Source organism: Leptinotarsa decemlineata, unplaced genomic scaffold (genome assembly GCF_025532065.1).
Source record: "Leptinotarsa decemlineata unplaced genomic scaffold, Ldec_3_MD MMD2_P_RNA_scaffold_7, whole genome shotgun sequence".
Lineage (NCBI taxonomy): Eukaryota > Metazoa > Arthropoda > Insecta > Coleoptera > Chrysomelidae > Leptinotarsa > Leptinotarsa decemlineata.
Window position 1 is genome coordinate 7,388,298 of NW_027412534.1, and position 72,089 is coordinate 7,460,386.

The 72,089-nt window shown below is 36.4% G+C and overlaps 2 protein-coding genes across 5 annotated transcripts in view; both read left to right on the forward strand.

Moving 5' to 3' along the window:
* Positions 1 to 35,521: 35,521 nt before the first annotated feature.
* LOC141480362 (uncharacterized) lies at positions 35,522 to 46,864 on the forward strand. 2 transcript variants are annotated; one of them, XM_074170287.1, is made up of 3 exons: positions 35,522 to 43,615; positions 43,801 to 44,280; positions 44,344 to 46,864. In XM_074170287.1, the coding sequence occupies exons 2-3, from the start codon at positions 43,859 to 43,861 to the stop codon at positions 45,053 to 45,055; spliced, it is 1,134 nt and encodes a 377-aa protein (XP_074026388.1). In that variant the 5' UTR covers positions 35,522 to 43,615; positions 43,801 to 43,858; the 3' UTR covers positions 45,056 to 46,864. The 2 variants fall into 2 exon arrangements, with proteins under 2 accessions (XP_074026388.1, XP_074026389.1); XM_074170288.1 differs by lacking the exon at positions 35,522 to 43,615 and adding an exon at positions 43,675 to 43,733 and having other exon boundaries at positions 43,806 to 44,280.
* Positions 46,865 to 68,366: 21,502 nt separating this feature from the next.
* Positions 68,367 to 72,089, forward strand: part of sprt (PDZ domain-containing protein sprite) — a 214,592-nt gene continuing 210,869 nt past the window's right edge. For 2 of the 3 annotated variants that reach the window (XM_074170289.1, XM_074170291.1), the window contains exon 1: positions 68,367 to 68,522. The gene's annotated coding sequence lies outside the window, so the exon portion shown is untranslated. The remainder of the gene's footprint in view (positions 68,523 to 72,089) is intronic. The other variant, XM_074170290.1, reaches the window with a different exon arrangement.

The following is a 72,089-nucleotide window of genomic DNA, read 5'->3' on the forward strand; positions in this document are numbered from 1 at the left end:
ACACCATTGTCATATGGTTATTGAAAAATTTTTGGAATTTTCGAAATAATTTTCTTCAGTTCTCTTAGCAGAGTCAACTCGTACAAATAACCATAACGATGTTGAATGAATCAGTGATTACATTAGGTTTGTTGTTTGTTTTATTCTGAAATTAACCTTTATCGATTTGAACTGGAGACCTCGTAGGTTACTTTCAGAGTTCAGAATGAACATACTGCTCAAATTAGCACTGATTGGAAGTGATGTAATTGACCGTGAATACTGTTTTCAAATATCAAATTTATTCTTCATGAAAATCTCTTCTAAGGGTTTGAAATAAATAACTATAGTGACATCAAACTGAATGTTCCTCAAAACGTGCATTACAAGTACTCTCCCCACTCCTGAATTCAACTACCCCTACATTCTCTCAAAAGTACCCCAAAACCTGCATGAAGGTACCTCAAAAGCTGTTTGTTCCTCATAACCTGCATTGTTTGCCAAAATGTTCCTCGAAAGCTGCGTTAGGGATATATATATATATATATATATATATATATATATATATATATATATATATATATATATATATATATATATATATATGTATATATATATATATGAATAAATATATATATATAAATAAATAAATAAATATATATATATATATATATATATATATATATATACTTGTAATTATAGTGTATTTTACTTTATAAGATATATGTGACGGATGATATCTGAGAGTGATAATACTAATGCGTGATGATAGAATCTGCGTAGTAATTCAAAGTTAGGAGTAATTTTAATATCTCCCACTTCTAAGGCGCCTACATACGAGCGGTTGAGCAGAAATTGTTCGACCCGCGAAGTAAATTAATTCGCGAATTGGAATAATCCGCGGATAAAATCGCGGACCCGCGGTCGCGGCCTCGAATCCGTGGATAAACACCACGGGTCCGCGGTCATTGCCGCGGTACCGCGGGTTTATCGGCGAATTATCCGCGACCGTGACCGCGTATCCGAAGATTAATTCCAACGGCGGCCGTGAATCAATCCAATTCGCGTGTCGAAAAATTTTTGAAGCGGCGCGGAGCGAAGTGGACCACATCTGTTTCCTATCTTCATCCCGCGAATTATAATTCATCAAAGGGATTAAGTCGTGATTCATTCTGTCGCAGATCCGCAGTTGGAACCGCATCATAACTTAAAAGCAGAGTGTATTTAATTTCTCACCTACATCATCTATTCCGCGGGTTATCGCGGATCCGCGGTTTCATCCGTGATTCATTCGCGGGTCCGCGACAGTGGCGACAAATCCGTGGATCGATTCATTCATTCTGTCATAGTCGCTGATTCGCGGTTGCACCTGCATCATTATTTCAATGGCAGCCGTGGAATTTGCTACGCGGATTACGATATTCAGGGCAGGGTGTAGTTGATATTTATTCTCAATTGTGAAAAATACAATTTCATACAACTTTCGTCATAACTATTTTCCGTGTAAAATCGAAAATAGACTAGTTATTCAATGGAAATGTATATTTTCAGCTGTAAACCGGTTTCATATTCTACTACTACGTGGAAATTTTCCAACTTCCATTCATATGGAAGACCTGGGAAAAACAGTCTCATGCCGCGAGACGATATTCCCTGGTGTACTACAACTACTACTATTTGTATGAATAATGTAGCCCTGAAAAGGCCTGTTTTTTACCAGAAGGCCCACGGCTAGTGTCTCACAGGTTTCACACTATTGCATATTACGCAAGCTGACACTCGAGTGAAATTTGTGAGCGGTCTTTCACATGCCTCACACCAATACTGACCCAGCTGCATCATAGAGACCGTATCATGGGTGTTTACATGTTGATACCAGCCGCCGTTATTGTTCCGTATCGAGTAAAATCGAAAACAGCTCCAACATACCTTTTGGATACCGCCATCGATCGTTCTGATTCTTACGTGTGCATCTATCACACAATACAGATCCAGTCGATCTTCTCATCATCAAGTGATATCCTAGCTAATACAGCGGCAATTTTTTCGGAATTCATTTTGATGTGCTTTCATATACTGAGTGAGGTTCAGGATCGGAACTCGACTTTTATATGAATCGGTTGTGGTCGTGGTATCGCCCCCATACTACTTCCACTTCTCGCTCTATACGATTAAGAGAGGGGGATATGGCAGCCCAGTCGAATTTACGAGAGGAGCAAATCAGGAGACGAGGAATCCATGGTAATCGTATATCGACATACACCCAGATAGGCCCTGGAACTATCTGCTGATTTGAACTCTATGTTATTGTGATTAATTTCATTGTATGTTGATTCATAAAATAAATAAATCCATTGCTACAATATTACTTGTATGATTTTTGGCATTTCGAAACTATTTATTCAGCGAAGAATAATAGATTCCACAGTTTAAAAAAAATTATAATGAAATTCAAATTTATTAAAAGTCACTTCATTTTTCATCAAGTATAATAATAATGCTATTACACTAATGAATTTTCATTGATCCATGAGTTGTGATATTCGGAGATTCCCAGCCATTTTACATATAGACGACGTCTTTTTCGTTCCAAAACTCGCTCCACCAAATATGTATTGGGATCATGGGTTTTATTCAATTCCATACCATAAAAGGAACCTTTAATTGGCTGTCCGTTCACATCTTCGAGCTCATAAGTTATAGGATCTGTTCTAATTACTTTTATAACTTTGAAAAGCTCAGTTGTAAAGTTTTCCGTATAACCTTTTTCGAATACGCCTTTATACTTACTAATTAGCACCATACCTCTAATTTTGAATTCTTTTTTTGCGTTTTCCATGCTTCTTCTTCGATCTTCTTTGATCTCAATGGTCTTGACCATACAACTACGAAAAACAGTTGATTACTATGAGGATGTACCTAAGACCGTCATTTTCTTCAGCATATGGTTGCGTTTCCATCAGATCCATCTGTCACAAGTCATAAAATCCCTTTATTATTGTCTTTCGACGGGGAAAATTTCGACGCGCCGGCTTATGTATTTCCTTCACAGCCTGCCATTTTGAATCACTCATATTACTGGTATATGGCTTATTCGAAGTAATGAAGTTGAGGATTCAGTTCGCTACTGTTCACGTGCAGTTTTAACGACTGACTGTTCAACTTCAATAACTCGCTCAGTAAAAGTATCAACCAACTCGGTTATAACATCAATTCGCTTTTCCACATTATTCAAAAGATCAGGTAATGCTGAAGTGATGAGTGCATTTTTGTCAATGATGATTCGCAGTGCGCTTTTTTTTTTAATCAATTTTTTTTGACGTATCGTAGCACTGGTGCAGTGAATTCTAGGAAATAGTTCAGGGTTGATTCCTTGACTGCTTTGATGTGATCGTCAACATATCTTTTAGTGACAAGAGTCTTCACCGTCTACAGGTTCACCAATATTACGCAACCACTTATTCTGAATGTCATAATCACCATGTGGTATGAGAATAGTAGCAGATTACAGCCGTTTCTGGGCCTCCCCCCACCACTTTGACGTATTAATTGCTTTTTTTCTGTTGATCAGTGATGTCAAGGCGATGTGATTTCGAAGTATCTAATGCATGGATCATTCAGAATTTTTTCATTTGAGATTTTGTGTGTGTGTTACATAATGACGTAATTACATTTGGTTGGTGTGTATGTGAGAATGCACGGTACAGGATTTATCATGAACGTGTTTGTGTACAAACATATGTCTGCATACTTCAAATATCCTCCAAGTAATGAATGTTCCATCGGTGTGAGCCCACCAAGTTAGTAGTGGTATGACGTCACAGCAGCAACCGTTCAACGGTGTGAGAGCGAGATGTTCACTCCACGGCATGTGGCTGAGTATTGCATATTCATCGGTGTGTCCTCACCTCTCTCTCGATGCGGCGATGGCTGTGACGTAACGTATCTCTCTACCCTCGCTGACGATGGTGACGCGCAGGCGGCGAGGACTATGTTAACGTCTGCCCTCTACGAGATCGCAATGATAACTGTTTATTCGTATCGATATCTATTAACGTATCTAGCTGAGAGGTTGGGTTGGCGCATGTAGCTGAGAGGTGGAGTTGGCTATGACGTCCTGACGGACCCGATCAGACTGTATTTAAGAAGCGGACGAGTGTTGGTTATGTCAGTTTACATCAAGTGAGTTAGTGAGAACGTATCATAGAAAACAAAAAAATCAGTTTTATGACAAACTCAGTTGTGAATATATATCAGAAAATAATTATGATAGGGCTAGAAATATGTGGAATTTATTCGAGTGGACATTCATTATCCACAAGATTTGCATGATAAACATTCTGATCTTCCATTCCCAGTTGAAAAATTAATACCACCTCGTACACAATCGAAAATTTACAAATTAATTCCAAATTTGAATGATAAAAAAATTAATTTGTTCATTTTAGAAATATAGCAAGCAAGTTATCAAAAATGATTTGATTGTAATGAATACACATAGAGTATTGAAATTCAAACAATCACGTTGGATGAAACCCTATATAGATCTTAATTTTGAAATGCATAATAGGTCTAACAACAAATCTGTTAAAGATTTCTATAAACTAATGAATAATGCGATATATGGAAAGACAATGGAGAATGTAGATAACAGAATTGATGTTAGACTCGTTACACATTGAGAAAATATAAAGAAAAATATAGGTGCCAGCACTCTCATATCCAGACCAAATTAAAAAAATTGTTCAATTTTCACAGATAATTTCGTTGACATTCAATTGGGTAAAGTTAGAGTCCATTACGATAAACCATTATATTTGGATTTTCTATATCAGAATTATCTAAAACAGTCATGTATGACTTTTTTTATGGATGTATCAAACAACACTTTGGTGAAAATGTATCTTTACTTTACACAGATACCGACTCGCTCATTCTGAAAGTAAATACAGAAAAATTTTATGGATTCATGAAAACTAAAATAAGTACGTTTGATACATCCAATTACAGTATTGTTAACTAAATCAATATTCCAGTAACAAGTTCAGTCTTGGGTAACTTCAAAGATGAATTTCCGAATGATCCAATCATGAGCTTATATGGAACAGGTGCAAAAGCGTATTATGTGAAATCTGTTGATCATGAATTTGAGAAAGCTAAAGGGGTGAAACGATTGGTTATAAAGAATGAATTGACATGCGAAGATTACCAAAAAATCGTCGAACATGGTGGTATGATATTCAGAAAGATGAATTCATTCAGAAGCGTGGTGCATGATATGTATACTGAATTGAAGAATAAAGTTGCATTATCATATCACGACGATGGTAATAATAATAATTTTCATGCGCAATAACAAAATACATGTACTAAATTTCAGTCATTCACAGATTTGCAAATAAAATAGTTCAGTCATTTAGGTCCTGGCGAACCTGTCTATGACAATTACTTACAAGCAGAACGAGTATAATTAGATGATTCAATTAATGAATACTGCTAGCGAGTCAAATTTTGAAAAGATATACAACAGAAAAAGAAACTATAAATATAAATGAAGTGAAAATAAATAGAAATGGAATTTTTAATGATCAGTTCAAAACACTGTTCTATCTGAGATATGTGTTAATTGCGTCAACTCAATTTGTTTTCTTCACTAAGGATCAATTATCACATGAAAAAAGGTTCTATCCGTTTTGAGAATCCACTCTTTAATGTTCTTCTCAAATATATGTTTGCTATAAATAATTCTCATACTTTCTGGCAATGTGTTGTATATTTTAGGTACTAGTTCTCTGCCCAACAGCTTTCTGTGCGCATGGAATTTTGAAATAATCTGAAATCAATGCCCTTGTTTGGTGAGTATGATGTACTTTTTCAAAATATGTCTGGTTATTCAATGCAAAATTCAAAATATATTTTACATATAATTGTCGAATATCCATGATTACTGAATCCTTATATAATTCATCAGTTGGAAAGGTTCTTTTTTTACATAATATTATTTTGAGTATTGCTTTTTGTACAACTTCCAATTGTTTTAGGTAAATCTTCCTTACACCGCCCCACCCAACTATTCCGTAACTCAACAGAGATTCGTACAGAGCAAAATATATGGTATTTAGCTTATTGATAGTTAGTATTTGACGACATAAGTAAAATCTATAGAGCATTGATCTTATTCTCTTTTTCAGATTTTCAATATGAATATTCCATTTCAAGAAGGAATCTAAAAAGATCCCTAGATACTTTACAGATGTTGTGAGTTCTACATCGTAGTTGTCCAAACTTATTGTTCTGTATCTAGGTAAATATGATTCATAAGATGTGAATGACAATATATGTGTTTTATTCACATTTACCGTCAATGAATTACTTTCAAACCATGTTGTTATTTTTTGCATATCTTGCTCTGCAATTCTCTCAACTTCATTCCATGAATTTGCTGTATATAGAATCACCGTGTCATCAGCAAATGAAACAATGCGTCCAGACTACTCCAGTTTCAGTAACGAGTTTGAGTAAATTATGAATAGAACCGGTCCTAAGACCGTACCCTGAGGAACACCAGTTAAAACTGATTCCTCCGTACTCACGACTCCATTAACTTCAATCCGCTGTTCTCTACCTGTTAGGAAATTTCTGAACAAATCCAACACCACTCCTCTCACACCAAGATGTTCCAATTTTTCTAGCAAAAGCTCGTGACTAACCGTGTCGTAAGCCTTTGCCAGATCTATGAAAACACCCAAACAACTTTTCTTGCTATCAACAGCATTATATATCATGCAAGTAAGTTTTGCTTTCACGAAAACCATATTGTGTATGTGGTTATTCTGGTTCAAATACTTCACTAATCTATTTTTTATGATTTTCTCGGATAATTTGACAAAGGATGAAGTTAAGGATATTGGTCGATAATTTGATACACATGTTTTTTCTACTCCTTTGTATAATGGTTCAATAGTAGCAGTTTTGAAATGCTTTGGTACTTTACCAGTTTCTATACATAAATTAAAAATATAGGAAAGTGGTTCTGATATATAAAATCAGATGAAAGTTTGATTATTCCATTTCTTATATTATCCTGTCCAGGTGCTTTCCCCTTTTTTGAAGTCAAACACATAGCTCTCAGTTTCTCTTTATCAGTTGGTTTTAAGAAAAAAGATCTATTCAAATATTCAAATTTTTGCTCTTTAATTGGATATGTGATTTTTTCTGTCAATTGTTGCTCTTCATGTGAAAAATAATTATTTGTTTGCTCAGCTATTGCAAGTGAATCTGTAATTTCAGAATTGTCATTTAATTTTATTTTCCTGATATTTTCGTGACTATTTCGATAATTATTCGTGTAATCATTTATAACTCTCCACAATCTTTTAGGTTTTTTTTCAGCTTTCCAGATTTCTGAATTGAAAAAGTCTTGTTCAGTTTTTCTAATTAATTTGTTCAGATGGTTTCTATAACTTACATATTCAATTTTTTTGTCATTATCTAATGGATTTTTTATGTATAAATGAAATAATTTGTCTCGTTATTTTATCGAATTTATTATGCTCTGTGATATACATGGTTTCTTTCTTCTCATTTTTTTCCATGTAAGTGTTGTTGTCGCGTATTTGACTGAACTCTCATATATCTTAAAAAATATATCAAAAGCTTCATTTGGATCTGAGTTAACATATATTTTATCCCAACATTGATTTTGTAATAGCAGTATTAATTTCTGTTTATTCAATTTCTTATGATTTTCCTTCTTTTCAATACTACCCAATGCTACTAATACTGGATAATGATCTGTTATTGCTACTTTTAGAAGGGCTGGATGTAGATCATGAATACGATTACTTTCATTTCTAAAAAAAATATGGTCTAGGCATGATGCAGTTGCATTTGTAACTCTAGTCATTATATTTATGAGAGAAATGAAACCATTTGCAGATAATAAATTTAGATAATAGTCAGTTTCTGGACAGGTGTTGAGGATATTGAGATTAATATCACCTATAATGAAAGCATGTTCATAACTACGATAATCTTCAGAGTTCAAGAAAGTTTCAAAATTATTTAGAAAGTCAAGTTCATCCGTGTCTATAGAAAGCTAAAATATTGACACATTTTCCATCTATTTCCAGATTTACCTGGATACAATTGACCAGACCTATTTTTAACATTTTGTGAGTGAACGGAATTTTTTTCTTTATATATATGATTATCCAATCATTTTGATTCGAACGTTCTTCATTGTATATCATCTCATAATCATTTATTCTATATAATAATTCATTTTTGATTTTCCACGTTTCAGTTAATATTATGCAACTAAATGATTTTCTTATTTGCGAGATATAAACTTCTAGTTGGTTAACATTTTTAAAAATACTACGAATATTAATATGGCATATCGTCGGCCTAATGTGAAAATTGCATAAGTCCAATTCTTCACAAAATTATTTTTTAGCTCTATCTGTTAGCGAAGCAGCGTATCTATACATTCAAATCAAATAACTATTTAAAAATTATTTAGATGCCACTAGAAAAAGAAGTATGAAATGCGCGTAGGTCCCACTCGTTATCTCGTTATACATCAATAAGAAAGTTGCTTAAGTCCTAGTAATTGTACTTTGATTGTTCTGTCTCTGTTCGGTGTCGTGATTTTTAGTTTGTTAGACTTTAAATTAGCTGTTATTTTATCAGACTGAGATTCAATATCACTAAGGTAAGTACATACTATATAAATTTAAGCTTTTGAAATGTGTTAACCTATATTAGACTGGAATGATGTCAATTTTGTAAACTTAGGGAGTTGTGCATTTTTCACACTGTTGATATATTTATAACTCACGGGAGTTATGCATGTTTCAAAGCCTTTTAAATATCAATTATAACTGTAGAGATGACTTTTACCAGGGGCTTTATAATATGGCGGTTTCTTTACAGGAATGTTTTTACCAGTGGCTTTACACTTTGTGGCTGAAAATAACAAGTATTTTGTTTTAGCTATGGATCGTAGGACAAGATGTTTCAAACTGTTGAGTTTAACAAAACATCCGGCCAACGCTTTGAAGGACATAACTAACGACAGTTCTGGAACATCAACTCGTGATTCTATAGAATTAAACACGACAATAAAACTGTTCAAAGACAAATATCAAAACAATCATTCTGATACAAAGAGCGCGGTGAATGAAAAGTGTTTTGCAGAAGAATACAGGGAAAAACTACAGTCGGCTCTAGCAAAACCAGAACAAGAAATTAATTTGACAGAAAACATTTTAGACCTAGGGAAAATAATGATTTATCATCCAGCTTTCTCAACAATGCAGTAATATCCGGCATAGAGCAAACGGATGCAAACTTTGATAGTTTTATTTTTTCCGATGAGATAGATGCTCAATCCCAATACAACAAAGGATATAGACCCTACATATCAAATCGGCAATGATAGGGAACAACATTTTGATGAAGAAAATAATGATTTTAGTGAAGAAGTTTCACGAAAAAAGAAAAAGAGAAGATTTTCTAATCCTGCAGAATGCAAATAAAATACTAATAAAGTAAATAGAGATAAAGGGGTTGAGAATATGGGTAAAAAAAATAACAAATTCGACGGAAAGAAAACTAAGAGAGTAATGGAACCGAAATATATGTGTTCGAACAAACCATTGAAAAACCGGTAAATAAATAGTAATTCAGTTTTGCAAATTGACGGATGAAGAGCGAAATATAATTTTCGCGAAGTTTTGGTCCTTCTCGTGGCCTGAGAAGAAGTAATACATTTCTGCAAAAGTCTTGAAAAATGAAACGAAAAGATCAACGCATAGAAATGAAGTGAAAGTGAGCTAGAAGACGTCTTCGTATAAGTATTTCCTTAAAAAAAAAAGTGAAAAAAATCAGGGTTTGTAAGCTCATGTTCTGCAATGCGTTAGGAATTTCTATGAGAACCATATCAAAATGGATGAAAGATGAAATTGATAGCCCAGCCAAAAGTGGAAATGAACAGAATAGTGATAAAAATATACAAAAAAAACCTTCACCTTTCGATGAAGGAATGCCAAATTTGAAAAAATTCTCTAAAGATCTGCCTCAACTTGAATCACACTTTATTTACTTTATTTACTGCATGAAGATTGTGTGTAGAACATAATATAACTACATTATCCATTGCCACATTCTCAAACATGTTTGAAGATCTGAGTTTAGCATTGTTTTTGCCAAAAAAAAGACGAATGCGATGTCTGCATAAGCTACAAGACGATGGACCTTCAGTCAGTACTTTCGTGTCCGAAATCGAACGTATCAGCTCTGTACTCTAGCCATCTTTGTACTCTGAACAAAGATGGCTATAGTTTTCTCTGTCATGAAGGTCAAGAGGAGCTCAGTGCCAACTGTTTTTCATCAATAATTAGTAACTTCTTGATAAGTAATGTAATTCACCAGCTTGAGCCAATGCAACAAATAATATTATATAGTGACGGTTGTAGCGCTCAAAACCGTAATTGCACTTTAAGCAACGCGTTGTTAAATCTTGCACTCATAAAAACATGATGGTATCATCCAGAAATATTTAAAAAAGGCCCACACCCAAATGGAGTGCGACTCTATGCATTCTACCATAGTGTCCCTATGTAAATTGGCTCGAAAAAATCCTAGACCGCATGAGGTGATCTATTTAGATTACACTTTTTTCAAAGACTTCAGTAAACTCAATTTATTAAAATCAATTAGACCTGGATTCAAACTTGGTGATCCAACTGTTAACAATCTTAGAGCACTGAAGTATAATCCAGATGGTGAAATCGAGTTTGAGATTGAACATTCCGAGGAATTTTAAGATATGCCTATAAGATTAAAACCGAATTCAAATTATGTATCAATTGACTTTCTTCCTTTATTGTACAAAGAAGAATTGAAAATTAAAAAAGAAAAGTTCTTCATGTTATTTCATTAGTACTTATTTTCGATTCGATAAAAATGATGCCTTAGGTATGTAAATAATAGCATTGTTTCATTAGATGAAATCTGCATAAGTCCCTCTCCGTACTGCATATAACAACAGGTAACTATTATAAAAAGAATCAATACTTGATAGCAGTTTCCTAAATGTATTTTTCATCCAAATTTCATTTTCACCCTGATTACATTATTTTTAAATAATTAAAATAGTTTTTTTGTTCTCCTGTGAAATTTAGGTTCTTGGACTTGTGCAATTTTCACATTATGTCGACGATATAGAAAACGATTTTTAAGTTTAAATGTTTCGAACATATCATTCAATTCCTGTATAGAGTAAAGTTCTTCCTGAAAATCTCTTATGAATTGATCCATTTTTGTTTTATTGCTTAAGTATAATTATTCCACTAACCTCAATTTTTATATATGAATGTTAACTTGTGGAATATATATATATATATATATATATATATATATATATATATATATATATATATATATATATATATATATATATATATATATACACATATATCAATTTATTCATATCTATTACATTCAAGATTACGCAAAAATAATGAAAGAAAAAACTATATAAAAAAATATATAAATGAACTATAAAATTCAAAAATTGAATAGTGAAAACAAATGTTTTCTTCTTCAAAATTCAGTTCACTTATTTGTTATTTCCGTACGTTTATTAACAGATTCACTCCTAGTTCTCGGTCCTGTTGATTTTATAGGTGTTAGATCCAACTTACGTTTTTTGTACAGTGCTTTTTTTTCTGGTTCACGAAGATTTTCTGAGGAGCTAACTATCACATTTTCCACTATTGGTTCATCAATCAATACTTCGTAAGTATATCCCTTACCCCCAATGTAGAGGATATTTTTCTTTATATTGGCTTCCAAAGAGTGCCTTCTGGCTAAGAGAATATTTCTGTATAACAATTTCCTTCTGCTATATTCCTCTGTCGTGAGCTCAGCGTTCAGTGACACTCCGTCGGCCTTAAAATTTTTATAGTTGTTCCTGTACTTGGACAAAATTTCTGCTTCAACAGCAAACCTCAATAGTTTCACAACAGCCGGTCTGGTAGAGTTGTCCGATTTGTTCCCAATTCTGTAAATGTCAGCTATCTCTTGATTACAAAATTTTATTTTTAATTTTTCTCGTATAATATTTGAGACCACGTCAGACACAGGGGTTGAACTTTCGGGGATATCATAGATGATAATATTGTTTTTAATATTTCCTTTGTCCAGATATTGGATCTTTCGCTTCAGTTTACAGTTTTCTTCCTCTAACTCTTCATTTTTTGATTGTAATTCGGCAATTTCTTGGATTACGGTATTTTTAAATTCCTTCAGTTCTTTCTTAATTTCTTCGTTTGAAGCTCTCACCTCAACTAATAGTTCATAGAGATCATTCATAGACTTTTGTGACATTTCTCCAGAACAGTTACCGTCTATCGTGGATGAATAATGCGTAGGCTCCCGTATTCAACAGATTTTTTCGATATATCTGTACTGGTTTCTTGCGAGATTTTTTACAATCAGCTGTTTTTGGAGAACGGGTACAACTAGTATTATTTGAACAATTTTTTCTGCGGATTTCTTCAAATTTCTATTTGCTGTTGTGAGTATCTAGAATACACTTACTCAGTTTTTTAAAAAATTTTATCTGCTATATGTTCATATAAGAATCACATCAATCAATTGGTTTTCAACTAGCTTATTAACAGTTAAATTTGGAGCGATTTTAAACACATCTGCTCACTTACTCACTCGAAGGACACTCAAATGGATAAACGATTTATCATTCCGAATACTACCCACACTCTTCCTTGGGGTCATAATGATATTGAATTTTATCAAAACGATCCGAATGATAACATTCGTTGAATAACTAATATTATTCAACAATCACAAACTCAGAAGAGTCCACTTGATCAACTGATTAATTTATTGTCTGCGGAGATCAATAACTGGAATACCATTCAATGTCTTTAAAACCGGAAAATCCAATATTGATGTTCATGTAGGTATTCATGAATGAATAATAATGTATAGCAAACTGTAATGTGATATTAATTTATTGTGTATGTATATGTATTACTTTGATGAATATAAAAATGATAAAAAAATGTACTTGTTTTATTTCTATTTTCTTAATCAATTACTGCATGGTATATAGCATAATGTAAATGAAAGCAATATCAGTTTGAAAAGAATCATCGGAGGGTGAACAATGTCTAAATGTGCAAAGAAAATGGGGTGGTAATGTCATTCGAAGTCCTGGTAATGGACTCAAATTATAAAATAAATAAATAAATAAAATATTTATTAATCCTTTCAACTATTGTTGACAATAGATAGGATAAGTCAAAAACAGTGTCATTAGGTTTTAATTGACAAACAGACGAAACAAGCACAATGATGACTAACATAGACTATGTAAAATACACTTCGATATCATCTCAAAAGATGGTCATTATGACATGTAAAGAAAAATATTGGAAAATACAAGCGAACCAATTGACAAGAGTGATTGTGTAACTGTATCATATCTTGAGGGGGAAATTAATGGAACAAAGGATGTCATACCTCTAGCCCTACAAGCTGCAATACAATCCACAATGAATATGTTGCTCGCGATGCACGTCAAGCTTTCGACGATAAAATTGCAGAGGCTCAGATAACTTTGGCTCGTAATTATGATAATCTTAAAAGTGATGTAGAAATAGAAATTTCTGACATAACAGCATCTACAATGAAAAAATATGACGCTTTGGAACAGAGAGTTGTCGTTTTGGAGAAAAAACATAAACTCACTTCATCAGGTGGACCATTACTTGGGTATCCAGGAATGGACATTAATCCAAATATTAGAATGATAGAACCAAAACCAAAATCAACAGATGTCGTATTAATTAAACGAACATGATGAATGTATTTCATGCGCGAAGCGCGTGAAAATTTTCCGCGCGCGAATCGCGCCCCCCCTCCCCCAAAGAGAGCACTCCTCAACATTCAGTACGACGAGTCAACTCATCGAGAGCAGTCCAACTATCAATAGTACAGTGCATCAAATCAACAAGCAGAATTTTGTGTAATTTAACAATGTAATGTTTTATATCAACAAATTTTGTATTATTTTACATTTTCATAATGGAAGGTTACACTCAGGAGTTGAACAACGCTGTGACGTCGATCATGCCGGTGGACATTCAGGGGAAGGCAACAGCTTCGAGTGGTGTGCGACGAGCTTACAGCTCTGACTTATTCGTGTACTACTTTTGCCAAATAAATAGACCTAAAAGAACCATTAATCCATGCACTGGTATGTGCAATGATTGTGTGTTGAGGATTTAGCTATCGCCTCCATCTCATCCACTGAAGCGAACAAAATCAGAATATCGTCAGCAACAGTCACAGTGCCTGAAGTGTTCCGAACCTATAATATTCAATAATATGGGTATTTGTAGAAATATTTGTAATACCTGTGCTGCTGTTCCAGCTCCGCTGCGACGTTGTTTGCATTGCGATACATACTCAATGAATTGTTGGAAAAATGTATGCACTACATGTAGAAGTACTTGGGATCTATGTGAGAAGGTTGGTCAACTCTACCTCAATAGGAGAATTTATTTCTCTCAATGTTGGTGTCTGACACATAAACAACATGATTTCTATTACCGTTATTGTCCTCTGTTATCAATAAATATATTATTTTGAATCTATTTGTATTATTTTCCCACATTTTAAAAATGCATGCAACACAAAGTGTTCCTCTTAAATGACAAAGATCGTCACATGCGTGAACAGTTTAGTGAAAGAGCGCATGTGCTAGTTGATGGAAGAGCGCATGCGCTAGTTCATTTTCTTCTATGAAAGGTAAAGTATCAGTAACATCATCACCTTTCCTATTCATATTCGATTGCTCTCACATATCAGTCCTCAGACCTAAATAATCATCATCATGAGCTCTATGCCGCTATTGATTGCTGAAGATGGTTCACCACATGTTGATATCGATCACACTGATTTTGAAAATATTCCAGTATTACATTTGTCGAGTCAAGAGTCGATAAATGATTTTGATAATACCGACTTCGTTAACTTTGCAGATGTGCCGGAAACAATTGAGCAAATTGTTGAAAATCCAATCGTTTCGCAATTATCACCACTCAAATACCCTTCATCTATCCTTCCTCTTGGTGTTGATAAGAAATATAGAACAATCAAGAGGAAGGTTACTGATGCATCTTCATCGATTTTCATTGATTTCAAAGAAAAGAAACAAACAAAAAGTGGTGTGCGAGAGAAAAAAAAAACACAACGAAAAGTGACATATCGAAGAGGAAGACAAAAGGTGTACCTGATGAAATGAAGGGTGATTTGAAAGCTAAATCGCTATCTTCTTTCAGTCCACTACATCGGTTTGGAGATATGAAAAAGAAAACAAAGTGCCGCCTTGTAAAGGCACAGATGGCTATTGCTGAACACGAAAATAGTGTATAGCTATTGATGTTCATAAGGAAACTCTTCAAGCATTAGATACCAAGAATGCATTAGCGAAGGTTGAATTGGTTAAAATGTGCAAAGATGCAGATGAACTCCGTTCAAAAATTGTGAAAAATAACCAATTCAATCAACGTTCGATATCAGTGAGAGATAATTGGCGAAAAGAGTTGGAGAGTGCATTTCGAAGTGACAGCGATCAGTTTTGGGAATGGTAATGTGTTTTCAATATCGTGAGTTGGAAAATATAAGCGGGAATGGAGTATACAATTAATTCGGTTTGGCATACACAGAACATTGCGGATGATTGGGGGAACGTTTACCGATGCAATATTTTTCAATTCACATACATATAATTAAAATGAAAACAATAATGTACTTTAACATTCCTTCATTCTTTAATACATTAGTAGATACATTAAAACCATATCTGATTCATCAATCCAAGAATTTTGTTCGCTAGGAAGGCCTAACCACTTCACATATACTTTATTTTTTCTTCTCTTCAAAAACTTCCCAATCAGATATACGTCTGGATTTTCGGTTCGTAATAACTCTTCTTCGTAAAAATATCCTCTAATAGGTTGTTCATTCATATCTTCAAGATTATAGGTCGTGGGGGTGGTTTAATTGATTTTAACAATCTGGAAGAGCTCCGTGGTGAAGTTCGCAGTGTAATATTTTTCAAAAATATTTTTGTACTCGCTTATACGTACAATATCATTCAATTGGGATTTGTGTTTACTTTGTTTTTCTCCAATTCCTTTGATACCTTTGAATTTCAATTTTGTTGTTGAATATTGATGGGTGCCATACCTATTGTACGATGCACTTTATTGTTATATCTACTAGTTATAGTTGGAAGAATATCAAGCCAATTGTGGTGACCTCTTATCGAAAATTCGTTGTAGAGCCATGCCTTTATTGTACGAATCACTCTTTCTGCTATAGCCGCCTTCTTTGTGCTAAATGTTGGATAATGATTGATATTATATTCTCGCATGAGAGATGAGAAGCTTCTATTAAAAAATCGCTTTGTATATGTTTGGGGGAAAATTTGGCTTTCCTCAGTACATGTTTCATTGCATTAGTTATTGTACTACCTGTTTTATCTTTAACTGCTACAGTCCACAGATATTTTGAGTAACAATCAATCACTACAAGTATATATCAGTATCCTTTACTACGTTTTGCGCAAGGTTGTAGTTCAGCTAGATTTGTTTGCCATAGATCTGCAAAATCTTTGATGGTGGTTATTCTTCTGCGAAAATTACGTCTTGCAGGTCTATGTAATTCATTAACAATTTGTCGCTTGGAATCACTTGTTTCATTAGTCATTCTATTTCAATATGATTAAAGAGAAAAAGTGATAATGTTACTGCATTGAATGATGATGTGACAGTGATTATTATTTGTGAATATATTAATATATTATACCTTCTTCACGTAATTCTTCAATTATTGAAATTATTTCATTGTCATGTCCAGTATGCCCAGCTGACTTTGAAGCCACCAATAGTCTTAGGCGAGTAACTAACTCTTTCGGTGAATTCCAGTACACATAATTCACAGGTTTAGAATTATATGTTTTCTCCATTTTCACTCGTTTGAGTGCTCCACCAATTTCACCACTACTTCTTATTGGATATTGTGATGAGTCTAATATAGGTTTGATAACTTCACGAAATTTTTTAGAATTTGTCTTTTTATAACCATTCTTCAAATGATATTGTTTATATAGAGCATTCGTTATCTTCAATATTTTGGAATAAACTTGACGATTTTTTTCATTATCAACATCTTGAAGATTTTTCGAAACGATCATATCATACAAGTCTGGACTACCTGCGCATTCATATTTTTTTACTTTATTAGCATTCCAAAATGAAATGTTTCCATCTTTGAAATGTGTCACTAGACTTCCTATTTTCAGCTTTTGTGTAATAGGATCCATATGTACACCAAATGTTCCATCATATGCTGAATTTCCAGTTTTTACATTATACAAATGTTTCGCCAGAACACCTTCACGACTTTCATTCATATTAGATGAAGAGTCAAGATCCGATGAATTGATGTGGGACGATGATGGTGTTTCGAATAGAATTGTTGTCATATCGTCTTGAAGTGTGCTCGTGTCACTATTCACAGATGATACACTATCAAAAGATTGTTTTTTTGTCTATTGGAGTACTCATGGGATAATTTGAAGTAGATTAAACATTTCCATGGTTTGACGAAAACACTGATGATTTCGAAGTACCGTTTGATGATAAAACATTCGATGGTTTCGTTATGGGCTCATACAATTTCTCGAGTGTAGTACGATTTTCAATATTATCATTTTTGATAGAGTTGAATTTTTGCCTGACAGCTTCTGTTGACTCTACTAGTTGACGTTTCGAATACATTTCATTGTTTTTATTTTCAGAATCATTTTTTGTATTCATATTGCCTTTTTCAAATTATAGTTCAATTCGCTGATGGAGTGACATCTACAATTTTCAGTGATCGAATAAATTTGAATAACAAGATCATAGATATATAAAACTATCGAATCCTTTGCGATATCTACCTTCATCTATTTTTCTGTCTTTATCAACGACTAGAAATCCATATTGGTCCTCCCAGCATTTAACACACATCAATTGGAATTGCTTGAATGTTACATCAGGTGATACATGATCTGAATAAATGTGGTGTAAATTCGTCTTATCTTGTTTGAACATTATGATGAAATTGGTATTGTCAAGCACTAATTGTTTGGGTACCCGTGAATATATCTGTGCGAGATAAAAACAATCAACATCCTTATGACGTCCCATACAGAAATAAGATCTACTAATATTCTGCTTTTCACATATCACATCATCGAAAATGAAAACAGAATTGGGCCTAGCGTCAGAGGGTTCCACTATATCTGCATTATTGCTGAATGTATAAAAACCTAATCCTTTTATAGGTTCCAACACATTTCGCAATATTTAGGTTGATTGAGTGATTTCGAATAAAGACACACATTTCTAAATCTCAGTCCTTGTGAATGTGTTAAAAGCGATATCATTGCCTTTCCACAATTTGAAGGTCCTATAATGAGTCCTCGAACTGATGATGGAAGTAGTGGACCATGTCTGAATACCCTTTGTCCATTCAATCCAAACCCAAATTTCTCATCTAGGTTATCTACAGCAAACTTTTCCTTCTGTTTTTCAATGCGCATAGTACCGTGGTTGGAGACTATATAAATGTTTTCAGCTTATTCATTTCAATATTAACCATAAAACGATACGGACGTATTGAAAGTGATCGTAAAATCAAAAGAGGTTGTGGTTTTGTTAACGATTTAATGAACAAACTTCCGTTCGAATTACATATACACGGAGGTTATCAATACTGTGGACCAGGTACAAAATTGAAAAAAAGTTTAGCTCGCAACGATCCTGGAATCAATTAATTAGGTAACGATATACAATATTCTAAGCAACCATCCGATCTTGCAGCAAGACATTTTGCCGACAAAGAACTTGAATACATCGCTTGGGATAGAGTTGAATCGAAGGATATGTGTATTGGGAAAAGAGCAGCTGCATTATTTGTCACCAACATTATGAAAGCAAAAAGACATATGGGCATGGGTTGTAGCACCAATAGGAAAAAAGTGAGAGGAAACAAACGAAGAAAAATAAAATTAGAAAAGTTGCATTTGGTGCTGGGATAGTCCATAAAGCGCGAAATGTAAGAAGAAAGCTGGCGGGGATCAATTTGTGACGAATAATGACAAAAAAGCTATCACTGTCGCATTGCAGGTGGCACGTAAATACCTCAAAGCTGCCGGTGGAAAGAAGAAAATTCGCACATCACGCATAATTCCTGTGCCCAAGATTGGTGGACTTCTGCCATTGATACCAATTTTTGCTGGACTGTCCGCACTAGTAAGTTTGGCGGAAGCCGTCGTTGGTATTCCCAAGGCCGTGAATTCAGCAAAAGCCAGCAGAGCGGCTTTATTGGAAGCCAATCTCGTCAATAAAACCTTGGAGGTTGTAGCATTGGGCAAACGCGGAAGTGGAATATACCTTAAACCTTACCGTAAAGGTTTAGGACTATATTTAAAACCATACAAACCCACAAACAAAACAAAAAACTGATTGATTCCCTCACCGATATCGATCTCAGTTATTATGCACAAAAAATGAAAATTCCACATTTTCATGGTGTTTTCATGATATTCACAGCTAATTTATTTCATGGTAAAATGAGATGAAGTGTATTGCGATGAGGTAAAATTTTATACTTGATGAGACCCGTATTGTTGAGAGCTCGATGTAAAATATACTGTCGGTTATAAAAGAAATACTATTTGGCCCTTATGTGAACATTCTTATGAGTTCAATAACTTGCAACTTTTTGAACTTATGCTCTCTCAACACGAACTTCATTTTTCTTATTTCCTCTCAGCGAAGTCATCAATCATTTCAACGAAACTCACTTTAGTTGTAGGATCTATGCTGGGGAGTATTGCCAAAGACATTACCCTTTCTTAGCTCATGGATAACTGACACAGGGATTGTAAAGTATTTGGAAATGAATTTCGAATTCTGTTGTTTGGCAAAACTGGTACTAGTAATGTTGCTTTTTTTCTCGTAGCATGGAGCCGCGCGTCTAATTCACATCTTAACATAAACAGCTTCAACAATGAGAACTATTCAAATACTTATTACATTGTCACAATAAAAACTTGATTAAAAAAACATAGATATCTTCAACAATGAGAACTATTCAAATATTACGTTGTCACAATCGGAACTTGATTAAAAAAACGTATAATACCTAAAGCTGAACTCGAATATATTATAGTGCGAGTAAGGTCTCACGGCATATGGCCTCAGTAGACGCCGCGCTGGGTCTGGAGTGGCCGCTTCACTTGCTCCACCTCAAGGACGACTCTGCTTCTAGGCAAAAGAAAATAGTGAGGGCAGACTTATTTATGAGAAGAATGCAGAAGACAATCATTCTCAAATCCATGTGTTGTGGAATTGGCCGCGGTGGTAGTGCGCCCGACTCACGATCGGAAGGCCGTGGGTTCGATTCCCGCCTCGACCAGATATTTCTCTGGAGATAATTTATCTGGTTGAAGCTGGGATGATTCTGCAACTGTGTTAGGAATCACACGTTAAAAGGTAAGACCTCGTTAGTCCTTAGCTCGCAAAATTTTCTTAACTTCTAAGAGTTGTCAATCGTATGGGGGCGACAGCTGATTGCCGAAAAAACAGATCAAAACAGATTTTCAACAGACTTTTTTTGTGTCTACTCATATCACATGATTCTCGGACTCAATGATCTCACCATACATTGTGGAGAGTCGTCATTAGTTAGTGTGATGTCAGGGCGCTCTCTGAATGTGTCAAGGCTTCATGGACTTATTCCATTCATGGTAGAAGTATCTACCACCGATTAGCCGAAATTTTGAATTCTCGACTTCGGAATATATGTGTATCAATTGAATAGGTCTGTTCTGCTTGACCCTTCGATTGAACCACCAAAATTTGTAGTCTAAACATAAAATTAAAAGAAGAAATTCATATCATCAGATGAGTTGTGTAAAGAGCTAACCAGTGCTAAAATACGAATCGACGACGAAAAAACTTCTAGCAAATTCATTTGTATTTTTGTTCCTGGCCTTATCATCCTCGGACAAAATCTACTTGCCATAGGCGTACCGAAGTAGAAAAGAACTATGGAAGACTCAAGTGTGTTAGCAATATTGAAGGATATACAACAAATGAGTAGAGGCATACAAGAAGATATCAAAGAAATCAAAGGTGCTTTACAAAAACAAAAAACTAAAATACAAGAAATCGAAATGAAACTTCAATCAGTTGAAAGCGATAATAAAGTTCTGAAACAGAAGTTGAAACTTACAGAACGTAGAATAAAAAGAAACAATAGTGTTATGTTCGGTATCCCAGAAGAAGAAAATTCAATTTGAAAGGGTTATATTTTTTAGGAGTGATTAATTTTTGGGATAGAAAGTTTTTGGCTTTCTACTACTCCATCTGATACAAAAAAAGAAAATTCACTTGCTTACTTCCGAGACATTGCTGAACAAAAATTGGAAATTCAACTGGGAGAAAATGAAATCAACAATATAAACAGAATAGGTGTGAAATCAATTGAAAAACCTAGACCAGTGATAGCACTGACAAGAAACATCAAATAAGTGGACATTTTTCAAAATGTTACAAAACTTAAGGATATCGGATATCTATCAGAAAACAACTACTCCCCTGGCTAATACCACGAAGGGCGTTGGATTATATCAGACAGGCGTCAGTGCAGGAATCTTCACAGAAAATGTCCTGCATATGCAATTGGCAATACAACTGAAAGAGTCGACCTTCAATTATGGAACGGCGTCAGTCCATTAAACCTACTGTGTAGGTATATAGAGACTGGCTTGAACGTTTGAAGTTCCATTTGCTTTAGATTTGTTTACTGCCAGTCTTCAAGCATAGCCCATTGATTAATAAGAAAGTTTTTCTTCCTTATTCAGAGGAATCGGGCAAATTACGGATATGCAGTTGGTTAGTACCTCGTCCACTAGATGGAGTGACATTTTTGATGTTCGCTCCAACTTCGGAAGAGGAATGAAATACTCTGAAAGAATTCCGATTTTCAATTGTGGAATATCATTGACTTTAGGTCGATGATGGTCACTATCTTGCACTGATGAGTGGCTAATAAGCCCGAAACCGGTCTGCAAGTGTGCTCGTTCCATAATTGAAGGTCGACTCTTTCAGTTGTATTGCCAATTGCATATGCAGGACATTTTCTGTGAAGATTCCTGCACTGACGCCTGTCTGATATAATCCAACGCCCTTCGTGGTATTAGCCAGGGGAGTAGTTTGACTGGCTTGAACGTTTGAAGTTCCATTTGCTTTAGATTTAAAATAATTAGCAATCAAAAATCCAAGGAAACAAATTGTTAGTAAACGGCGAGGTGTTTACCTATCAACAACTGAAATTAAAAGAGGCGGAAGAAGAATCAAAGAAAAATAAAAATAGACAGCAAGAAACAGCATTGAAAGTTAGACCCATATTTACACATTCATCGTCCAAAGAAAACCAAGTAAACACATCGATGAAATCAGAGTTATACCGATGATTTTTTTCTTTTTTTGTATTTTTCATTTAGCCATAATTTTATGTATTAGTTTATAGGTTATTTTTAAAAATATAGTTGTGATACCGTACTGGAATAAAATGGATTCTTACATTCGAGATCTGGAGTACAACACGATAAAAACACACAAGGTGAGCAATATACAGAAATTTGATATTGTTATGAGGGATTTAAAAAATTAATCATTCAGAATTTTCCACACGAATATTCGTATCGCGAAAATATAGATGAAATTAATGTCCTTTTAGAACAATTCAATAAAAAAGTTGATGTAATTGCAGTCACAGAAACGAAAATTCCGAACTTGAAATTATATGAAAGGCAAGGATATAAACCCCTTTAATAATCTGGGAGATCTGAACCAGAATGGTGGTGTAGTTGTTTATTTACGGGCAGAATATGATTGTTTGACTACCACATAGAATATAGGGACTATTGAAATTTAGAAGATTGTGTTAACTTTGAATAACTCAAAAACCAAAATGAAAGTCGTTGTTATTCACAGATCACTATCAACATGCCCTTACCAGTTTAATTTAGACTTGTCAAACTATCTAGAAAATCAGCAACAGGAACAAAATATTGAAACAACTATGATCAATGGAGACATAAATATTAACATCCTTTCAGATGCAGATTTTCCACAGCGCTGCTTGAATATGATGAGTACAAACGGTTGAAGTTCATATATTGGTGGAAATACAAGGGTGATCGAAATTAGCACTTCTTGTATGGATCATATATTCATCAAAATAAAAATTGCCTCTGAAAACTTCATACCTCTCATTTTCGAAACAGAAACCACAGACCACTACTCCACAATGATATATATGAAGCCCAGTGAAAACAAAGATGATTCAGAAGTTAAAAATGAATATAAGAAATATAAGACTTATTTGGATAATAAAAATCGGAAAAAAGATCTTGATAACGAAAACTGGGATATTCTTATAAAAGTTCATGAAGTTGAAGAAATCACTGAAATAATAATACAGAAAATCAAGTCAATTACAAGTAAACACACAACACTATAGTAAAATTAAAGCATTCTGATAAAAAGAAATCTTGGATAATAAAGGCAATCATTGTATCGGTGAACAAAAAAAACTAACTATGTAAACAAGCAAAACGTAATTCAAAAAACGAAGATATTCAAAGCACTTATAGAAAATATAACTGAATATGCTATTGAAAAATGCAAAAATGCAATATTTTGATTAAGAAATATAACTTTCATCTTGTATAGCCAAAGTCATAAAAAAATCATAAAAAACAGAATTGATAGCTTCTTGAGGAAAAAAAATACTATCTGATAGACAATATGGTTTTCAATTATAGTCCGTTCATCATTTGTCGATAGCACAAAATGAGGGCCCAAGTCATAAAACGGTCGTAAAACTCGTAAAATCATAGGCGGAGGTTCCTGAGGTGTTTATTCATTAAATATAAAGCTTCAGTTTATATTCGAAACTTGCCTTGAAAGGGTGAAGTTGTTACGAACGAAAATAATTTTTGGTTTAGTACATTTTTTAATCGCATTTAATTTACGGCTTCTTGGTGTTTCGGCGTCTACGGCAGTAACTAACGTCTCTAATATTTATTTTGCGAATTTTGTGCAGTGCGTGAGTAACTTTTTTTCATATTCCTACAAACATATACGTACCTTTCGTTCCTGCTTGTTTTGTTTGATTGCTTGCGATGGCTTCGTCATCATCATCAACATCATCAAGTTTTACACCGGTACTGTTGCGTACAGTCAGTAAGTCTGTCTATTCACCAAGAGAGAAGACTATTGTTTTGAACGTTCACGATGCTCTGGTTTCTTAGAATCCCACAAACACTGTTCAGAACATAATCAAGAGTTGTGCCAACATGACGGGCGTAGGGGAGTCAACAATATATAGGTTCCTATCAGAAAGAAAAAAAAAAGGTATAGCTAATCCAAATACAAACGAATACTTAAAGAGGGGGAGAAAACCTATTGAAATTGATGAATTTGCCAAAAATGGTATTCGAAGGAAAATTCACGAATTTTTTTACAAAAAAGAAATACCCAACTTAAACAAAATTTTACAAGAAGTTAGAGACGACCCGGATTTGCCTCATGTCGGACGAACCAAATTGTGGCAAGTTTTAAAAGAATTAAATTTCCGGTGGGAGAAATCAGACCGAAAATTACTTTTGATTGACCGGGAAGAGATAATATGTTGGAGAAGAAAGTATCTAAGATCTATTCGAAAATTTCGGGCTGAAGGAAGGCCAATTTACTATCAGGACGAAACGTGGGTAAACGCAGGTCATACTCTCACAAAAATTTGGACAGATAAAAATATATCAAGCTCCAGGCAAGCCCTTATGGAAGGTTGGTCTACTGGTATTTCCCCACCCTCTGGTAAAGGCAGTAGATTAATAGTTTCTCATATTGGCAGTAAAAAAGGATTTGCTAAGCATGGTTTGTTGGAATTTGAATCCAAAAGCACAAAAGACTATCACGAGGAGATGACAGCTGATGTTTTCGAAGAGTATTTTGAGCAGATGATTGAACATATACCACCAAACTCAATTATAGTATTAGATAATGCACCTTATCATTCACGACTAGTTGAAAGACTTCAAACGACTGCGTGGAAGAAACAAGATATCATTGACTGGCTGCGGAATAAGTCCCTGCCTTACGAAGATGGAATGGTTAAAGCAGAACTTTTAAAAATTGCCCGGCAACACAAATCTAAGTTCAAAAAATACGTAGTTGACAAAATGGCGGAAAGACGAAACATCACAGTCCTTAGACTTCCACCCTACCACTGCGAATTAAATCCAGTTGAACTCATTTGGGCACAAATGAAAAGCTATGTGGCTAGAAAAAATACGTCATATAAAATACAAGCTGTACGTGAATTGTTATATGAGTCTTTAGAACATATTACAGAACAAAATTGGCGAGATGCAGTAAGACATGCAATAGAAGAAGAACAAAAAATGTGGGATCTTGACAATATAATTGATGCGACTGTAGAGACACAACCGCTAATTATTAACCTTCAAGACGACTCGGATTCCGAAGATGATCCTGTTTATTTTGAATTTGAATAGTTTTGTAAATAATCGTAGTTTATATCATTTAAAAATAGGTATTAATTAAATAAATGTATCTTTTACAAATTGCAAGTAACTTATTATTTTTGAATAAAATAAAGACATTTTTTTAAAATAAATACAGTTTACAGTACCTACAGTTTAAGAATATTAATATATTTATTTATTTAAAGTAACTAATGTTTTAATCATATACTCTACGACACTGGTCACTCATTTCCACTCAAAATACCTACATAATCGGATTAAAAATTTTATAGCTGTATTGTATTTCTTCAGATACAAGGTGGGTTAGTCGAAAACATCTTAAACTGCCAGTTTTAGTTTGGTTTTTGTTATTATATCATATTAGCTGTCCTCTCTGTATTTCAGTTCTCTAATGAGGGTCAAACTTGCAGTGAGCTATCAACAAATTATGAACGGACTATAGGCAAATCTACCCAAGACGCTATAGCTCAAGTAACAAAAACTATATACGAAAATTTAGACGATAGTAAACCAACTTTGGGTATTTTTGTCGACCTAGGTAAAGCCTTTGATACAGTTAACCATACTAGACTATTGAAAAAACTAGAGCAAGTTGGCTTTCGAGGAAGAGCACTACAGCTTATAAGAACATATCTGACTAATCGTATACAATATGTTCAAATTGATGAGATCAGGAGTGATGCAGGGCTAATGGAGCACGGCGTCCCCCAGGGCACCGTGCTGGGACCAATTTTATTCAACTTATATCTGAGCAATCTACTCAATAATATCTAAAAACGATAAAATAATGAGTTTTGCAGATGATGCTATAGTTATCTACAGCGCCATTTCTTGGGAAAAATTGAAGGAAACCTCCGAAAAAAACTTTCAGCTGATACAAAATTGGTTTGATGTGAACATCCTCACGGTGAATGCCGATAAAACCAAATACCTCCCGTTTACAACTTATAAAAATCAGTTACCAAAACTCGACTCACTAACAATAAACATAAACCGAAATGAAATAATCACGCTCGAGGAAGCAGCTAGCATGAAGTCCCTTGGCATTATAATAGATAGGCATTTCAAATGGGATCTGCAAATAAAATACTTGATTAACAAACTAAGGATGCTACTACCGAAGTTCAAACTCCACAAACAATTTTTAACCTTGCCTCAACTGAAAATTCTTTATTACTCACTCATCCAATCATAGCTTAGCTTCGGTATAATAGGAAGGGGAAGTGTCAACAGAACTCACTTGAAATAAATAAATTAAAATTAAATAAATCATATAATATATATTATATATTTAATAAACCAAAAACTTAATCAAGTAAATAACTATACCAGGAATCTGGCATGTTCTAACATGTCTGATGTCTACACCAGGCAAATTTACTGTCAAACTCTACTGATTCACCAGTTCAAAAATAAAAACGATATTCGATATGGAGGATCCATTAAAAAGTCTAAAGGTTCTAGAAACCATTGTTATATACTGCAATGAAAGTTCATGACCTCCTTCCATATGAAAAACATACAAATATTCCACAAATTTAAAACTCAACTCATAAAATGGCTCCGTGCGACTCCCCGTATTACTATTTATCGAACGATTGAAACATAACCGAGCGCGAATCAAATTATTATCAATTCCCGAACAAATCATCCTCGTTGTCAGACCTTGTATGTTCTTCATCCAGTGTTGGCATATGTAAAACTAAAACTTTTATAACAAAACATATCTAGGTACTCAGGAAATAAATATAACCTACTTATATATAGATAGGTACTGCATATTTGTTATTCACACATCATTAGGAACATAATATACATTATATTCAATGAAAGATATTTGCTGCAGACCTAGCATTACTCACTCACTCTCTGATGCTTACATTGTCAACTGTTTAATCTCTTTACTTCATATATCAAGAACTAGGTTCTTTTAGGGGTAGGATTTGAGCAATAGACATGTAATTACTCAAAAACCTACAAGTAGGTACATCGTACTTTCGGTTTTCAGATAGTTTAACCGCAAACTAGACAATCATAATATATTACCTATTCAATATTGTATATTTGTGAATAAACCGTAGTGTGCGCTGGTCAGGCCCTATCCCCCGAAGCCCCGATACATTCGGGAGGGCGCGCCAGCATAATCAACCAATGACCACTCCCCACACCGTGGGGTAAGTGATCATTGGGTCCGAGAATCATGTGCCCTGAGCAAACGCAGTGAGCCAAGAATGACAGCCTTCTGCATCTGTGCGGCTAATATTTCTGCCTTAGTGCGGCAAGCCGGTATGATTTTGAGATTCGAGAGTAGAGAAGACATCATTCCACCAAGGACTCCAATAATCAGAACGACCATCTTGACAGAGTGATATGGATAGAGTCTGCGGAGTTCGAAGAGAAAATCTCGATATTTTATCCGTTTTTCCTCCTTTTTTCTGACGATATTCGTCTCGCCAGGAGCTGAAATCTCCACGACAAATATCGTTTTGGCCTGGTGGTCGAGAAGGACTACATCAGGCTTATTAGCTTGTATGAGCCTGAGGGTGGGGAACGAATAGTTCCAATAAATTCGGCACTTCTCGTTCCCCACAACGGATTCAATATCCCCCGGAGCGTAGGGCAACACCGGTGTCTCGTCAATACCGTAAGAGTGCCGTAGATGGTAATATAGCACTCTTAGGGCCGCGTTATGTCGATGGATATAGGCCGAGACCGCATATGCTGGACATGCTGATAGCAAGTGCATTAGGGTCTCGGGCGCCTCGCGGCAGGCCCTGCACCTTGTGTCAGGAATCTCTATACCCATCACGCGACTGCGGTAGACTAAGGTGTTGAAGACACCATCCTGGCAAGCCATGATGAACCCCTCAGTTTCCGACTTCAGCCCACTCGACCTGAAAAAAGCGAACGTCAGGCGCTTTGATAAGCCAAGGTCTTCAATATTATTGAAGAAGACCCCATGCATTGGCTTATTATTATTATTTTTTTTTCACCGTAGTGTGCGCTGGTCAGGCCCTATCCCCCGAAGCCCCGATACATTCGGGAGGGCGCGCCAGCATAATCAACCAATGACCACTCCCCACACCGTGGGGTAAGTGATCATTGGGTCCGAGAATCATGTGCCCTGAGCAAACGCAGTGAGCCAAGAATGAAAGCCTTCTGCATCTGTGCGGCTAAGATTTCTGCCTTAGTGCGGCAAGCCGGTATGATTTTGAGATTCGAGAGTAGAGAAGACATCATTCCACCAAGGACTACAACAATCAGAACGACCATCTTGACAGAGTGATCTGGATAGAGTCTGCGGAGTTCGAAGAGAAAATCTCGATATTTTATCCGTTTTTCCTCCTCTTTTCTGACGATATTCGTCTCGCCAGGAGCTGAAAACTCCACGACAAATATCGTTTTGATCTGGTGGTCGAGAAGGACTACATCAGGCTTATCAGCTTGTATGAGCCTGAGGGTGGGGAACGAATAGTTCCAATAAATTCGGCACTTCTCGTTCCCCACAACGGATTCAATATCCCCCGGAGCGTAGGGCAACACCGGTGTCTCGTCAATACCGTAAGAGTGCCGTAGATGGTAATATAGCACTCTTAGGGCCGCGTTATGTCGATGGATATAGGCCGAGACCGCATATGCTGGACATGCTGATAGCAAGTGCATTAGGGTCTCGGGCGCCTCGCGGCAGGCCCTGCACCTTGTGTCAGGAACCTCTATACCCATCACGCGACTGCGGTAGACTAAGGTGTTGAAGACACCATCCTGGCAAGCCATGATGAACCCTTCAGTTTCCGACTTCAGCCCACTCGACCTGAGAAGCGTGTCAGGCGCTTTGATAAGCCAAGGTCTTCAATATTATTGAAGAAGACCCCATGCATTGGCTTATCCCTGTGTCTCCGCAGAAGTAAGGTGATCTCTGCGGCTTTTATCTGAGCTTTTTGCTGAACGGGTTCCAACTCGGTGACAGAGTTGTAGTCACCTCGTTCAGAGTCGAAAACTATACCGAGTTTATCAGCTGCTCGAGCAGCTGCCCTAAGGAGAAATGCTCCAATTCCTGCTCTCTCATGGTCACGGACCATGCAGAGAAGGGGATCCGAACTCCTGACGACTTTATAGGCTGTATCCAGTACCATTCTGTCATGTAGACACTCCAAACTCAAAAGTCCACGACCTCCCTGTTGTCGGGGGAAGTACAACCGTGGAACGGATGATTTGGGATGCAAACTCCTATAGAGATGCATCATTTTTCGGATCCTTACGTCGAGTTGATACAGCTCCTCAAGAGTCCACTTCACTACTCCAAACGAGTAGAGTAAGATTGGAACGGCAAGCATATTTGTTGCAGCAACTTTGTTCTTCCCCGACAGCTCCGATGACCAGATCTGTCGAAGTTTGTGCTGATACTTGCCGCGGAGAGAGTTTTTCACTGCGGTTACCTCTTGTGAGTGGCGTTGTTCCACCCCGAGGTAAGTATACGTCTCTCCGGCATCCAGATGGTGTAGGATGCTTCCATCTACGAGCTGCACATCCTCTCCGTAGTCCCCGCATCGTCCTCTTTTGAGATGAACCATTGCACATTTGTCTATCCCGAATTTCATACCGATAGCATGCGTGTACTCTTCCACCACCCTCAAGGACTGATAGAGATCCTTCTCTCCATAGGCATAAAGTTTAAGATCATCCATATAAAACAGATGGGTGACCTTGTGCCTCCGGTTTCCGGGGGTGCCACAGTTATATCCTCGAGTCTTTCTGAGCGCAACGGATAATGGCAATAGTGAGATGCAGAATAGAAGGGGGCTGAGGGAATCACCCTGAAATACACCCCTTTTGAAAGTGACCCACCCTGTTTGAACTCTTGCTTGACCAGATGTTATGGTGAAGCCAGTTCGCCAAAGTGGTGTCAGTTGTTCAATGCATCTCACTATGTTGTCGGGTACCGCAAGGCATCTGAGCAAATGCAAGATGAGCTCATGCGAAATTGTATCAAATGCCTTACGGTAATCGATCCAGGCCATAGAGAGGTTACGCTTATATTGTATCGAGTCCTGCGTTACACATCTATCGATGAGCAGGTTCTCTTTACATCCAGCGACTCCTCTCTTCGACCCTCTCTGCTCATATATCCGTTCGAACACTCGGTCAACTGCGGTGAGTATTCGTGTGTATAAGATGCTTGTAAACAACTTATAACACGAATTCAATCATGTTATCGGTCTGTAATTCTTAGGAATCGACAAATCTCCGCTTTTGGGGATAAGAACGGTCCGCCCCTCGACAAACCAATCCGGAATCGGCTGCTCTCCATCGAGCCATGAGTTGAAAACTCTGGCCAGATGGTGGTGGGTACTTGATAGTTTTTTCCACCAATAAGTGTTCAGCCCATCTGGGCCTGGAGCAGCAAAGTTCTTGGAACCAACGAGGGCCCTTCGAACGTCATCCGTGGTTATCGGGTTGCGCAGTTCATTGGGCTCAGGCTGTCGAAGCTCTCTGTTGAAAGCTTCGAACTGCGCTAGGGAGGGAGTGTCTAAGTTGAGTGGCTGCGGGTGTTCATAGATATCCTTCCAGAAGGATTCCACCTGATCAGCGGTCGGCGGATTATCCACAACACGTGGAGGCTCTTGGAATAAGCGAGAAGGTTTCTCGCGGAACCTAAGGTTTTCCGCGATACTTCTCGCTCGCCTCACTAGTGACTTCTTAGCAGCCACTAGCATTCGTATCCTATCAAGGCAGTGCTGTTTGGTGGTCAGCAGCACGCCTTGGCTCAAAGTGTGATGGATACGTCGTAGATTGGCGGCTATTCGCCGCACTGTGGGCGTGAAAGGCCTGTTGGCTGCCCTGTTATCCATCACACATTGGATACGAGACGCGTGTTGTCTCGCCGACGTGATTTTAGCCTCCATCTTGTGTACACGCCGTTCAATCTTCCGAACCGCAAGGCCGGGATTTCGTCCTTCCGATTCGGAAAGCGATTGGACGACGTTATACACGGCGGTGTTGATTTGCCAGATGTCAGCCTCTTCTGTTAGAACACTATGAACCTCCGCATCCAAACGAGCCAGTTCTTGTGGCTTCAGGGGCTTAATCCTGTGGAGCGCCCTGCGTGTTCTGATTGTCGTCTCCATTGGTGGTATGGTGCTGGTCTCCTCTCCAGCCGTGCCAACGGGTGGTAGAACTGCCACTTCCACCACTTCGTTAGCAGGCTGGAAAGGAGCTATATAGCCCTGCCGCCGAAGATAGGATACGTAATCCCTAAGGTTTTGGGCGGAAAAGGCGGCATGCTCCGGATGTGTTTCACACCACAGAGCATGCAATCTCGCCATGTACCCTCTTCGCGCGGGCTCACTACTCTCGTGGCAATGCATAAGGCTATCTCTTAGTTCATGCGTCCACTCAAAACGTCCGTTTTCATTGCCAGGGTTGTCATCAGTAGGCAAATCATCGTTTTGGGCCCCACCACCTTGCCTCTGACCCCTCCGAGCGGGTCGATTGTGGGGGCCCCTTCCTTGATTATTGGGAACCAAGTGTTGGGTCCACCGGGTGGTTAGCCCTGTGGACCCACGGCCGGCACCGGAGGAAGAATAGAGTTCTCCTTCCCGGGTGCGCCTGGGCTGCCGGTCCGGTTTTGCACCAGTTGCTCGGGTAAGTGGTGTCGCAACTCACCAAAGGCCAAGGGTGTTAGTGGCCATCCCTGCTTATTATTATTATTATTATTATTATTATTTTTTTTTTCACCGTAGTGTGCGCTGGTCAGGCCCTATCCCCCGAAGCCCCGATACATTCGGGAGGGCGCGCCAGCATAATCAACCAATGACCACTCCCCACACCGTGGGGTAAGTGATCATTGGGTCCGAGAATCATGTGCCCTGAGCAAACGCAGTGAGCCAAGAATGACAGCCTTCTGCATCTGTGCGGCTAAGATTTCTGCCTTAGTGCGGCAAGCCGGTATGATTTTGAGATTCGAGAGTAGAAAAGACATCATTCCACCAAGGACTCCAATAATCAGAACGACCATCTTGACAGAGTGATCTGGATAGAGTCTGCGGAGTTCGAAGAGAAAATCTCGATATTTTATCCGTTTTTCCTCTTCTTTTCTGACGATATTCGTCTCGCCAGGAGCTGAAAACTCCACGACAAATATCGTTTTGGTCTGGTGGTCGAGAAGGACTACATCAGGCTTATTAGCTTGTATGAGCCTGAGGGTGCGGAACGAATAGTTCCAATAAATTCGGCACTTCTCGTTCCCCACAACGGATTCAATATCCCCCGGAGCGTAGGGCAACACCGGTGTCTCGTCAATACCGTAAGAGTGCCGTAGATGGTAATATAGCACTCTTAGGGCCGCGTTATGTCGATGGATATAGGCCGAGACCGCATATGATGGACATGCTGATAGCAAGTGCATTAGGGTCTCGGGCGCCTCGCGGCAGGCCCTGCACCTCGTGTCAGGAACCTCTATACCCATCACGCGACTGCGGTAGACTAAGGTGTTGAAGACACCATCCTGGCAAGCCATGATGAACCCCTCAGCCCACTCGACCTGAGAAAAGCGAACGTCAGGCGCTTTGATAAGCCAAGGTCTGCCTATCAAGGCAGTGCTGTTTGGTGGTCAGCAGCACGCCTTGGCTCAAAGTGTGATGGATACGTCGTAGATTGGCGGCTATTCGCCGCACTGCGGGCGTGAAAGGCCTGTTGGCTGCCCTGTAATCCATCACACATTGGATACGAGACGCGTGTTGTCTCGCCGACGTGATTTTAGCCTTATTATTATTATTATTATTATTATTATTATTATTATTATTATTATTATTATTATTATTATTATTATTATTTTTTTTTTTTTTTTTTTTTTTTTTTTCACCGTAGTGTGCGCTGGTCAGGCCCTATCCCCCGAAGCCCCGATACATTCGGGAGGGCGCGCCAGCATAATCAACCAATGACCACTCCCCACACCGTGGGGTAAGTGATCATTGGGTCCGAGAATCATGTGCCCTGAGCAAACGCAGTGAGCCAAGAATGACAGCCTTCTGCATCTGTGCGGCTAAGATTTCTGCCTTAATGCGGCAAGCCGGTATGATTTTGAGATTCGAGAGTAGAGAAGACATCATTCCACCAAGGACTCCAACAATCAGAACGACCATCTTGACAGAGTGATCTGGATAGAGTCTGCGGAGTTCGAAGAGAAAATCTCGATATTTTATCCGTTTTTCCTCCTCTTTTCTGACGATATTCGTCTCGCCAGGAGCTGAAAACTCCACGACAAATATCGTCTTGATCTGGTGGTCGAGAAGAACTACATCAGGCTTATTAGCTTGTATGAGCCTGAGGGTGGGGAACGAATAGTTCCAATAAATTCGGCACTTCTCGTTCCCCACAACGGATTCAATATCCCCCGGAGCGCAGGGCAACACCGGTGTCTCGTCAATACCGTAGGAGTGCCGTAGATGATAATATAGCACCCTTAGGGCCGCGTTATGTCTATGGATATAGGCCGAGACCGCATATGCTGGACATGCTGATAGCAAGTGCATTAGTGTCTCGGGCGCCTCGCGGCAGGCCCTGCACCTTGTGTCAGGAACCTCTATACCCATCACGCGACTGCGGTAGACTAAGGTGTTAAAGACACCATCCTGGCAAGCCATGATGAACCCCTCAGTTTCCGACTTCAGCCCACTCGACCTGAGAAAAGCGAACGTCAGGCGCTTTGATAAGCCAAGGTCTTCAATATTATTGAAGAATATTATTATTATTATTAATTATTATTATTATTATTATTATTATTATTATTATTATTATTATTATATGTGAAGTGCAGATTCCGGCTTGGTTTGTCAAGGGGTGGATCTTTTTATCCCCGGTAATGGAGATTTGTTTATATCATCTTACTTCCTGAGGTCTTCTTCAACAGAATTGAAAGCCTCGGCGATTCAAATCCAATGTGAATCGATACTTCCTCACAAGCACCGCCCTTAGAGTGCCTTGATAATTTTCCTGTAGCGGTTGTGTTTTATCCTGAAAAAATCTTGTTTCCTCAGTTCGGGTGAGCTGAAATCTTAAACAGTTTAGTCTATCGTATACGTATTCGCGTGATTAGGGTATAGAGGTTCATAACATCAGGTGTAGGACCTGCCGCGAGGCGTCTGAGAATCTTATGTGAGTGCTGTGGGCATTTTCAATATATGGGGTATCAGTCTACCGGGTGTCCCACATTTTATGTGACAGGCAATATCTGGTTTGTTGAAGGAGATACACAAAAATGTTTCATACAAAAGATTTAGGAGTTCATGAGAGCTATATTTTTATATAATTTTTAAACATACAGGGTGTTTGGTGTAGGTGCTACAGACCAAAATTCCATTTTTTTAAATAGAACGCCCTATATATCATTACATATTCAGATTAAATTCTGATATCATTTCATGTTTGGTTTTTGAAATTCGGTTACGGTGTTGTTGAGTTATTGCTTAAATTGTAAAGTCTTGAGAACGACTATTATTTTTAAAAATATCTCATACAATTATTCTCTCTGCACCAGATCACATGAAAATTAGTCAAAATTTTGGGTGTTCGAAGTAATGGTTTCAATTTTGAGTTGTGGAATTCAGTCAGGAATCATTTTGAATATGAAACAATTGCGAAATTGAAAGAGGTGTATTCGTAAACAAATATTTAATTAATAACACTGTAAATAATATAACTTGATGAATCATTTCATAAGAATGGTAGGTACCTAGAAATGAGTCATAAAATTTGTTCAAAGTGATGCCCATTAGATATTATACAGGCTTCGAAACGTCGAATCACTTCTTTCGTACAAGTCGCTCTTATAATATCAGGCGTAATATCACTGCACGCTAATCGAATTTTCATTTTCAGATCATCCACATTCAAAGGGGGAGTAGTGAAAACAATATCTTTCAAATAACCCCATAGGAAAAAATCAAGCGGAGATAAATCTGGGGAACGAGCCGGCCACCGAATTGGACCCTTATTACCAATCCATCTATTTGGGTACGTACTATCCAGATATTCAGTAACAACCTGTGAATTGTGAGGAGGAGCACCATCTTGTTGCCACCAAATTCCTTGTCGTTCTGCTATGGGAATATCTTCCATCAACTGGATCAAATCATTTTCTGGAAAATGTAAATATCGCAATCCATTGAGATTTTCATTGAAAAAGTAAGGTCCTATGATGCGGCCATTGAACAATCCACACCATACATTAATATCCCAAGTAGTTTGAATATTACTTTCGCGGACCCAGTGGGGATTTTCTTGAGACCAATAGTGACTGTTATGTCGATTCACAACTCCATTATTGTGGAATCGCGATTCATCGCTCTCCACAAAATTTGACTGAATATGTTAGGACTTTCATGTAATATTACCTGAATACAAGCAATGAATTCAAGTCGTCGTTCAAAGTCCGTGGGTTTCAAACCTTGTACCAACTGAATTTTGAATGGGTGGTATTTATTTTCTTTCAGAATTCTCTGTACATTAGATTTACTCACACCGACTTCTTCTGCAAGAGTACGGATAGAAACATGTGGATGAATAATAATATAAGCCAACACATTGATCTCTAAATCTTCAGTTCTAACAGATCTCGTGTGATGACGATGCTTTATAGTAGAAGGAAATGACTCAGTTCGCAATTTTTCTACAACTCTCGAAAAAGTCATTCGTGACGGAATGGGTCTGTCTGGAAAACGTTCTTGGTATAGACGTTGTGCTTGACGGCAGTTTTTCTGACATTTCCCAAAAATTAATAACATATCAATGCAATCACTTGGACTAAACGCGAAAGGCATACTGGAGTTTTCGCACAAAGAACACAGTTACTGTTTTGCAAAGAATCACTGAATCGAACTGACAAGTAGATACAATTCAACAACATTTGTTACTATGGCATCAACAAGCATGAGCTACTTGATGAAATTGTGCAATATAAAGCAATTCACCCTCAAGTTAGTCACATTCTCAAGAATTTCAATATTATATTCAACTGATGTCGGTATCGTATCGTAGAGGTGAGAATAATGGTTTGTATTCAGTAGTAGTCTAGTTCAATTTAATAAAAGATATAGACTGGATTCGTGTACGAGTAAATAAGTTTTTTTTAAACTTTATAGGGTCATTTCGCCAGTTCGCGTCCATTTAGTGCAGTTGGCAAGTTTGAAGGAGAAGATAAAAATGTTCCAGCACTAGTTTCAATGAAAAAGTTATGTGATGTGTTCATTATATAGTCTACTATAGGGTTCGCTTTCAGTTTTGTTCGAAACTACTTGTGGTTTTTTTACAAATAGACAAACTTCAAAAATACGCGTTTTACCCAATTTGCGTCCAAAAAATCTAAATTGCGTCCACCCATAGACCATTTTGCGTTCACCAGCTAAGAAAAGGAATTAAGGGGTGATATTTTTAAGATAATGCAAAGAAAAATTGTATTTTAACAGATTCTTTATTCAAGAATATTATTATTTGAAAATCAACATTATTATCATTAATAAATCACTATAAAGAAAATAAGAATACTCATTTATTCTTCTCAACATTGATAGAACTTAAAACAAAACTACTTAAAAAAAACGAAACATTATTCTGAAACAGGTACCTAATTAATAATTTTCAACCTTTTAATGGTTGCAGGTCAACAACAATCAGTTCTGTTAATTTTACCCGAAAATCACGATTTTACAATATCATGAAGATCAGCCTTGATTGATTGATAAGTTGTTGGCTATATTATAGCAACAAAACAAGACAATAGTTTTATCTAATTCTACTACTAAAAGAAATGTTGAATCATAATATTATGATTATGAGACAATGTATGATTACTATTGCCTTCGAATTTTAATTAATTACACAAGTCACATTCAAAAGAATTATCTTTGGCTTCTGAATAACTTAATCCTAGAAATTGCGTGCATTTCAGATGATACCATCTAATACACTTGTCACAGCCAATGTTTTTCTCATCGTCATCTTCTACATCAGAAATTAATACATCGTCACATTTAGCACATTTCATTAGCTCCACGGCTGGTACATTTTCTTTCTCAGATTCCTCATCTATCGACTCTATCGTTTCCTGTGTGGCTTTTATCTTCTTTTTTCGTTTCGGAGCAGTTTTTTGAACCTTTCGAGCTCTCTCCTGTTCTTTTTTCTCTATTCGTTCTAACTTTCTTTTTCGTATTGCTTCCTGTTTTTCGTTCTTGATCTGCTCTTTATCTTCGTAATACTTTCTCCATGCAGCAGAAGATATGAGTAGTTGTTTACAGCTGATTCTCGGCCTCCCCCCACCACTATGACGTATTAATTGCTTTTTTTATTGGTTGTTGTTTGGTGAAGTTTTTTTGTTGTGCAGTGAAGTCAAGGCGTTGTGACCTTGAAGTGTCTGGTGCATGGATCGTTCAGATTTTTTTTTCATATGAGATTTTGTGTGTTTATGTGTGTGTGTAGGAGAATGCACGGTACAGGGTTTCATCATGTGCTTGTTTGTCTATGTACAAACATACGTCTGCATACTTCGAAGATCCTCCAAGTAATAAATGCTCCATCGGTGTTAGGGCACCAAGTTAGTAGTGGAGTGACGTCACAGCAATAACCGTTCAACGGCTAGAGAGCGACATGTTCACTCCACGACGTGTGGCAGAGTAATGCGTATTCATCGGTCTGCCCTCACCTCTCCCGAAGCGATGAAGGTTCGCTCTAGCCCCGCTATCGATGGTGACACAACGGCAGCCGAGGACCGTTTGCCTAGCGTCTACCCTCTCCGAGACCGCAACGACCACTGCTTGCTCGTATATCGACATCTGTTATCGCATTCAGTTGGGAGGTAATCTTGGCGCATGTAGTTGAGAAGTGGGGTTGGCTATGACGTCTTGACGGGTCCTATCAGAGTGTATTTAAGAAGCGTACGAGTGTTGGCTATGTCAGTTTACATCAAGTGAGTTAGTGAGAACTATTATATAAAATGTATTCCTGTGACTGTGGTAAATCTTTCACTCGTAGTGATAATCTTCGTCGGCATCAGCTCCAGAGTTGCCAAGGAGGGCCTGCAGTGAAACGGGTGAGAGTGGATAATGCAACACCTATGTATACGTGCAATTGTTGTAATGTGACAATTCCTATGACCCAAGTGAATTCTCACCGAAGAACCATGAGTCATAAAAATAATGCATGTGTTCAATTGTCTGACGGTGTTCAAATTATAACGAATGCATTCAATTGCCGCATTGCTACATACAGGGTGGAGAGTTCGATTGTAACCAGTGACTACATGTCATTTTTCAATAAGATTAGGCAGAAGGTCATTGAATTACTGGAATCAGCCATCAGGATCCATAAAAGCATCAAGGTGAATATGGAAGTTTTTGGGAATTATATTCTTCAGACTGATGATTCGAGGGACACGAAGTCATTTAATTCCCAAAATAAAATAGTGGACCAATCTTCAGATTTGAATGCTGTTTTTGATGGATTCCGTGATGTAATTGTGGCTCAAACGACTGAGTTCCAGGATCGTGACTCAGGTATTTATTTTTTAAAAATTTCAATAAGATTGAATAGTAATATTTTTTTTATAATTCAGGTTGGACTTGTGAAAAAATATTGTTTCTCGAGGTCAACATTAATAAATACAGTCCACTGGAAGGACGTTCATATGTGAAGCTGCCTCAATGTATTCAATGGAAGAAAGCTGTTGTGAATGTTCGTAATGAAGATCAATATTGTTTTGCTTGGGCTATAACATCAGCATTATATCCTGCAGATAGTCGAGTGTCCGAACTTACGTCATATCCACATTTTTCCACTGTTTTAGATGTCACAGGTATGGATTTTCCGGTTAAAGTTAATAATAAGAGTATCGAAATATTCGAAGATAGGAATGATATTTCAATTAATGTTTACGGTTTAGAGAGTACATTTGAGAAGGGTAAAATGAAGTATGAAGTGATTGGTCCATTGCGATACTCACAGAGAAGACTCCGGAGACATGTCAATTTGTTGTTTATAACTGATGACTCCGGTAATGGTCACTATTGTTGGATCAAAGATCTTTCAAGATCAGTTTCTAATCAACTATCAGCTCATAGACAGAAAAAATATTTTTGTGATGGATGTTTGATATATTTTTCTGATGAGAGATTGCTTTTACGTCATAATATGTATGATTGTAATCACATTAGTACCACAACACCAACTACTAATTTAAAGATCAATAAATATGGTAGAATGGTTGCGGAAAATAAACTAATGTTTGAAAACTTTGAGAGGCAAATGAGGGTGCCATTTGTAGTGTATGCTGATTTTGAATCAGTGCTTAAACCGATTCATGTGAATGAGCCAAATCCTGGAAGTTCATACACGATTAAAACATTCAAACATGCCCCATATTCATTTGCTTATTTGATAAAGTGTTCATATAATGATGATTTGACAAAATTTGTTACATATAGGGGTGTAGATGCAGCTCAGAAATTTGTGAGTAGCATTGAAGATGATTTGAAAGAGATACATGAAAATCATCTTAGAAACCCTAAACCAATGGATACACAAACTGCCGAAGAAGAAGAACAGTTTGTTGCAGCCAGAACTTGTGGTATATGTAATAAAGCATTTACTGATGGTGACGTCAAAGTAAGAGATCATTGTCATGTCACAGGAAAGAAAAGATCACATGCCGCTCACTCGAAATGTAATTTAAATTTCAAAATACCAAACTTCATACCTATCATTTTTCATAATTTAAGTGGTTATGATTGTCATTTATTCATAAAAGAATTGTATAGGAATAAAGAGAAAGTTGATGTTATCCCGCAAACTAAAGAGAAATATATATCTTTCACGAAGCATCTCTTTACACACAGCTATACCGATAAAGATGGTATGGTTAGGAAGAATTATCTCAAAATGAGATTTATCGATAGTTATAAATTTATGACTAATTCGTTGGAGAAGTTGGGTGCAAACTTGACCTCCGATCAATGTTTGGAGATGCACAAACATTTCCCACAAATTGAGAAATTCAATTTGATGAGACAGAAAGGTGTATTTCCATATAGTTTTGTTGATGACATTGACAAATTGAATTATCCATTACTTCCGACAAAAAATCAGTTTTATGACACACTCAATTGTGAACATATATCGGAAACTGATTATGATAGGGCTAGAAAAGTTTGGAATTTATTCGAGTGTCAGAATTTGGGGGAATACTCTGATTTGTATTTGAAGTCGGATGTATTGCTACTATGTGATATTTTTGAAAACTTCCGCACCACAAGTTTAGAGATATATAACTTAGATCCGGCACAATATTACACTGCACCTGGATTATCATGGGATGCCATGTTGAAGTTCACTAATGTTGAATTGGAATTACTAACTGACATTGATATGATTCACTTTTTTCAAAAAGGTATACGAGGTGGAATTAGTCAATGTAGCGAGAGGAAACATATAGCAAATAATAGATTTTTACCCAATTATAATCCCAACGAACCTTCCACATTCATTACATATTTAGATGCAACAAATCTATACGGTCACAGTATGTCACAACCTCTACCAACAAGTGAATTTACATGGTTGACACCAAATGAAATTCTTAATCTCGATGTGATGGATGTGAGTACTGATAGTCCGTATGGGTATGTATTTGAAGTGGACATTCATTATCCACAAGAGTTGCATGATAAACATTCTGACCTTCCATTTTTAGTCGAAAAAATAATACCACCTCGTACACAATCGAAAATTCCCAAATTAATTCCAAATTTGAATGATAAAAGAAAATATATTGTTCATTATAGGAATCTACAGCAAGCTGTCAAAAATGGATTGATTGTAATGAATACACATAGAGTATTGAAATTCAAACAATCATGCTGGATGAAACCCTATATAGATCTTAATACTGAAATGCGTAATAGGTCTAACAACAAATCTGTTAAAGATTTCTATAAACTAATGAATAATGCGGTGTATGGAAAGACAATGGAGAATGTAGATAATCGAATTGATGTTAGACTCGTTACACATTGGGAAAATATAAAGAAAAATATAGGTGCCAGCACTCTCATAGCCAAACCAAATTTCAAAAATTGTTCAATTTTCACTGATAATTTCGTTGCCATTCAATTGGGTAGAGTGAAGGTTCATTACGATAAACCATTATATTTGGGATTTTCCATATTAGAATTATCTAAAACAGTCATGTATGACTTTTTCTATGGATGCATCAAACAACACTTTGATGAAAATGTCTCTTTACTTTACACAGATACCGACTCGCTCATTCTTAAAGTAAACACAGAAAATTTTTATGAATTCATAAAAACTAACATAAGTAGATTTGATACATCCAATTACAGTATAGTTAACCAATTCAATATTCCAGTAACAAGTTCAGTCTTGGGTAACTTCAAAGATGAATTTCCAAATGATCCAATCATGAGTTTTTATGGTACAGGTGCTAAAGCATATTATGTGAAATCTGTTGATGGTGAATTTAAGAAAGCCAAAGGGGTTAAACGATCTGTAATAAAGAATGAATTGACATGCGAAGATTATCAAAAAATCGTCGAACAAGGTGGTATGATATTCAGAAAGATGAATTCATTCAGAAGCGTGTTACATGATATGTATACTGAATTAAAAAATAAAGTTGCATTATCATATCACGATGATAAACGATTTATCATTCCGAATACTACCCACACTCTTCCTTGGGGTCATAATGATATTGAATTTTATGAAAACGATCCAAATGAGAACATTCGTTGGATAAGTAATATTATTCAACAATCACAATCTCAGGAGACTCCATTGGATCAATTGATTAATTTATTATCTGCCGAGATCAATGATTGAAATATCATTCAATATCTTCAAAACCGGAAAATTCAATATTGATATTTATGTAGCCATTTATAATTAATAATATATGATAGAAGTAATGTGATATTAATGTATTATGTATGTATGTATATGTATTACTGTAATGAATATAAAATGATTAAAATTTTATTTGTATTATTTCTATTTCCCTAATCAATTACTGCAATATATAGTATAATGTAAATGACAGAAATATCAGTTTGAAGAGAATCATCGTAGAGTGCACAATGTCTAAAACAATCGATAAGTTTGGTAGAAAAAGAAAATGGGGTGGTAATGTCATTCGAGGTCCTCCTGGGAATGGTTTTAAATTAACAAAAGATGGTCATTATGACATGCAAAGGAAAATATTGAAAAATACAAGTGAACCAATTGACAAGAGTGATTGTGTAACTGTATCATATCTTGAGGGGGAAATTAATGGAGCAAAGGAAGTTATACTTCTAGCCCTACAAGCTGCAATACAATCCACAATAGGCAATATTGCTCGGGACGCCCGGCAAGCATTTGACGATAAAATTGCAGAGGCTCGGATAACTTTCACTCGTAAATTTGACAAACTTACAAGTGATGTAGACATAAAAATGTCTGACATAACAGCGTCTACAAATAAAAAATTTGATGCTATGTCAAACATAACAGGGACTACAATGAAAAAGTATGATGTACTGGAACAGAGAGTTGAAGTATTGGAGAAAAACCATAAAGAAGTTTTGGAGAGAAACTATAAAGTCAGGCCATCATCATCAGGTGGACTGGGATATCCAGGACTGAACATTAATCCAAATCATAGAATAATACAACCAAAACCAAAACCAACTGATGATGTATTAATGGAACCAACATGGTGAATGTATTCCCTCGTTAGGTTAGGTTAATAGCTACGTTAGGTTAACTGCATACTTACGTTAGGTTAGGTGTTAGGTTAGTATTCCCTCGTTAGGTTAGGTTAATAGCTACGTTAGGTTAGCTGCATACTTACGTTAGGTTAGGTGTTAGGTTAGTATTTCCTCGTTAGGTTAGGTTAATAGTTACTGTAGGTTAGGTTAGGTTAGGTTAGGTTAGGTTAGGTGTTCGGTTGCATAGCGGTAGGTTAGCGTACTAGGTTAGGTTACGTTAATACATACGATAGGTTAGGGGTTCGGTTGCATAGCGGTAGGTTAGCGTACTAGGTTAGGTTAGGTTACGTTAATACGTTAATACGTTAGGTTAGGTGTTCGGTTGCATATTATGTTACGAACGCGCGCGCGAAGAGGGCGTAGATGTCTCTCCAGATGTCCCGCCTACCTGGGGCCGGAGGCCCCACCCACCTGGGCGGAGCCCAGGCAGTGGGCGTGGCCCGTTAGGGCCACGCCCCCCCCCCCGTCGCCACCAACTTTTCGGATACCCCGCCCCTTTCCGAAGCCCCGCCCCCTTTCCGAAGCCCCGCCCCTCCCCTCCCCGAAGCCCCGCCCCCCGACTCCCAACATTTGCGCATGTACACCCCTACCCTCATCGCGCATGTGCGCTCCCACCATTTTCCCACCGCTCACGCATCGAAGTCGATACCCTCCGGAGAGCACTCCACAACATTCAGTTCGAGAAGTCATCTCATCGAGAGCAGTCCACTCCACAACAAGGCAGTACGTTCCAACGACCAACTTGATATTTGAGTAAGTAAATTAGGAATGTTATTTTTTATATCAACTAACTTTGTATTATTTCTTCTTTTTCAGAATGGCAACCAATACACAGGAGGTGAATAATGCTGTGGCGTCTATTCTGCCGGTGTCCGCTGACCAGGAGGAGGCAGCATCTTCGAGAGCGGTGACGGTTGACCAGCCAACCACTTCGCGTTCGCGAGTTAGGTGCAGATCTTCTAGCCCTGACTTATTCGAGGAGGAGGAGGAAGTCAGGGCTGTGAAGAAGGTTTGCCAACGACCTGCAGCAAAGGTTGGTCCTATTTCAAAGTACCGAGCTACTTGCAATAGGACTAATCCTTATGCAGGTAGTTTTTCGACCTCTCGTAAGAGGGCCTCCACACCAGCAGCAGCACCAGCAGCAGTGGAAATTCCGAGGAGTCCTTCTCCGGAGTTGGTGATATTGTCGCCGTTGGTGACGCGACTACCACCGCTGCCAGCGACACCGGCGGATCCTGAGGTGTTGGTGCCACAGCCTATCGGAGAGGTTAGTGAAAAGATGAGTGTTTTTCTGCAGAGATGCAAGAAAGAAGAACGAGCTGCCCGATCTAGCGAGGCCGCGTTGGTTACCATGAAGCGACAAATGGCTGAAATGGATAACCGACGGAGGGAAATCCAAAAGGAAATGGCCGAAATAGATCGGAATTATGCATCTCTGCAGGAAAGGTGTAAAGCAGAGACCTCTTCGATAAAGCTGTACAAAAAAATAGTGACAGTTATGGACACTCTTTTTGTAGATGAAGTGTAAATATAAGATTAGTTTTAGGTTAGTTAGGAGTATTTAATTATGGTAGTTTTAAGTTTATATTTGTTAAGTTTATATTGAATAAAGGAAAAGGAAGTGAAATAAAGGGTGTACACTGTTTTTTGGTTTGGTACACATTGAACAATGCGATGGTTGGAGCATTTTTCTTCACTTCCTCTTATTATTATTATTATTTTTTTTATTTCAATTCCAAGTTCTTCTAGACAAATACCTCACATCAATTTTTGTGTCCTCTAATCACTTGTAAATAATTTCATGTGAAGAAAATTTAAAAAATAAAAAATAGACATGTTTCATAGTGAAATCGACAAGTATATTTCATTTGTATTTTATCCATTCAAGTATCTCTTTCATTGAATATGTCTTATGTCACTTTGCAATTTACCCCTACTCATTGAATATGTCTTATGTCACACTACAATTTACCCCTACTCAATGTTCCACTCCTCTCCCACTCCCTCTCGAAAGTATAAAAGTAGAAATCATCTGATGAAACATTCAGTTGATCAGCTAGCATCGAGATGGAACCCGATTCAACCTCCGAACCCTATAGCTGCCCGGATCAGGGGTACAACTTCAATTACTGGGATAACAGCCAGGTACAGGTTGTCTCTTCCACCACGGAACCCCACAGTCCGCCATACGAATACCGGGATCACGACATCAGGATGCAAGTTCAACATGTCACTGGCAGTGACGAAGGACACTTGGATGACTCGGAATATCCAGATCCTGACGGATGGTGGGACCCTGCTTATGATGACATTGTCCCAATGAGTAGCGACGACGACGATGATGACGACGACGACTCTGGTGATGATGCTGATGACGAGCTTGACGTTAGACGTCCTCCACCATCCCCTATCCTCATCGAGGATAGTCCTCCGCCATCCCCAATCCTAATCGATGATGATGTCCTCAATTCCGATGATGACATATAATCATCTACTCGTCCATCATTTCCTTTCCTTTCCTTCCACGGAGTACACACTTTTTGGTTGGTGTACACGAGGCACTGCGAGGCTGGGGCAGTGTCTTCCTCCCTTCCTCTCCCTCTTATTAGTTTTTTTTCCATAATAATCACTAGAATTTCTCCTAATAATCGCTCAGAGTTTCATTCTTGATGTTTTCGAATCTCAAACACTGTTCTACATTTCACCCCCTCCATTTCATTTCTTCCAATATAAATATAGCAACAATCCCAGTTCTATATCATTCTTCCACAATGTCGAGTACAGGACCCATCCAAGTACATGAAATAGATTCAACGTCTGATCATTTGAGTACAACCTTCGCTCAATTTCTGCAGCGAATCTATGATCTTCCTGATGATTTCGCAGAACGAGTGGAACAAGGTATTCAGGACGACATAGATGCTGTTGACGATAATAATGCGGATGATGTGATTAGTATATCATCTGATTCAGCTGATTATGACGACGACGACATCATGAGTATATCATCTGATTCAGATGACTACTATGAGGATGATATCATTAGTATATCATCTGATTCAGATGACGATACCATAATTATTGTTTCTGATGATGAGGAGCGTTAGTCCATATCATTGCATGGATTAATAAAAAAATAACAGCCCTTTTCAGGGCTACAATTAAAGACTGAAACAATAAAAAAAATAGCTCTTTTCAGAGCTACCATTATACTTTCAAACAGAAACAGATTCATACCATTGTTAACATTATGTTAACATTATAATCTCAAACGAAATATATGTATGTGAAAGTATTCATCATTATATGCATATGAATGATTGACAAATGCCAACTTCAACTTTCATTTGAAGTAGTACTCATCATATGCATAGATATTCAATGACTATCAAATTCCAAATTTCGACTTTTCAGTCAAAGTAGTAATTTATTTGTCATATAATGTATAGATATTCAAAGACTAACAAATAGTAATTTATTTGTCATATAATGTATAGATATTCAAAGACTAACAAATTTCCAACTTAGACTTTTATTAGTCAAAGTATTCATTTGTCACATAATCTATGAATACTAATACAACTAACTACTGTTTGTGTGAATAATGTAGCCCTGAAAAGGGCTGTTGTTTTTTTTTTGACCAGTAGGTCCACGGTTATTGTGCCACAGGTTGGACATTATTACATATAATACATGTAGATACTCGGGTGAAGTTTGTTAGTGGCCTCTCGCAAGCTTCACACCAATTCTGTCCCATTTCCATAATTGAGACAGTGTTGTGGGTGTTGACATGGGCATACCACCCTCCATTATTGTTTCTATGCGAATAAAACCGAAAGCAGCACCAACATAGTTTTTTGTTCTCTCCATCTATTGTGCTGATCAATACGTATGCATCCAATGCACAATACAAATCCAAGGGATCTTCCAGTGTCTCACTGACATTGAGTGTTCGCATACCGATCCTCATAGCACCATCACCTTCAGTTGTGTCAGCTTCTATCCCTTCATCATCTCCTTCTTCATCCATGACCCTCTCAAACTCCATCACGTCATCATCTTCGTCGCTTTGGTTGGCCTCGTTTTCAACTTCGTCTATCTCATCTTCATCGACTCCAACATCTTCTGCTTCAACTATTACTTCCTCTAGCGGAACATTGACATCCTCATCATCTGATTCGTCTATCCAATTGTTTTCATCAACAGCAGCTATTCTATTTAATGCAGCATTTATTTTTGCAGAATTCATCTTGTTGTTGTTTGCTCACAGTTGTAGAGAGTGAATGAATGAACTCTAGGTTTGCAAGTCAACTTATATAGGAGGTGATGCGACTCCCACTTGACTCGTTTAGAGTGGAATAGTAGGAGAAGTTATCCCACTATACTTCCACATGATGTTGATTTGTATAAATAGAGATCGTAGGTATAGGAGAGAGCATTCAGAGTTTCTGTAAGTCATCTCTTTATATTTCTAATCGAATTAGTAAAATGCCGTTTCCAAAAGAGTGGAATGAAAAACCAAAAGTGTGTGTCTACCCAATGATGATTGCAGGGGCTATTGTGTGCTACTTTTGTCAAATAAGTAGACCTAAGGATTCAATCAATCCATGTACTGGTATGTGTAGTGATTGCGTGTTGCGGATTCAACTATCGCCTCCTTCTCATCCACCGAAGCGAACAAAATCGGATTATCGTCAACAACAGTTACAGTGTCTGAAGTGTTCCGAACCTATAATATTTAACAATATAGGTATCTGTAGAAATATTTGTGGTACCTGTGCTGCCGTTCCAACTCCACTGCAACGTTGTTTGCGTTGTGATACATATTCCATGAATTGTTGGAATCATGTATGCAATGCATGTAGAAGTACTTGGGATCTGTGTGAGAAGGTTGGTCAACTCTACCCCAATAGGAGAATCCATTTTTTTCAATGTTGGTGTTTGACGCACGAGCAACAACTATTGAGGAATAGAGTCAAAGAACGTTCCACATCCACAGAGACATATTAACATTTTTCATTTTTTATTATCGTTATTGTCCTCTATTATTAAAAATATATATATATATATTTTGAATTTATTTGTATTATTTTCTAACATTTAAAAATACATGCATGCAACACAAAGTTTTCCTCTTAAATGACAAAGATTGTTACATGCGTGAATAGTTTAGTGAGAGAGCGCATGTGCCAGTTGATGAAAGAGCGCATGCGCTAGTTTATTTTCTTCTATAAATGGTGAGGTCTCAGTAACATCATCACCTTTCCTATCCACATTCTATTGCTATCACATATCATTCCTCAGACCTTAATAATCATGAGCTCTATGCCGCTATTGATTGCTGAAGATGGTTCACCACTTGTTGATATCGATCAGACTGATTTTGAAAATATTCCAGTATTACATTTATCGAGTCAAGATTCGATAAATGATTTTGATATTAACGACTTCGTTAACTTTGCAGATGTGCCAGAACCAAATGAGCAAATTATTATTGAAAATCCGATCGTTTCGCAATTATCATCACTCAAACACTCTTCATCTACCCTTCCTCTTGGTGTTGATAAGAAATCTAGAACAATCAAGAGGAAGGTTACTAAGGCATCTTCATCGATTGTCACTGACTTCAAAGAAAAGAAAGAATCCAAAAGTGTTGTGCGACAGAAAAAACCCGCAACGAAAAGTGACAGATCGAAGAGGAAGCCAAAAGGTACTCCTAAAGAAATGAAGAGTGATTTGAAAGCTGAACCGCTATCTTCTTTCAGTCCCCTCCATCGGTTTGGGGAAATGAAAAGGAAAGCAAAATGCCGTCTTGTAAAGGCACAGATGACTATTGCTGAACTTGAAAAGAGTGAGCGAGCTATTAATGCTAATAATGAAACTCTTGAAGCATTAGATGCCAAGATTGCATTAGCGAAGGTTGAATTGGCTAGAATGTCTAAAGATGCTGATGAACTCCGTTCAAAAATTGGTAAAGATAAGCAATTCCATCAACGTTCGAGAATGCAAGCTCAGGCTGAGCTTGAGGAGTCGACTAAGCTTTATGAGACAGCATTATCAGTGAGAGATAATTGGCAAAAAGAGTTGGATACTGCATTTCAAAGTGACGGCGATTAGTTTTGGGAATGATAATGTGTTTTCAATATCGTGAGTTGAAAAATATAAGCGGGAATGGAGTATACAATTAATTTGGTTTGGTATACACAGAACATTGCGAATGGCTGGGGCAATGTTTACCGCTGCAATATTTTTCAGTTCACATACTTATAATTGAAATGAAAACAATAATGAACTTTAATATTACTTTATTCATAAAAGTCACTATTATATACATTTAAACCATATTTGATTCATCAATCCAAGAATTTTGTTCGCTAGGAAGGCCTAACCACTTTACATATACTTTATTTTTTCTTCTCTTCAACACCTTCTCAATCAGATATACGTCAGGATTCTCGGTTCGTAATAACTCTTCTTCGTAAAAACATCCTCTAATCGGCTGTTCATTCATATCTTCAAGATTATAAGTCGTTGGGATGGTTTTATTAATTTTAACAATCTTGAATAGCTCCGTGGTAAAATTCGCAGTGTAAGACTTTTCAAAAATATGTTTGTATTTACTTATACGTACAATATCATTTAATTGGAATTTGGGTTTACTTTGTCTTCCTCCAATTCCATTGATACCCTTGAATTTTAATTTTGTTGTTGAATCAACATTGATGGGTGCCATACCTATTGTACGATGAACTTTATTATTATATCTACTAGTTATAATTGGAAGAATATCAAGCCATTTGTGGTGACCTCTCATCGAAAATTCCTTGTAGAGCCATGCCTTTATTGTACGAATCACTCTTTCTGCTATAGCTGCCTTCTTTGTGCTAAATGTTGAATAATGATTGATATTATATTCTCGCATGAGAGATGAGAAGCTTTTATTGAAAAATTCTTTCCCTTGATCGCTTTGTATGTGTTTGGGGGAGTATTTGGCTTCTTTCAGTACATGTTTCATTGCATTAGTTACTGTACTACCTGTTTTATCTTTAACTGCTACAGTCCACAGATATTTGGAGTAACAATCTATCACTACAAGTATATATCGGTATCCTTCATTACTTTTTGCATAAGGTTGCAGTTCAGCTAAATCTATTTGCCATAGATCTGCAAAACCTTTGATGGTGGTTATTCTTCTACGAAAATTACGTCTTGCAGGTTTATGTAATTCATTAACAACTTGTCGTTTGACATCACTTATTTCATTAGTCATTCTATTTCAATATGATTAAAGAGAAAAGGTGATAATGTTACTGCATTGAATGATGATGTGACAGTGATCATTACATGTGAATATGTTAATATATTATACCTTCTTCACGTAATTCTTCAATTATTGAAATTATTTCATTATCATGTCCGGTATGTCCGGCTGACTTTGAAGCTACCAATAGTCGTAGGCGAGCAACTAACTCTTTCGGTGAATTCCAGTACACATAATTCACAGGTTTAGAATTATATATTTTCTCCATTTTCACTCGTTTGAGTGCTCCACCAATTTTACTTCTACTTCTTATTGGATATTGTCGTGAGTCTAATAGAGGTTTGATAACTTCACGAAATTTTTTAGAATTTGTATTTTTAAAACCATTCTTCAGATGATATTGTTTATATGGAGCATTCGTTATTTTCAATATTTTGGAATATACTTGACGAGTTTCTTCATTATCAACATCTTGTGGATTCTTCAAAAAAATCATATCATACAATTCTGGACTACCTGCGCATTCATATTTTTTCACTTTATTAGCATCCCAAAATGAAATGTTTCCATCTTTGAAATTTACCACTAGACTTCCCATTTTCAGCTTTTGTGTAATTGGATCCATACGTACGCCAAATGTTCCATCATATGCTGGATTTCTAGATTTTATATTATTCAAATGTTTCATCAAAACATCTTCACCACTTTCATTCATAACAGGTGAGATGTCAGGATCCGAGGAATCGATGTGGGACGATGATGGTGTTTCGAATAGAGTTGTTCTCATATCGTCTTGAAGTGTGCTCGTGTCACTATTCACAGATGATACACTACCAAAAGATTGTTTTCTTCCTATTGGAGTACTCATGGGATAATTTGAAGTAGATTGAACAGTTCCATGATTTGGTGATAACACTGGTGATTTAGAAGTAGCGTTTGATGATAAAACATTCAATGGTTTCATTATGGGCTCATACAATCTTTCAAGTGTCGTACGATTTTCAATATTATCATTCTTGATAGAGTTGAATTTCTGCCTGACAGCTTCTGTTGTCTCTACTAGTTGACGTTTCAAATTTATTTCATTGTTTTTATTTTCAGGATCTTTTTTTGTATTCATAATGCCCTTTTTTTGAATTAAAGCTTAATTCGTTGGTGAAGTGACCACTACAATATTCAGTGATCGAATAAGTTCCAAAAACAAGATCATGGGTATATAAAACTATCGAATCCTTTGCGATATCTACCTTCATCTATTTTTCTATCCTTATCAATGACTAGAAATCCATATTGGTCCTCCCAGCATTTAACACACATCAATTGGAATTGTTTGAATGTTACATCGGGTGGAACATGATCTGAATAAATGTGATGTAAATTCGTCTCATCTTGTTTGAACATTATAATGAAATTGGTATTGTCACGCACTAACTGTTTGGGTACCCGTGAATATGTCTGTGCTAGATAAAAACAATCAACATCCTTATGACGTCCCATACAGAAATATGATCTAATAATATCTTGCTTTTCACATATCACATCATCGAAAATGAAAACAGAATTAGGCTTAGCGTCGGAGGGTTCCACTATTTCTGCATTATTGCTGAATGTATAAAAACCTAATCCTTTTATAGGTTCCAAAACACTTCGCAAGTACTGATATTTAGGTTGATTGAGTGATTTCGAATAGAGATACACATTTCTAAATCTCAGTCCTTGTGGATGTGTTAATAGTGATATCATTGCATTCGTCTTTCCACAATTTGAAGGTCCTATAATGAGTCCTCGAACTGATGATGGAAGTAGTGGACCATGTCTGAATACCCTTTGTCCATTCAATCCACAACCAAATTTCTCATCTAGATTATCTACAGCAAACTTTTCTTTCTGTTTTACAATGCGCATCGTGCCGTGGTTGGAGACTATATAAATGTTATTAGCTTATTCATTTCAATGTGTACCATCAAACGATACGGACGTATTGAAAGTGATCGTAAAATTAAAAGAGGTTGTGGTTTTGTTAATGATTTAATAAACAAACTTCCTTTCGAATTACATCTACCCGGAGGTTATCAATACTGTGGACCGGGTACAAAATTGAAACAACGTTTAGCTCGTAACGACCCTGGAATCAATAAATTAGATATTGAATGCAAAAAACACGATATTCAATATTCTAAGCATCCATCCGATCTTGCAGCAAGACATTTAGCCGACAAAGAACTTGAATACAGCGCTTGGGATAGGGTTAAATCGAAGGACGCGAGTATTGGGGAAAGAGCAGCTGCATTACTTGTCACCAACATTATGAAAGCGAAAAGACATATGGGCATGGGTTGTAGTACCAATAAGAAAAAATGTAAGAGGAAACAAACGAAGAAAAATAAAATTAAAAAAGTTGCATTTGGTGCTGGGATAGTCCATAAAGTGCGAAATGTATTGAAGAAAGCTGGTGGGAATCAATTTGTGACGAATAATAGCAAAAAAGCTATCACTGTGGCATTGCAGGCGGCACGTAAATACCTTAAAGCTGCCGGTGGAAAGAAGAAAATCCGCACACCACGCATAATTCCTGTTCCCAAGATCGGTGGACTTTTACCATTGATACCAATTTTTGCTGGACTATCCGCACTAGGAAGTTTGGCGGGAGCCGCTGCTGGTATTACCAAGGCCGTGAATTCGGCAAAAGCCAGAAGAGCGGCTTTAATGGAAGCCAATCGTCACAATAAAACCATGGAGGCTGTAGCATTAGGCAAACGCGGAAGTGGAATATATCTCAAACGATACCGTAAAGGTTTAGGACTATATTTAAAACCATACAAAGCCACAAACAAAACAAAAAACTAATTGAACCCCTACCTCAGAGGCCTCTTACTGATCTCGATCTCAGTTATTATGCACAAAAAATGAAAATTCCACATTTTAGTGGTGTTTTTATGCGTGATAGATTACCATCTTCAGGTCCAAAACAAAACGAGACAGCTATTGTTAATTTAGATGGAATAAATGGACCAGGAACACATTGGGTGGCATATAAAAAATGTGGGAAAGAAGTCACATATTTCGATAGTTTTGGAGATCTACCCCCACCATTGGAATTGACTCGATTCTTTCGAAAATGTTCGAATGTAAAAATCAAATATAACTATGATCGACAACAGAAATTTAATACAGTTCTCTGTGGTCACTTGTGCTTGCAGTTTCTCTCTAAATAATTTTCCAAATAAAAATGGATTCAACACCAAAACTGGATCGGGAGGCTATCAAGGGAATGGGGTTTTCACTTAGAATGTTTTCAAAATATGGTACCTTGAAAAAAATGGATAAAGTGATGCTTGCAAATATGCCTAAGGAAGTGATACTTGCATGTGTTGCACATGAGATTGCATATGTTTGGGAAAAGTTGCCTAAGCATCTGCAAGATGACATCGATATAATGAAACATAGATATTGTTATGAGCACCACCACCACGATCAAAATTCAGAATCGGATGTTAATGACGGTCCTATACCTCGGAAATCTATGTGTTGTATTTGTAATATAGAGGATGTGAATATTGGTATCAATAAAAATGATACTTATTACAATACAACACCTTCCAAAAAGTGTAAATTGTCTCAAATGTGCTGTTGCTGTGTACAATAATAAATTGAAATGTGTTTCAAAATATTCATCAGTCATGTCACGAAAGTTCGAGCTACAAGCTGTCGGGACAAGTGTCTTGAGTGCGGATTTTTTTCCACCAATTGAATTGGATAGGAACAGTCGTTATGGATTAGGACTTTTGGGATTCTATGGGTGCAATACAATCAATAATATAACTGAAGCTAATAACTTAGTTAGTTTTAGAATCAGTAATGACAACTCATCGATACCCCAAAAGTTGACAATTGAAATTCCATGTGGTGCTTATGAAATAGAAGAGATCAATGCCGTCATACAGAAACATATCATGTTCAGATTGTTTCATGATAAAAAACCAAATGATGTCGTTGCAGATGATATTTTCTATCTACACGCCAATAATAATACATTCAAATGTGAAATGCGATCCAAATATGAAATTGATCTGACACATCCAAATTCAATAGCAGAAATGATGGGGTTCGCTCATGAAATATTTCCACCAAATCAGATACATGAATCATCATTACCAATAAACATTACAACTGTGAGACTTATCCGCTTAGATTGCAATATAATATCTGGTTCATATATAAATGGTGAAGAATCCCACATTCTTTTCTCATTCGATATTGATGTTGAACCTGGCTACAATCTTACTAAAGAACCACACAGTATTATATATATGCCTGTCAGTCCAGAAGGTCGTCAATTGATTCACAACATTACAGTGCGTATTTTGGATGAAAAAAATAACCTTATCGATTTTGGAAGTGAAGAAGAGATTTTCATTATTTTGGAATTGAAGAAAATCGAATAACTGTTGTTATGGGTTTCATTTATAATAGACAAAATCGCATTGAACAATCCCAAACGAGTTGCACTATCAAAAAGAAAGGTGTGCATAAAAAGAAGCTCATTCCACAAGTGTATGCTAAACAGTTAGCACATAACGCTCTGTCTGTGAGTGATCTTAAATTTTTGAAATCGATTGGATTGAAAGTGAGAAAATAACAATGGTGCTCGAAACAAACAATGAAAAGTTGAATATATTCAATGAACCAGTGCTCGATCATTCTCTCATAAGTTTACATGAGCACACATATAAGCCCTATGGATCACCGCTATTCAGGAATTCGGATGAAATCAGAATTGCAATCAATAATCAAGATGTTATACTAGATATTGCCGAGAGCTTCATTTACATAGAAGGTAAATTCACCCCCAAAGATGTAGCGAAAACATGCTATCTCTCGAATAATGCAATTGCATTTCTCTTTGACGAAATTCGTTATGAAATGGGTGGTGAACAAGTGGCTGTTGTTAGAAAACCTGGGATAACATCTACAATGAAAACCATGATATCATTTGGACAATCTCATGCTAACACATTATTGACATCTGGTTGGGGACTTTCACAATTGAAGCAAGATATCTTGGATACAAACAGTCATGTTTTTAGTGGAAAACTACCACTGAAATATTTGATGGGTTTTGCTGAAGATTACAACAAAAGTATCTTGAATGCCAAACAGGAATTGATTTTGATTATCGCTCGATCATTCAAAAACTCATATATAGGTGAAGTTGATGCTGATTTGGAAATAAATAAAATCGAATGGAAAATAAGACATATTGTACCAGATGATAAACACAAGCTTAAACTTTTGAGTAGAATAAACAAAAGCGGTCTGAATGCCAAAATCAAGTTGGCGTATCGTATGTGGGACCTCTATGAACTACCATCATTACGTGGGACTTCTTCAGACATATGGGCCATCAAAACAACTAACGCATTGGAAACTCCTCGTTTTGTCATCATCGCATTCCAAAGTACTACCACATCTGAAGATAGAACACAAGATATTACAAAATTCACAACTGCTGATATCAATAGTATTCGAGTATACTTGAATTCTGAAGTTTATCCATATGAGCGTTGGAATTTGAATTTCGATAAAAAACTTGATGCTCCTGCTTATTATGCTTTTGAGAGTTTCCAGCGAAGTTATTATGATAAAGATATGAGTGAACCTCTGATGGACATTGGACAATTTAGAGAGAATCCACTATTCGTCATCGATTGTTCCCATCAACCGAATGCAACAAAATCATCAACTATTGATATAAAGATTGAGTTTGAGACGAGGAAGACCAAGTTTCCAGACAACACTAAAGTATATGCATTGATTTTGCATGATACAGTTTTAACATACAATGCATTGGATGGTTCAGTTCATAGCAGATATTGACACTTTTTTTTCACTCTATCATGTACTGTTTTATGATCTTTTTTTTTATTTGTAACTGACTTATATCATGTATTGTATTTTATATCATATTTATTGTTTTGTAATCATTTTCTATTGTATTTCATCAGATTTAAATAAATAAAACATGAAAATAATAGAAAGTTTTTTATTTGACATTATTTATGATTTACAGGAACATACAGACTATCTAAAATAACTTCTTCCTCATAATCATCATTTTCGCGACCATCTTCAATTTCCTCTCGATTTTCATCATTCAATTCAAAGTGATGAATAATCCATTCTGGCAAGTATGGTTGGAGGCTATACAGGAATCTTCTTAGGTTCAGTTCAATCATAACCTCACAAAGTTGCCACAATTCCAATTCATTATCCAAAAATTTGTTGCAAACTTCTGCACCACTCCAATAGTTCTCAGCATCACGAAGGCATAATTCGATTTGTTTTTCATCATAGCATACACTCATATCATAAACGCTTGCATGTTCGGCTCCATCACCCAACACCTTCAATTTAGACGACAAATGTTGAACCGATGATTTGAGATCTACAATATCGACCCAATCTTGACTTGCGTACTGCATCCACATCTTTAAATGGTGGAACTGAAATCGAATAAAAAAAACAATAAGCAACCTCCAATTTTTCAGTGATATAATACTCACATTCCCATTTTACTTGTAGTTACAAAGTGAGTGTATTCAACTAAGTTAGTAATGTTTATATTTCCATATAATTATCATCTAATATATGAATATTAATAAAACAATAAGAAATTCATTATAATTACTATTATTATTCAATCATATTGAATTTGACTAGAGTTATCGTTTTCACACCAAAAAAACTTTGTAAGCTATGACCTAAAGAAATTCACTATAAATTATTACTATTATTCAATCATATTGAATTTGACTAGAGATCGCGTTTTCATGCCAGCAAAACTTTGTTGGCTCTGTCCTAAATACATCATCGTATATTTACCACCTGATGAGTTGATACAAGATATATCGTCATCACTGAATTGCAACGAAATACGTTTTGGTAGCCATGTTTTAAATAATTTATCATTGCTCACATCTTGCAAAGTTAATAAAATTGATTTACCAAATCGTGTAGAATAAGTTGACATATTTTTAATTATGTACACTTCATCAATTGGCAATGATGATAAGGCCTTTTGCTCTAGTATTTCAACCTCCTGTACAATCAAATTATTAATTTTATTCAAGTCTACCTTTGAAACGGACATGATGAAAATATATATGAAAATATAAACAATTTCCAACAGACAAATACACTCACCGTCTTCCTTCTATTACGAACTGAATAACACTCTACCAATTGCTAACTGCTGCAGATATATTCGTCTACTGATTTCATAGTGTGCCAGGCATTTCTTTTATATTAAACAGTGTGAGTCACCCCCACCATGAAACCGTGAAAGATTCACATTGCTAGTTGCTATCCACTAGAGATGCCTGACGTCACAGCCAAGCCCATCTCCCAACTTGATGCGATAACAGTTGCCGGTACGAGCAAGCAGTGGTCGTTGCGGTCTCGGAGAGGGTAGACGCTAGGCAAACGGTCCTCGGCTGCCGTTGTGTCACCATCGATAGCGGGGCTAGAGCGAACCTTCATCGCTTCGGGAGAGGTGAGGGCAGACCGATGAATACGCATTACTCTGCCACACGTCGTGGAGTGAACATGTCGCTCTCTAGCCGTTGAACGGTTATTGCTGTGACGTCACTCCACTACTAACTTGGTGCCCTAACACCGATGGAGCATTTATTACTTGGAGGATCTTCGAAGTATGCAGACGTATGTTTGTACATAGACAAACAAGCACATGATGAAACCCTGTACCGTGCATTCTCCTACACACACACACACACACACACATAAACACACAAAATCTCATATGAAAAAAAAATCTGAACGATCCATGCACCAGACACTTCAAGGTCACAACGCCTTGACTTCACTGCACAACAAAAAAACTTCACCAAACAACAACCAATAAAAAAAGCAATTAATACGTCATAGTGGTGGGGGGAGGCCGAGAATCAGCTGTAAACAACTACTGATATGGCTGCTGGAGTCCTTCGATTATTAGATTTTCTTGCTTCTTTAGAAATTTCAGGCAGCATCAGGTGGTTTTTAAATGGATCACAGGTTTTTTTTTTGGCTTGAATTGCCAACAGCTGCTGAAGATGGTTGTACTAGAGGAGAGTTTTTTCACCATCCACTCTTAGCGCTGGTTCTGGTCCCGGTTTCTTAACTCCATCTGGTTTGCGCCCACTGATTTTGTCCAATAATGTGGTCTTGGGAATATCATATTCTTTGCATATTTGTCTTATAGATTTTTTCTTCTCACGAATGTCACTTAATGCTTTCTTTAAATCTTCTTCTGTGTATGTTTTCTTTTCTTTTTTCTTACTACCTTCCCAAGAACTCATCTTAAACAGGAAAAAATAAAAAATTAAGCATTTCACTGCATTTAGTTTGTAAAAAATTTAATGTTAAACTCTTAGTTTTAATAAAAAAATAATGCATATTAAATTATTTTTGCAAATAAGTTAAAAAAATATATTTATGCTATTATTTGTATTTAATCAAAAAATGGACGCAATTTGGTACAATACTATTTCCCTGTAGGTATAGTTTGCGTCCACATGTGATGAACGATATTTGTATCTTTTTCTACAATCATAATAATGTGGACGCAAATTGCTCATTACGATTGCATGATTTTAGTACATAAATAAAAAATAAATACAAATTCCCTTTCATAATTTAATCACATAAAAATAAACATTAACTAAATCATAAATAGACGAGTTCGCGGCCATTGTGGTCGCAAAGTGCAAGTTTTATAAATTCGGTGTAGTAATTCGCGTCCACCTTATTTTAACTTTACTTTAAACAAAAACAAGCAAATACATAATTAATATTACTCCTTTTTTCATGATTTATGTCTAGAAACAGCTGTGTATTCTAAAATACGCATAAAACAATAAAATACTTACCGTTGAACGCGCCTCTGCACACTATTTTTTTTGCCGATATTCCGCGTGTCCGCGCTTCTTTGTTGAAGAACGGAGACTAATTATTTTTTCTACACATGATTGCTTGGGTACACAGAACTTTTGTCTATGTGTGTGTGCCTCTTATACGATGAGGTATTGGTAACGACTTTTCGGTGATTTAGTGTGTTGATATATACCTATTATGGAGAATTTTTATAGGGACGTCCGAAAAATGGACGCGAATAGGGTGATGGACGCGAACTGGCGAAATGACCCTATTTAAGGAAAAGTGCAATAACTCAACAACGCCGTAACCGAATTTCAAAAACCAAACATGAAATGATATCAGAATTTAACGTAGCATCTGAATATGTAATGATATACAGGGCGTTCTATTTTAAAAAATGTAATTTTGGTCTGTAGCTCCTACACCAAACACCCTGTATATTTAAAAATTATATCAAAATATAGCTATCATGAACTCCTAAAACTTTTGTATGAAATATTTTTGTGTATCTCCTTCAACAAACCAGATATTGCCTGTCACATAAAATGTGGGACACCCGGTATATCCATCGACATAACGCGAACCTACCACCATATATTACATTTATCACCATCATTGACACTGTAACGGTATTGACGAGACACCGTGTTGCTTCATCCTCCGTGAGATACTGAATTTTGTGGATGATAAGAAATGATGAATTTATTGGTCTTCATCCTCACGTTGGTACAGTCGAGTGAACCCGATGAAGTCCTCCTCGACCATCGAAGGACAAGTTTTTAGCTCCGGGTGAGAAAATACCGTCACAAAACATAGGAAAATGGATGAAATTTTTAGATTTTTTCTTCATATTTTTCTACTGATTCAACTATTTGAATCTAGTACCATATAGATACTCCTCAGAATACAAAACCATATATTTCTGGTGATTCAAATAGTTTCAATGGTATAGAATGGCAAATAAATATTGAACATCTCACTAGAAAATCACATTCAAGATAACTTGTAAGACATTCACCCTGTGTACCTAGATGTCCTACGCATTTGCAAGAATTTCTGATGCGTAATGATTGGTTCAATCACAAATAAAACGTTTGTGTTATCCAATATGTTGTCCATGGGTAAAACATTAGAAAATTATATGAAGAAAAATATTTCTCGCCCAATCCGTAAGGTTGTTTAGATGGGTACTTTTTGATCATTCCCATATTGATTTCAATTTGAGAGCCACCGGTAGACAGCTGTTTCAGCCTATTGGGCATCGTCAGTACCGGGCAGGCGGTCCTCGATTGAAGAAAAACCAAGAAAGTACTTGATAAAAATAGCTGCGTGAACGCAAGCGAAACATAAGTGGAACCACCTATTGGTGTGACATCCAAGTCAACTTGCCAAGTTTCTATGTCAGTGTTGGTGGTTTGACTAATCAACCGACATCTGCGGTAGCAGAAATTTGGGAAGCTAACCTGAAATGCCATCGGAAAACGAATCCACATGTTTCTAGAAATGATATGAAATCTAGAAAGGTTAATGCACTCAAGCTGCTGGAAAATAATTCCATGAAAATCAAAAAATAAATAGATAAGTACTTTTTGATCATTCACATATTGATTTCAATTTAAGAGCCACCGGTAGACAGCTGTTTCAGCCTATTGGGCATCGTCAGTACCGGGCAGTTTGACTGCATTAACCTTTCTAGATTTCATATCATTTCAAGAAACATGAGGATTCGTTTTCCGATGGCATTTCAGGTTAGCTTCCCAAATTTCTGCTACCGCAGTTGTCGATTGATTGGTCAAACCACCAAGACTGACATAAAAACTTGGCAAGTTGATTTGGGTGTCACACCAATAGGTGGTTCCACTTATGTTTCGCTTGCGTTTACGCAGCTATTTTCATCAAGTACTTTCTTGGTTTTTCTTATTTTGTCTTCAATCGAGGACCGCCTGCCCGGTACTGACGATGCCCAATAGGCTGAAACAGCTGTCTACCGGTGGCTCTTATATTGAAATCAACATGGGAATGATCAAAGAGTACTTATTTATTTTTTTTTTTGATTTTCATGTAATTATTTTCCAGCAGCTTGACTGCATTAACCTTTCTAGATTTCATATCATTTTTAGAAACCTATGGATTCGTTTTTCGATGGCATTTCAGGTTAGCTTCCCGAATTTCTGCTATCGCAGGTATCGGTTTATTAGTCAAACCACAACAGGTGGTTCCACTTATGTTTCGCTTGCGTTCACGCAGCTATTTTTATCAAGTACTTTTCTGGGTTTTCACATTTTGTCTTCAATCGAAGAACGCCTACCCGGTACTGACGATGTCCAATAGGCTGAAACAGCTGTCTACCGGTGGCTAATGAATTGAAATCAATATGGGAATGATCAAAAAGTACTTACATATATGAAGCGGATGGAAAGGAATGCTCTGGTAAATCTGGCAACATGTTGAAAGAATTTGTCTGATTGTTTGTTCTGTTTCATTCCTATATCCGATGTAATTCTTTGGTAGGTATAAATTTGAAACAACGTCACGGATTGGGCGGGAAATATTTTTCTTCATATAATTTTCTCATGTTTCACCCATGGACAACATATTGGATCACACAAACGTTTTATTTGTGATTTAACTAATCATTACGCATCAAAAATTTTTGCAAATGCATAGGACATCTAGATACACAGGGTGAATGTCTCACAAGGTATCTTGAATGTGATTTTCTAGTGGGATGTTCAATATTGATTTGCCATTCTATACCATTGAAACTATTTGAACCTCAACCTGAGGATAAAGACCAATAAATTCATTACTTCTTATTATCCACAAAATTCAGTATCTCACGGAGGATGAAGCAACACGGTGTCTCGTCATTAACTTTGGAGTGTCAATGATGGTGATAAATGGAATATATGGTGGTAGGTTTGCGTTATGTCGATGGATATAGATTGATACCCCATATGCGATTGCATAAGATTCTCAGGCGCCTCGCGGCAGGCCCTACACCTGGTGTCATGAACCTCTATACCCCAATCACGGGACTATACGATAGACCAAACTGTTTCAGCCCACCTTAACTGAGGAAACAAAAGTTTTTTTTTCAGGATAACAACCGCTACAGGAAAATTCTCAAGGCACTTTAAGGGCGGTGCCTGTGCGAAAGTATCGATTCACATTGGATTTGAATCGCCGAGGCTTTCAATTCTGTTGAAGAAGACCTCAGGAAGTAAGGTGTTATAGACAAATCTCCATTACCGGGGATAAAAAAGATCCACCCCTTCACAAACCAAGCCGGAATCTGCAACTCACATGTAATGATAATAATAATAATATTAAATAGTTTATTCACAAATATACAATATTGAATAGGTAACATATTATTATTGTCTATTTTGCGGTTTAACTATCTGAAAACCGGAAGTATGACGTACTTGTAGGTACGTCATCCTACATCCTACCCCTAAAAGAACCCAGTTCTTTATACATGAAGTAAAAAGATTAAACAATTGACAACGTAAGCATCAGAGAGTGAGTGAGTAATGTTAGGTCTGCAGCAAATATCTTTCATTGAATATAATGTATATAATGTTCCTAATGATGTGTGAGTAACAAATATGCAGTATCTATATATAGGTAGGTTATATTCATTTCCTGAGTTCCTGGATATGTATTGTTTTAAAAAATTGAGTTTTACATATGCCAACACTGGATGAAGAACATACAAGGTTTGACAACGAGGATGATTTTTTAGGGAATTGATAATAATTTGATTGGTCCCCTGTTATGTTTCAATCGTTCAATAAATAGTAATACGGGGAGTCGCACGGAGATATTTCATGACTTGAGTTTTAAATTTGTGGAATATTTGTATGTTTTTCATATGGAAGAAGATCATAAAATTTCAGTGCAGTATATAACAATGATTTCTAGAACCTAGACTTTTTAATGGATTTCTTCATTGTTACTTTGATTTTTGTTTCATAGCTATGTTCTCCATATCGAATATCGTTTTTATTTTTAAACTGGTGAATCAGTAGAGTATGACAGTAAATTTGCCTAATATCCAACCTGCCAGATTCCTGGTATAGTTGTTCACTTGAGTAGGTTTTTGGTTTATTAAATACGTATAGTTTTACTATTAATGTGAGTTACAAAAAAGATTTGAAGCTCTATATCTTCTATTTGATTATCTGCGAGCGCATTCGACAGCTGGTCGTGCTGTCATCCTCTAGACACTATTATATCTGAACGTGTCATTATGTGTGTGTCCTTTTATAAGGTCCGAACGCCTCAATACAGATACTTCTTCTGCTATAGGTAAATTTGCCTGTATAGTTCAGATAGAATAGTGTCTAGAGGATAACAGCACGACCAGCTGTCGAAAGCGCTCATAGATAATCAAATAGAAGTTATAGAGCTTCAAATCCTTTTTGTAACTTACATTAATAGTGAAATACTGAAAATAAAGGACAAATTTGTTGCATCATCCGAAATAAATATATAATATATATTATATATTGTATATAATTCATTTAATGTTAATTTATTTATTTAATTTATATAATTTTAAGTAACCACTTCTGTGAAACTTTGGGGTTCTTCAAGTGAGTTCTGTTGACACTTCCCCATCTTATTATACCGAAGCTAAGCTGTGATTGGATGAGTGAGAAATGAAGAATTTTTAGTTGAGGCTAGGTTAAAAATTGTTTAAGGAGTTTGAACTTTGGTTGTAGCATTCTTAGTTCGTTAGTCAAGTATTTCATTTGCAGATCTCATCTGAAATACCTATCTATCATAAAACCAAGGGACTTCATGCTAGCTGCTTCCTCGAGCGTGATTATTTCATTTCGGTTTCTGTTTATTGTTAGTGAGTCGAATTTTGGTAACAGATTTTAATAAGTTGTAAACGGGAGGTAATTGGTTTTATCGGCATTCACCGTGAGGATGTTCGCATCAAACCAATTTTGTATCAGCTGAAAGTCTTTTTCGGATGTTTCCTTCAATTTTTCCCAAGAAATGACGCTGTAGATAACTATAGTATTATCTGCAAAACTCATTTTTTTACCGTTTTTAGATATTATTGAGTAGATTGCTCAGATATAGGTTGAATGGTCCCAGCACGGTGCCCTGGGGGACGCCGTGCTCCATTATCCCTGCATCACTCCTGGTCTCATCAATTTGAACATATTGTATACGATTAGTGAGATATGTTCTTATAAGCTGTAGTGCTCTTCCTCGAAAGCCAACTTGCTCTAGTTTTTTCAATAGTCTAGTATGGTTAACTGTATCAAAGGCTTTACCTAGGTCGACAAAGATACCCAAAGTTGGTTTACTATCGTCTAAATTTTCGTATATAATTTTTGTTACTTGAGCTATAGCGTCTTGGGTAGATTTGCCTAATTGAAAACCATATTGTATATCAGATATTTTTTTTTTCTCAAGAAGCTATCAATTCTGTTTTTTATGATTTTTTCGATGACTTTGTCTGTACAAGATTTATATCTTGTACAGCCAAAGTTGCTATACAGTTAATTATACTTTCTTCAAGTCCATTTTTGTAAAGTGGTTTAATTATGCCAATTTTCAGTTGTTGTGGCCACTTTGAAAAATTTCAGTAGTAAGATAACTCAGAGGTTTAGCTAAGTTATCACAGTTTTTTTTCAGTAATTCTGATGTTATACTGTCGTATCCAGTCGCTTTGACTGATTTTAGGGATTTCATTATTGATTTCACTTCAAAGGGGTTAGTTGGAAATAGGAAGATTGTTTAATTCATTAAGATTATATCTTCGGTGTAATTATCCGGAGGGGATATTTTTGAAGCGAGATTTTTTCCTATATTCAAGTAGTGTTTATTGGAAGCATTGGAAATGTCTGTTTTGTCAGTTATTATAGACTATTGCTAGATTTTCTCTTCATATTTTTCTGCTGATTCAACTATTTGAATCTGGTACCATATAGGTACTCCTCAGAATACAGAACCATGTATTCAAATAGTTTCAATGGTGTAGAATGGCAAATAAATATTGAACATCCCACTGGAAAATCACATTCAAGATAACTTGTAAGACATTCACCCTGTGTACCTAGATGTCCTACGCATTTGCAAGAATTTTTGATGACTAATGATTGGTTAAATCACAAATAAAACGTTTATGTAATCCTATATGTTGTCCATGGGTGAAACATGAGAAAATTATATGAAGAAAAATATTTCCCGCCCAATCCGTAACGTTGTTTCAAATTTATACCTACCAAAGAATTACATCGGATATAGGAATGAAACAGAACATACGATCAGACAAATTCTTTTAACATGTTGCCAGATTTACCAGAGCATTCCTTTCCATCTGCTTCATAAGCACTATGTATATATATATTTTATCGAGTGTGTATGGTATAAATAAAAAGAAAGAAATACGTGGACAGAACACTTAAAAAATGGGGGCAAACCGCGGACACGTGTTTCTGGCTATTGGCCTCATCAGCGCATTGCAGCCAATTGCAAAAATGGACAACAACTGGTAACCAAAGATGAAAAACATCATATATGCACGGTGACACAGTGCATTTGTGATGTCGTCGAACTGGATATTTTTTGTTTCATTATTATTAGTGAATGACAAATATATGTCATCAAATAATAAAAACAGAAAGGAAGGCAATCCATTGAAAAACTGAGGAATTAATTTTTTTGGCTCCATTGGAATGATGAAATGATACGATTAATCATTTCTTTATATTAAAAAAAAGTAAAATTTGAAAAATTTTCAAATATTTTTGTACATAAAACCTCAATTATTGGTACATATTCCTAAATTTTTCTAAACTTTGTTTTGCAGGACAAACCCCTTCTCCGATTCCTGAATCAATAAAAAGCAGCTTTCTTGAAATTTATTCTTCTCTATGACAATGTTTTTTCAAAAATATTTCATTTCCGATCCAAAATCATCTTCTGAAATGAAAATCTACTGGTGTTCTCCAAATAATAATTGGGACAGTAAGGAACGAAACGTCGTGAAGAAAATATATAAAAGAACAAGAAACGTTGGCAGAGATTTATAACTGGATGATGAATAATGTATAATATACATATGTATTAACATATATTAATTTTGTACAAATATATAAATTTATTATGGGTTCTCATCTATGAATTACAATTTTTTAATAGATTTTTGTATTTTTATTCATTATTTTCATTATCGCATACATCAGTAATCACTATGGTTGATTTTAAGACCGATACAATAAATAGGCTTAAGGTATGGTAATATATGATAGTTTTCTGATTCTTCAAAGCCTACTTGACACTAAATGTGTCCCTACGGTAATTTGCACTAACTCTTTCTCTCAACTTCCTTTCGCCTCGCCCGATCGCACATTTCGTAACGCTCTCACGAATTCACCAGCCTACTCCCCAAGTCAAGCGAGCGTAAAGAAGTTTTACTTAAAAAAAAACCTTGCAAGTCCGTATTTAGAAAGGGTCTAGTATATTTAGATGACTCAGATCATATGATTCATTGAAAATAGAAGAAATCAGAAAGAACATTGGAATATAATCAGGATAAAATCATAATTTCAATTCATTCGAAAACTTTCAATAGTGTATACATTCATAGTGGGTAGTGAGGTAGTCAAAAACAAATATCACGTGCTTTCATTCTCGATAGCTTAGACATTGTCCCAAATTATTTTTCATCAATATATGTTCAAAAATTTTCAATAGCTATTTGGATATAATTCTTCATACAAGCTGTGTTTGATAGACAGAGTACTAATAATGAATCACCTGCTAATGCAAACTTCAAGCAAATGTGCCGTCATCAAAAACAAACCTGTGAGACCGAAGCATACAATAGAACTGAAGATCGAATAAAAATACAGAGAGCATGTCTTTTTTCGAAAAATCGAGTGAATAAGAAATAATTTCATGGGGTATAAGTGAAGGAAAAGTTCTGCAACTTTGGTAACTTCTGAATAATTTTTGATCTTTAACCTGCAGTTCTCAAATTTCGTGTTAATTTTTATATACAATTCGATAGAGGATGGACAACCCAAAAATACTCTTTGACATATTCATTCAGGTTGATTTACTTACAAGGAATAAGCAGTGTTATATTTAGCTACAAATTTGACACTTCTGACAATTTTGAACTTTCTTTAGTCTTAGGAGACTTCTTTCTATTTTTGTAAATTATTTCGTGGACATGTTGATTTTATTATAGTTTATCAGTATCATTATTGTTGAACATATCGGTCGGTCGGTAGCCGGACGGTTCGACGTGGGTGTTTTATTCACTCAGTCAATCGGCCGATGTGCAAATTGATTGTTCAAGCCCCAGGCTGAACGCTCGATTTTCACTTGCTATCGTCTGACCCGTGTTAGGAATCACACGTTAAAAGGTAAGACCTCGTTAGTCCTTAGCTCGCACAAGTTTCAACTTCTGAGGGTTGTCGTTCGTAGAGGTGCGATAGCTGCTTAAAGGGAAAAAACATATTTTAAATATATTAACTACATATAAAATCGTATTGATTGTGTCTTCTGAAGTAAGAGTCTTTATTAGGCAGGATTTCTGACAAAATCTGACAACGCTGCGACAATCCTTCGTACAGGTAGGTATAAACACTTCAAGCACGAATGAGATTAGTGTAGCGGTTTTAAGCTTTGGCTTTGTATGTAATAGTGCGCAGGGATACTGTAACGCGCGTGAGTTTGTTTACATTGAGAATATTCAAATTTGTATTCGTGATTATCTACATGGATTTTGCTGAATAAATATAAATAGTGACTCTCATTTCAGGTGAGTTTTTCATTCTTCACTTCTGAAGGTAATATGTAGAATATGTAGGTATACTGTGAGTTTAAAGTTCTATTATGTGAAAAGCTTTGGTAGGTGTTTCCACAACTGAAAGTTTCGAACAAAAATATTTGCAGGTTTGCTGTACTACGGTGCTGAAAAGCCTTCATTTTAACCAAACAATATACGAAATAGCTTGTATTGTGCACTGAAAACTGGTAGTAACACTGTTATGTTATTTTATTTTAGATGTCTTACATATGTTCTGCATTACCGAACGATATACTCGATAATGATGCATCTATCGAACGAAAATATGAAAGAAAAAATTGAATTGCTGGAAGTTCCAAACACCCCGATTTTATTATTTTGAAGATCTGAAACTGATTCGTTTCACTAGTAGGTATACAGACATAATTAAAATTAACAGAATTCTGCCCGTATTTCTGCAATTCGTAAACACAATCTCAAAATAAATATAATTTATGTGTATCATGTTACAGGTTTCCAAAACATATGTGTTGTTTTACATCTGATACTGATCAGACAAAAATGATATTATGTGAATGTTTTTGATTCAGTTACTTAGTTAACAGTCGTTTGAGCTGTCATTGCATGCTAGACATGACAAAAAGTGACACGGCAGAAAAAGGCACACAAAAGGATGACATGTATTTTAGGTTAAACATTTTTGTATTTCTATAATGATGACTTATTATGAATATTCCACCTATAACAAGAGAAATATTGAACAAGAGACCACTTAATTCTTTTTCCTCTGCAATTTATTAGGCGTTTGGCAGTTCGCCCTATCACATATGTGCTTCATGAGGTGCATATTCAAATAATCAAGCTGCATTCAAATAGTCTCGTACAGAATCGATTCATTTATAAATCAGTTTATTCATCAAATGTCAGTATTTGTTCATCATTGGCTTCTGCAATTTGATCACTCTGAAAGATTCATAATAAAATAACTTCAAATTCGATTCTACATATTAGTAATGCCCTGCCCATTTACTTGATGGGTAATTAGCTCTAGGTGTTTGTTTGTATCTGAATGTAATTGAATGTACATTGAAATATATTCGACAGACATTTATGCAGGACAACGCTTAAGATTAATATTCACGAAAAATTCAAGTTCACGTTTGATTCCACCGAGAGCAAGTACATATCAGAAATACTCGACGGACTGTGGCTGCTCATCATTTTGAGGTTCAACTCAGTACACCGCAAACTTCACTATTTGAGAACTCTTGGAAGTATTTTTGAAATTTATATCATATTTTGAGAAGTTTCTTTTGCCTCCTGCATTATCGGTGCAAAAAACCTTCATTTGAAAAATATTTAACTATAGTTTTTCAATAAATGAAACCAACAGAATCACGAATGAATCTAAATTTCATAATTTTACAATTATTCTTGTTTCAAATAACTATTCAATGTGTTTGTAATGGAGTTCTCGAGTATACATCTAATTTCTAAGTGATTTCTCCAATTCCCAAGTGATTCCTGCAATTCCTAGGAACGGTTAACCGCCTCTGTTTCGAAAATATCCAAGATTCAACTCCAATTAAACTTACTGCTTCCATCTTGATTTGTGCACGTGAAAAGATAAGAAATTTTCGGATATTTTACTTGATGAAATTTTTCAAAGTAAAAATAATTCATGAAGTTGTCAGGTCGTCTGTAGGGTAACTAACCGTCTCGGTCGTATACCTAGGCTCGTACGTACATTGTACATATGACAAGTCATATGAGAATATACCTATGATTTTGAAGGTAGACAAGGTAAAACTCGTTTGCTGCTCATGAACTTCCCTTAGGTAAATCATAATATTCATCTCACATGATTGATTTTTGAATAATGCATTGGATTGTAACGTAGTTTGGCAATAATAATTTTGATTACCAATCGTTGAAATCATTCTCACGAGCAACTGTTGTCTTGGACTGCAGAGGGTTATTCACTACAGACGCAATGATTTATATCTGGGTCTTGTCAGATATTTTTTCCAGCTTTCCTAGCTTTAGCTACACTTACAGTTGCTTGAAATTTTTCAACCACAGTTCCCTGAGATATTATCAGCTGATCGGATTAATATGAAATCTTGCCTTAAACATCCTTTCTGCACTATGAAAATCACGGTCGTAAATGAAGATTTGTTTTGTTTTTTCCTCTAAAGATCTGGCGCGAACCATTTTTGAAAATTTAAACAAAATGAAATCAGGCGAATCGTAACAGCTGTAAAGCTAACAGAATATTCTCTGTTATTAAAGTAATACGGTGTGGACTATTGTCTACATATACTTTGGGTTCAATGTCATTCTGAATACAATTCATTTCCGTGGAAGTTTTTTTTCTCTCGCACACTACAAACTTTGTCTTACCTTTGATAACTAACTTTGGAGTTGTTTCAGTCCTCTGTTGGCTGCAAAGTAACATATTCATTTTTCTTAGTTTCCAATTCATACAACAATAACTGCGCAGCCGGTTATCTAAAATCAAAACAGTAAAGGTCGTTGTTCAGAGAACTGAAATATCTTTCTGTTAAAAAGAGTTGTTAGCACTCTCTCTTTGCGGAGAGTGATAACACATCATGGGCTTTTTCGTCGAAAAGGCTTTTTCGTTGTTCACATACAAATTTTGACCAAATCAAATCACTTTATTTCTTTAAAACAACTTACAGTCGTATAAGAAAGAGTCATGGTTACAACCGCATGGTAGTACGGTCGGGATTCAAATGAAGAAATGTACAAAAGGAACATAACAGTACATTAAGGATTATATAACACTAAGAAGACATGTTCACATATACATATACATAATACACAGAATATTGACCTAATAAAAATACAGATTCACATTAAATAAAAATTCAAGTTAACCTGATCAGACCTGACCTTACGCAACCTGACCTTCCCTTACCTAACCTTACCCGACACGATCTAATCTAACTCGACCTGACTAAAGCCAACCTAACCTGACCTGTACTACATTTGAATAGAATGGGAAACTATTCTATTAGTTCCAGAACAAAACGCGAAACAAACGCAAGTAGGCAATGATAATATTTGGATCATAAAAAAGTCGCCTCTAACATAGTTTAATACAGAGAGGGAAAATACCTTGAAACAGTAAATATTTGAAAAAACTGATGAATGTATGCAGAACAAAGTTATTTCGAGACCTCGCCTGGCCTGAATTTAACCCAACCTAACCTGACCTAACCCAACATGACCTGACCTGACGTAACCCAACCTGAGGTAACCCAACCTGACCTAAACTAATCTGACCTGACCTAACCTAACCTGTCCTGCTCTTATTTAACCTGACTTTTTTTTTATTGGGCAGGAGGAAATGCTTATGCACACCGTACGCTTAGGATCTATCGCGACGCGGTAGTGTAGGACTTTCACCTCATTAAAACCTCCTGAACATCGGCAAGGTTCCAACGTCCTCGCAGGCCTTTTTCAGACATTCTTCCAGACGTTTAGCGGTATGTAGTAAAGGTCACTGTCCTTCTACTCTATTTGCCTCTGTCTGTCCTCCATGTCCTTTGTCTC

Bases quoted from the DNA above. Each gene is read 5' to 3' on its own strand.
- LOC141480362 (XM_074170287.1), top strand. From the start codon at position 43,859: ATGTTACGAACGCGCGCGCGAAGAGGGCGTAGATGTCTCTCCAGATGT. The intron at 44,281-44,343 runs GTAAGTAAATTA...CTTCTTTTTCAG, and splicing joins ACGACCAACTTGATATTTGA to AATGGCAACCAATACACAGG.